Source organism: Tachypleus tridentatus, chromosome 7 (genome assembly GCF_004210375.1).
Source record: "Tachypleus tridentatus isolate NWPU-2018 chromosome 7, ASM421037v1, whole genome shotgun sequence".
NCBI classification, from domain to species: domain Eukaryota; kingdom Metazoa; phylum Arthropoda; class Merostomata; order Xiphosura; family Limulidae; genus Tachypleus; species Tachypleus tridentatus.
In genome coordinates this window covers 83,945,553-84,017,641 of record NC_134831.1, presented here as the reverse complement: position 1 = coordinate 84,017,641, position 72,089 = coordinate 83,945,553, and the positions used below count along the sequence as shown (strand labels likewise).

The 72,089-nt window shown below is 35.0% G+C and overlaps 1 protein-coding gene across 1 annotated transcript; it reads right to left on the bottom strand.

The window, feature by feature from the left end:
- Positions 1 to 32,988: 32,988 nt before the first annotated feature.
- Positions 32,989 to 68,254, bottom strand: LOC143257710 (protein Skeletor, isoforms B/C-like). Its single transcript, XM_076516746.1, has 22 exons — positions 68,108 to 68,254; positions 56,400 to 56,534; positions 54,316 to 54,388; positions 50,632 to 50,740; positions 49,976 to 50,141; positions 49,553 to 49,628; positions 48,803 to 48,945; positions 48,441 to 48,596; positions 48,102 to 48,174; positions 47,624 to 47,732; positions 46,043 to 46,208; positions 45,676 to 45,745; positions 44,681 to 44,867; positions 44,356 to 44,458; positions 43,171 to 43,313; positions 40,920 to 41,043; positions 40,261 to 40,374; positions 39,805 to 39,984; positions 39,492 to 39,688; positions 39,066 to 39,126; positions 36,734 to 36,897; positions 32,989 to 34,033 (listed from the first exon to the last, which is right to left on the bottom strand). Exons 1-22 carry the CDS (start codon positions 68,160 to 68,162, stop codon positions 33,875 to 33,877), a joined length of 2,763 nt encoding a protein of 920 aa, XP_076372861.1. The 5' UTR covers positions 68,163 to 68,254; the 3' UTR covers positions 32,989 to 33,874.
- Between the last annotated feature and the right edge of the window lie 3,835 nt (positions 68,255 to 72,089).

Below are 72,089 nucleotides of genomic sequence, written 5' to 3'. Positions count from 1 at the left end.
AATACATCATCTGTCTGGGTGAACGCAGAACGAACCACTACCACATCCCTCAACACGTCATTACAAAAAATGAAATACATCATCTGTCTGGGTGAACGCAAAACGAACCACTACCACATCCCTCAACACGTCATTACAAAAAATCAAATACATCATCTGTCTGGGTGAACGCAGAACGAACCACTACCACATCCCTCAACACGTCATCACAAAATGAAATACATCATCTGTCTGGGTGAACGCAAAACGAACCACTACCACATCCCTCAACACGTCATTACAAAATCAAATACATCATCTGTCTGGGTGAACGCAGAACGAACCACTACCACATCCCTCAACACGTCATTACAAAATGAAATACATCATCTGTCTGGGTGAACGCAAAACGAACCACTACCACATCCCTCAACACGTCATTACAAAAAATCAAATACATCATCTGTCTGGGTGAACGCAAAACGAACCACTACCACATCCCTCAACACGTCATTACAAAAAACAAATACATCATCTGTCTGGGTGAACGCAGAACGAACCACTACCACATCCCTCAACACGTCATTACAAAAAATCAAATACATCATCTGTCTGGGTGAACGCAGAACGAACCACTACCACATCCCTCAACACGTCATTACAAAAAATCAAATACATCATCTGTCTGGGTGAACGCAAAACGAACCACTACCACATCCCTCAACACGTCATTACAAAAAATCAAATACATCATCTGTCTGGGTGAACGCAAAACGAACCACTACCACATCCCTCAACACGTCATTACAAAAATCAAATACATCATCTGTCTGGGTGAACGCAAAACGAACCACTACCACATCCCTCAACACGTCATTACAAAAATCATATACATCATCTGTCTGGGTGAACGCAAAACGAACCACTACCACATCCCTCAACACGTCATTACAAAAATCAAATACATCATCTGTCTGGGTGAACGCAAAACGAACCACTACCACATCCCTCAACACGTCATTACAAAATCAAATACATCATCTGTCTGGGTGAACGCAAAACGAACCACTACCACATCCCTCAACACGTCATTACAAAATCATATACATCATCTGTCTGGGTGAACGCAAAACGAACCACTACCACATCCCTCAACACGTCATTACAAAAATCAAATACATCATCTGTCTGGGTGAACGCAAAACGAACCACTGCACCTTCGTCGAGCTTCAGACACTTAATGTTATTTTTAAATTATTATCGTTAAGAGTTGCCAACAGACATCGAGAACAATTTACTCTTCCCAGACAAAGTTTGTAAAAAACGTTGTTTTTATAACAATTATTAGATTATAAAAGAAGGGTTCAGAGGCATGCGTAGAAATTCGTTTTTAGCCAGTTGAGAGAGAGTTGTGAACAGGACTGCGTAAACATTCAGCGCCGTCTGTTCATACTGTTCTTGAAAACTTTAAAAATATTTAAACATTTTTAGTGTTAATGACTATTGGATGAAGGGGATGGGGAGTGAAAAACTTAGTAACCTTTGGAGGCGGGGAAAATGATAGAATGTAATGCTTTTGAGGGTGGGGAAGTAACAGAGCTGAAACATTATGTGGACTCTGTCCTTAGTAGTCCAAACAAGAACACCAATGTTGTAATTACTGACAAACGAAATATATTGAAGAGACAGAGATCTATTGCAAGTCAGTTAAGCATAGGCTATTTGTATCCCGCGGGTATCGAAACTTGATGTTTAGTGTTATATGCCCTAACGTTTTATTTATAATATATTGCTGTTCACCGAAACCATGATACACAGGTATTATATCACAATTTGATCCATTTCTTTTTTGTTAGATTCTGAGCTTCACGAGAGCTACCTACATTAATGTTCCCTAATTTTAGTGTTAGTTTACAGATAAGGTAGCAAGTTAGTCAACACTATTCATTTTAACTTTTAGGTTACTCTTGTTAGACCGAATACTGGAAATTGACCATCGCTCTTTTAACGTACCTACAGCCTCAACATGATAAGCGGATTTTTTTTTGTAAGAATACTCTAGCTACGGAACCTCAACTGGACATTGAGCAGCACTTGGTCCATTTTAACAATCTATTTAAAACGCTGACATAAGGTATAAAATTTACAGCACCAGTTTTCTACTGAATAAGAAATGAACACGCAATAAGCATAATTCAGTTAATGTTTGATACTTTAGAATTTCATGGAGAAAAAACTCCATGATTTTAAGTGTTTAATGCTAACCGTATTTTTGATAAACATGTATACAGTTCCTAGGAAATAATACCACATATGGACTATATATTTGATGAACATGTATACAGTTCTTAGGAAATAATACCACATATGGACTATATCTTTGATGAACATGTATACAGTTCCTAGGAAATAATACCACATATGGACTATATCTTTGATGAGCATGCATACAGTTCTTAGGAAATAATACCACATATGGACTATATCTTTGATGAACATGTATACAGTTTCTGGGAAATAATACCACATACGGAATATATTTTTTGTAAACATGTGTATAGTTCCAAAGAAATAATAACAGATTTAGATTAGTTTGTGTTTATTTACGACAATAAACAAATTTAAACATTTTATTAAACAGTTTATCCACGAGTGAAATTCTTATGTAGTTTTAAGCTCTAGAATTTTTAAATACAAATAAATAATTAATTTCACCTGGGTTATTTAAGGTCCACCGCTAGGGGGATACATATTCACACTCCAGAACATTAAGATCTAAATACGTGTTATTCTGTATCAGTGTAGTAACACACTGCGTTAAACTAATATGAGTTAATTCCTATATTAAAATGCTTTAGGATAATCTTCAGGTAAAAATGAACCTTTCGATCGTCGAGATGTTTGTTGTAATAAACAGAAAGCAAAGTTACGCACTGGGCTGTGTTCTGCCCATCGCGGATACTGAAACATGAATTTTAGCGTTATAAGCCCTCAGACCTGCAGGTGGGCCACCAGACTGGCATGTTAAAGAACGATAATTGTATTCATTGACGTATGATGTTAGTTGGATGTCAAAAACACTTAAACAGAGGTCTTAGTAATATCTCTGCTGAAATTTGTTTACTCACGTGAACAGATATTTTCTACTTTTTCGAATAATTCACTTTGGAACAATAAGGTTTCACGTATCCGTATGGCTTCAGCCAATGTGTGGGGGATTAATACAAAATTAAATATAGTGCTGAAAAAAACCGTCGAACGTGGCGTCATGATTTTATATTCATAATCTATTTCATTTGCTTTTTTTTCCTTCTTAAATGCATCATAACCCTGGCTGCGGTTCGTGAGCTAAACTGCTACTGACTCATGGCTTACCTGGACCCACAAGTGCTATTGATTTCAGAAATGAAACAACCCCACCTACCCTTCCCATAAACAAATCTTACCGATGTCCATGATGCGTGTATGTGTGGACTATTTTTAAATGCATATCTTGCTAACAAAAAACAAAACAAAACCGAAAACCCAGCAAAACAATAAGATTGCGTTTAAATAATTTCAACTTAATTTCTATTTTACCTAGTACTAAATTTGATTAGTTTTGAATTTCACACAGAACTACCTGAGGGCTATCTGCACTTGTTATTCCTAACTTAGAAGTGATTGATTAGAGGCAAGTCAGCTCGTCAACACCATCCACCGAAATCTCTGGGGCTACTATTTTTACCAACGAATAGTGAGAGTAATCGTAACATTATGACACCACACACGGCTGAAAGTGCGGGCATATTCGATGAGGGAAATTCGACCCCGCGTCTTACAGATTGCGAATCGAGTGCCCTAATCACCAGTCCATGCCAGGGCCCACGTAGTAAAGAAGGATCATTTACAGAAGCATAGTTTTATATTTCAATACAATGGAAATTGCAAGACATTTTAACAGTTAAATCATATCCTCGCGATAACGGTATATAAAATTAATCTGGTAGTTCTCCAACACCAGAATAGATAATAATCGATGGCGTGCCACTGACTCGGAATTATTCCTTAATAACAACAAATAAACAAAAATAGAGCAGAAGTGCAAACTAACTACTGCACTCGCACAGTTCTCCACGTTAGGCATAATGAATTAGTTTGGAAGTTATCGATATTATCAGAGCCAGCACATATCTCAATCTCATATTACTAATACCTGCGAAAAGAAGTGGTGGCCGTTCCTTGCTGAAGTGTTGAACATCGATGAACCCACGTGGTAGACATTAACCAGCTTGAATCAAGGCCACGCCCATCGTTATTGTTATTACATCGTGAATTACGGTTTTTGCCATTTTCACTATCTCTTTCGGCACAGACACATAGATTACAAACAGAAATATGATACCACATGTATAAATATAAATATAACAATTTCCCTTTCAATATCTCCATTTCATACAATTATTATCAACGCCCTAGAGACAGAAAAAAAAAACATGTCGTGCAACAGTCGAGTGCTGGCGGTGTGTATCTTATAGGTGGCGCGCCTTACCTTGGGGAGCACTATTTGCGTGCTCGCGCGAATCAACAATTTATTTCACTATATTGAGTGGGTACGTGCATATAGAAAATTAATATAAGGGTCGAGGACTTTGCCATTTCCCAAATTCGCAGCTGTCTGTACAGATCTTTGCGAACACATCCATAAATACATACATTCATCTGAATAAATATTTACTTGTTGTTATATTCCTTAATAAACCCTCTTTCTGTTTGTTTTATTTTTATAAAGTGCTCATTTGTGATTCGACTATGAATATTTTACTTATCCTTTTAATTGTAATAACATCGACGAAATAACTTTTATCAAATGAATTTTTAATACTAGTGATATAAAAACGTATAGAACTATATTTGGGTGGGGCGTGCCCTATTGGCTTAGCTTGCCCAGACGATGAATCCGACGATTCATGTTTCGCCTACCATTGCCACAATAATGGAATTTGCGCTTTATGGACGTGGATACGTTTTAAGAGTTACAGTAAAATTCTACTGTTTAGAGAGACAAGAAAACCACCATAGCTGGATCAGGTGCTGTTGACTAGCTGCCTTCCCTCTAGTCTATAAGTTACAAATCAGAGACTACTTTACATAATTAGCCCCTGTACTTATAGCTTTGCGCAAACATTCTATAACAAACAAACAAGGTTGACGACGTCAGCGAAGATAGCCAACTGATTAATCTATTTATTTTAATCGTTAAAAAATTTGTTTTATAACAAAATATTAACTTAGTGAGACCAGCTGACTAAATTAGATTATTAATTACTGGGTTAATTTTTGTTTATCAGTTACTGAGGTAACTTGTTTTGATCAGAATGTAATGATATATGTTTATCTTCATTTTAACACATTTTTACAACATTATCAACTTCGTATTGTACCTAAACTTTTACCGACCTCATCTCACACACATAAATCACTAATTAATTCTTTTTCACTCTCATTGAATATTTCTTTATCACAATCCATATTTGTTCCGCATGTATTATCAGTTGTAAAGTTAAATATAGAAAATAATGTATGCTACACCACAGTTTCAACAACATGTCTCATTAACAGTGTTGTTAAATGGTTGATTACGTATAGGAAATAACGTACGTTACGTTACAACTTCAACATCACGTCTCATTAACAGTGTTGTTAGATGGTTGATTCGGTATTTAACACAACATATATCAGGTGGATCATTCAGACCCTCATTCAGTCTCCCCTACTTGATACACAAAAATCTTAAAACACAGGTAAAATAAAGAAGGCAATAATAAATGAAGCCTAATTCTAGAGGGTACATGATTGTGCAATTTGTCACAAACGTCATTTTATAAAGTTTGTTGAGACAAAATTTTTTAGAATGGTCACCTCGGCCACTCCTATCACTGCTTGATGGGCTATCTTCTTTTCAGCCATTCTGGGAAGTGCTCCTACAACCTGGAGTACGATTTGATCATGGTTTGATAATTTGATGTGCCTAGAGAGAGGAACTACAGGAGAAAATTGACACTGAAAAATGTTAATTGTAAATCAGTGTTTAGCTGCTAATAGTATAATGTGTATTCTAAGGAGATAAAAATATATATCATTTATATATCCCAGTGCATGATATTCATAGTATTTATACCGCGAATTATTTATTGTACGAATGTTATGTTTGTCTTTGATACTTTCAGATGTTTTACCCTGGTTTTTATATTTTTGTAGGGTACTGTCTAATGTTTCTCCATGATAGTTACATTTTGAATGGTATTGTTTAATGCTTTACCCTGGTTGTTATATTTCTGCAGATAATTGTCTAATGTTTCTCCATGGTTGTTACATTTTGTATGGTATTGTTTAATGCTTTACTCTGGTTTTTATATTTCTGTAGAGTATTGTCTAATGTTTCACTTTAGATGTTGCATCTTGAATGGTATTGTTTAATGCTTTACTCTGGTTTTTATATTTCTGTGGATTATTGTCTAATGTTTCTCCATGGTTGTTACATTTTGTATGGTATTGTTTAATGCTTTACCCTGGTTATATTTCTGTAGAGTATTGTCTAATGTTTCACTTTAGATGTTGCATCTTGAATGGTATTGTTGAATGCTTTACCCTGGTTATACTTCTGTGGAGTATTGTCTAATGTTTCACTTTAGATGTTGCATCTTGAATGGTATTGTTTAATGCTTTACCCTGGTTGTTAGATTTCTGTAGATTATTGTCTAATGTTTCACTCTAGTTGTTACATTTTGTATGGTATACTTTAATGCTTTACCCTGGTTGTTATGTTTCTGCAGGGCACTGTCTAATGTTTCTCCACCGTTGTAACATTTTGTATGGTATTGTTTAATGCTTTACTCTGATTTTTATATTTTTACAGGGTTCTGTCTAATGTTTCTCCGCGGTTGTTACATTTTGTATGGTATTATATAAAGCTTTACTCTAGTTGTTATATTTCTGTATGTTATTGTCCAGTATTTCTCTCTGGTTACTACATTCCTTGTCAGATATTTTCTGATGTTGTACGGTAGGTGTTATATTTCTTTTCAGATATCTTATGATGTTTTATCCTGAGTGTTATATCTTTAGTCATGTATTATCTAAAGCTTTACCCTGGTTGTTATATTTCCGTTAGATGTTATATAATGTTTTATTCTGGTTGCTACGTTTTTGTCATATATTTTCTGACGTGTCAAGGCAACAGGCAGTGTTTGCTTTCTGCCATCTATTATCGATAGCTGATTCAGAGGAAAAAATATAATATTTATGAAACGTTTGTTGTTTCCGAGCTGAACATTTTCGATACATTCTTTTTAGCTTTTCCATCTCTGACGTTCTCTACTAAGTCTCCTAGAACGTAAAATAAATCATTGAAATGCGCATTGTTAAATAAAATACAGGTTCGTGGCCAGGAGGAATTTATTAGTTATTGTTATCAGCTGAGAATCTATCGCTTCTAAAGCCACCAAGTTCAGTCACTTTCTTAAGTTAATATAGAGCCATAATAACTCTCATCGTTTAACTATAATTTCAAATATTAATAGTTTCTAATCGTAATATTACTTTCTTAACAGTAAAAATACTTTAAAGTTGAAAAGATTACTCAAGTGAAATAATCAAAAACGCTAAAAATTGCTGTTTTTACATTGTGGGTACTTAAAAATAGATAATCCAAAACAGATTCTTGTTTCGGATATGTTAACACGGATCACACAAATCAAACTTGACATTTTTCAAATAATGAAAACTATGCTGAAACTTAAAGTCAAAATTACTTCCCACGTTGGATATTAAACATTCTAAACGAAAAAAACATACAAAAACAGGAGCAAATCTTTCGTAAAACAATCTTAAAACAATTTTAAAACCTGGTATTTCGTGTATGAAATCCTTGTAATATTTACTAATACTGTGCAAAATGTTGTAAAGATACGCGCACATTATTAAAAATAATAATAGAAATACTCTCACGGATACTTTCGTGGTTACGAACTGGGTGGATTTCACTCAGCCCGTTTTCGTAGGATTAACACAGAAAAATATAACCTAAAGTTTTCTGTTATCAAAAGTTGGTGTCTCTCCGGCGCTGGCGCCTAGATTCTGCTATTTCATACATCCATAAAAAGTTTTGTACCACAACACAATTCGGTGATAGATATGCAACTGGACGTTTAAATATATACCTAATTAACTAAATCAGTAACTGTGTCTGATATTAATCTTTAATTTTTATGGTTGACCATATATTTAATTGTCTATCCGCTGTGAATCCAAGGGTCTGCTGTGGTTTGCGTCTTGTTTCTGCAAAATTGGGCTCTGCACTTTGGGAACATGGGGAGGTTGTGAGAGTGACTATCGAATCCCACAAATCGATTGTAGAAGCCTAAGAACTGGTCGTGAGTGCTGTATATTGATTCAACTCCGGAAAGTTTCAAGGAACCTAAAATAGTGGTGTAAAACGCATCACTTTTCGATACAGTATAACCTGCTGCTGTTCTAAGAAATTGTGAGTAAATAAAACAGTTTCAGGTTACTGCTAGACGGTGTGAGAAAACAGAACGATTTAAGGTTACTTAATTCCTATTGGATGGTGTGAGAAAACAGAACGATTTAAGGTTACTTAATTCCTATTGAATGGTGTGAGTAAACAAAACAGTTTCAGGTAACTTAATTCCCATTGGATGGTGTGAGAAAACAAAACAGTTTCAGGCTACTTAATTCCTTTTGGATGGTGTGAGTAAACAAAACAGTTTCAGGCTACTTAATTCCAATTGGATGGTGTGAGAAAACAAAACAGTTTCAGGCTACTTAATTCCTATTGGATGGTGTGAGTAAACAAAGCAGTTTCAGGCTCCTTAATTCCTATTGGATGGTGTGAGAAAACAAAGCAGTTTCAGGCTACTTAATTCCTATTGGATGGTGTGGGAAAACAAAACAGTTTCAGGCTACTTAATTCTTATTGGATGGTGTGGGAAAACAAAACAGTTTCAGGCTACTTAATTCCTATTGGATGGTGTGAGAAAAAAAAACAGTTTCAGGCTACTTAATTTCTACTGAATGGTGTGGGAAAACAAAACAGTTTCAGGCTACTTAATTCCTATTGGATGGTGTGAGAAAAAAAACAGTTTCAGGCTACTTAATTTCTACTGAATGGTGTGGGAAAACAAAACAGTTTCAGGCTACTTAATTCCTATTGGATGGTGTGAGAAAACAAAACAGTTTCAGGCTACTTAATTTCCACTGGATGGTGTGAGTAAACAAAACAGTTTCAGGCTCCTTAATTCCTATTGGATGGTGTGAGAAAACAAAGCAGTTTCAGGCTACTTAATTCCTATTGGATGGTGTGGGAAAACAAAACAGTTTCAGGCTACTTAATTTCTATTGGATGGTGTGAGAAAACAAAACAGTTTCAGGCTACTTAATTCCTATTGGATGGTGTGAGAAAACAAAACAGTTTCAGGCTACTTAATTCCTTCTGAATGGTGTGAGCAAAAAATCAGTTTCAGGCTACTTAATTCCAATTGGATGGTGTGAGAAAACAAAACAGTTTCAGGCTACTTAATTCCTATTGGATGGTGTGAGGGATCAGAACAGTTTCAGGTTACTTAATTCCCACTAGACGGTGTAAGAACATGATACGGTGTGTGTTTAATTAGTTCCTATTTAACGGCGTGAGGACACAGAATAGTTTCAGATTACTTAGGTCCAACTTGATGGTGTGAGGACACAGAACAGTTTCAGATTACTTAGGTCCAACTTGATGGTGTGAGAATACAGAACAGTTTCAGGGTACTTTAGATTCTATTTAATGGTGTGAGTATATAGAACGGTTTCAGGTTACTTAATATTACTGGATGGTGTGAGGACAAGTTATGATGTCCGATTTTTTAGTTCCTATTTAAGGGAGTGAAGATATAGAATAATTTCTGGTTACTTAGTTCCTATTAAGTGGTCTGCGGAAACAGAACGGTTTCAGGTTACTTAGATTCTGCCTTTCTGTGGCCCAGCGGTATGTCTGTGGACTGACACCGCTATAAACCGGGATTCGATAGTGGTGGTGGGCAGAGCACAGTTAGTCCATTGCGTAAGTCTGTGCTTTATTCCAAACAAACCAAAACAAAATACTTAGATCCTACTAGATAGTGAGAAAACAAAACGCTTTGAAGTTACTTGGGTTCTACTAGATGGTGTGAGGAAACAGAACGGTTTCGAGTTACTTAATTCCTATTAGACTGTGTGAGGACATGATATGATGTCCGGTTACTTAGTTCCTATTTAACAGCGTGAGGACACAGGACGGTTTCAGATTACTTAGATGCTATTTAATGGTGTGAGGATGCAAAACGGTTTCAAGTTATTTAACTCTTGCTGGATGGTGTCAGGAAACAGAACGGTTTCAGATTACGTAATTCTTACTAGATGGTGTGAGGACATGGTATAGTACCTGGTTATTTAGTTCCTATGTAAGCGCATGAATACACAGAACGTATTCTGGCTGCTTATCGTTTCTACTAAACTATGAAGACAGAATGATTCCAATTATTTAACTGTTACAAAACTGCGTCAGATTATCAGCCAATCTTTTGTTACGTGTATAAATTAGCTGCTACTAGATGCCAGAATTAAAATAAGTTTCTGTTTAGTGTAATGTAGATTATGAAATAAAACCTACTTTTAATTATGTGTATGAAGTAGCTGCCACTAAAAAGTAAAATCATCATCATCTGCCACTCGATTCCTTCAAGGAACATAGGGCCGCAATCACTTGCGGATTCTTCAACAGGTTTTTAAGTGAGTAGTTTGTTAGCCTACTGCACCTAGCCGTCCCTAATTTAGTAGTGTAAGACTATAGGGAAGGCAGCTAGTCATCACCACCCACCGCCAACTCTTGGGCTACTCTTTTACCAAAAAATAGTGGGATTGACCGTTACATTATAACGCGCACACGGCTGGGAGGGCGAGTATGTTTGGCGCGACGCGGGCGCAAACCCGCGACCCTCGGATTACGAGTCGCACGCCTTAACGCGCTTGGCCATGCCGGGCCTTAACCTATAACTATCATAAATCGTCTTGTATTTACATAGTATCTGATTTACACGGCATTAAAAATAATTTAAATATGCTACATAATAGCTACAAGTAAATGGTATTATTTTAAAAGTCACCCGCTAGTACAGCGGTAAGTCTACGGATTTACAACCCTAAAATCAGGAGTTCGATTTCTCTTGGTGGGCTCAGCAGATAGCCCGATGTGGCTTTGCTAAAAAAAAAACACACACACACATTATAATAAACGGCGTTAGAATACGATTTAAATATGCCCCACAAAGCTGGTAAATATCAGGATGATAGAGTACGTTATAATTTTATTTAAATATCACACACAATAGCTGGTAAGTATTGGGACACTTACAAGATGACGTTAGAATACTATTTAAATCATAAATGGTGTCAGATATTTGATACACTTAGAATACGAATTAAAATCAAAGAATCGCTGGGAAGTGTCAACATATTAGACAGTGTTAAAATACGGTTTAAATCATAGAATAACTGATAAATTTCAGGTTATAAAATGCTAGAGTACGATTTAGATCACAGAATACCTGGTATATTTCAGGGTTTTGTTGAACACAATTAAAATCATGTTTATAAGGAGGACAACTGCCTTCGTGAACTTGGACTGGAAGCTATTTACAAGCGAAAGGTAAAATAACTTTGGTTGGCCAAATTGGCTTTTTCTTTGTGTATAAAACCAAATCGAAACATCACGTGTAGACTAGAGACAAATAAATAAAATGTACTTTTGATAGCTGTGGAATACTCAGTAAAGTCTAGCTGAATAGATAACACGTAAAAAATACAAAAAACTGTAGAACTCAAGCAGGAAACTTTTTTCAGTGTAGGGTTGAACGGAGGAACAATGCAGTTTTAATCTATGTGTAAACATCCTTCAGCAAGTTCCAGTGGCACGTCGGTATGTCTATGGATTTACAACCCTAGAAACTGAGTTTCAATACCCGTGGTGAGTAAAGTACAGATAGCCTGTTATGAAGCTTCAAACAAATATCCAACAGAGGAATTTAAGCGAGATTTGTATTGTTATGGTATTTAACCCTATAATGTTTTACAAAGATCCCCAGTGTCACAAAGGTATATCTGAGGACTCACACTTCTAGAAATCCGGTTTCGATACCCGTTGCGGACAGAGCACCGATATCTCATTGTGTAGCTTTGTGCTTAATTCTAAACAAACAAACCAGAAAAAGGACACCAAAACCTTTACTTCATGTGTGTGCAGAAATACAGGGATATATAACTGTGCATAATTTTGTACTGACAGACTAGAGAGAAAGAAATTTCCACAGCACCCACCGCCAACTTTTGTCTGACTGAAATACTGGATTCGACTGCTTTTCTTGTAATGTACCCATGTCCCCAAAATACGAAGCACGTTTGTCTGCAATGAGCTACGTGGGGGACACCTGCAAATTTTATCCATTACTTTTAAATTATTAGTTTATACCATTTATTAAAGAAACATTCAAAGGAACAAACGTTGACACTGTGAGCAGATTTAATTGTATTTACTGTTTAAAATAAGCACATTTTAATGCTAGAAATAAACGACCTTATAACACCAAAATCTTGTTTTCATTTAATTAGACACTCAACATTATAAGGTCGTTTATTTCTGGTATTAAAATGTCTCCTATAGATCAATATCCACCACAGAAAATAAAATAAGTATCTTAGTACCAAAGTAACATTCTCTGGATTTATTTGTTAATTAGGGTTATAAAATATAACATTATAGAATGTTGAAAAAAAAAATTATGATTGAAGTGTAATGTTCCTTGTTCTCAAAGTGCTTTACTTACACTCGCATTCCGCAAACAGAAAACAATCTTGTAATCTGAGTAACAAGCTCAACAGATGTGTTATTTTTCTAACAATGTAACAAGCACACTGCAGAAGAATGGAACAGGTTGTACACAACGAATAATCCGAGCAGGTCGGCAGCAAATGGCACGCTAATTTCAGACACCACCAAAAAGTACATATATTACTCTGGTGTAGTCCTGCCTGAAAATGACGCACTCTGATCGCTTTGCGTGCGTCGGGAGTGTAGAGGCCGCTAACACAACAATAACCTGTAATGTGGGGGTTGGGTCCGAGCTTCACGGTCTAACGGCTAACTTCTATAGCTTCCGTAATGAATACAGAATATTCGTTTATTCAGTGGCCGAACACATACGGGCCACATGTGACCCTCGAGTGGGGCTCGAATCGTTCAACACTTTGATAGACTTTCATGGGGTGGTACACTTCATCTCGTTAGATAAGCCGCCGGAGCCTCAACAGTCTACTGTCTGCTTTGTTGAGTAACGTGAACAAAGCTTTCTTATTGTAGGACTTTGTTAATATATTATTCGAGATGTATGCTGCTGAACAGAGAAATATCATATAAATACTGTTCAGTACCAAAACACTTCGGAAATATTTGTGGACTTATAAAGAAACCAGCATCGATGAACGTAAGTTTTGTAAACAATCTCTAAACTGAGTTCTATGATTTTCTTGCAAGCGCTACTGTTTATTATACAGAAAAAGTAATGCGTTATTCTTACCATTACTAACAACATTCTGAAACTTTAGCGTTGTAACAACAACGCACAAACCTAGAGACTGAATTTTAACACTAAACGTACGTTGGTACACCAACACATACATATATACTGAAATGGAAAGTTTCATCACAGCAACGTTTGAAGTTTAACATTTTTATTTATGTTTCCAATAGCGTAAAGAAAACGTTGTCATATTACGTATTTGTTTATTGCTAAGTGGAAAAAGAGCTATCTGTGCTGCGTCTATCACGGGTGTCGAAACTTAATTTCTAGCGTTATAAATTTGCAGTCTTATCGCTGAGTACTGAAGACAAAGATTACGAAACGAAGCTTCTAAAGCCGTCGATAAAACACAACTTGTGATTTCTTATTAAACAAAATGTATGACATTGTGAGATAGTGTTCTGTATATGTAAGGTAGAAATGTATTGAATATTTAATACTTTAAAACATGTCCTTGAATGATTGCAGCATCTCTGTAGAATCAATAAAATTCCAGTAAGTACATAATAGAATAGAACCAGCTATATACATGAATAATATAGAACCAAACATCAGTATAATTGTTGCCATAAAATAGAACCAGGTCTGTATATTAATATCATAGATCTAGGTGTCTGTTTAATAAAACGGAGCTAGGCTTTTGTAGAATCTAACGGAATTCTGTTTCCATACAAAGAAATAAAACAATATTTCCAGATGATTTAATAGAATCAGACATAGAAAATCAGACAGAACATGGTTTTAGTGTAACCAAATAAAACCGGTCTCTAAAAGACAGTCTTTATATGATACAATAGAAATAGGTTGATGTATAATAAAGTAGAAAAATTGTTTTTTGAAAATATAATAGAATAAGGTCTCTGTGCAATAAAATAGAACCAAGCCTCTGTAACCGAACAAGATTCCAACAGGATCTCTGAAAAGTCTGAAACCATAGGCGCTTCTACGAATTCTACAGAATGTATTCCACGCGCTACTCTTGCAATTCGAAACAAGTCTGGATTAACAGTAGGGTGGCCCGGCATGGCCAAGCGTGTTAAGACGTGCGACTCGTAATCTGAGGGTCGCGGGTTCGCATCCCCGTCGCGCCAAACATGCTTGCCCTTTCAGCCGTGGGGGCGTTATAACGTTACGGTCAATCCCACTATTCGTTGGTAAAAGAGTAGCCCAAGAGTTGGCGGTGGGTGGTGATGACTAGTTGCCTTCCCTCTAGTCTTACACTGCTAAATTAGGGACGGCTAGCACAGATAGCCCTCGGGTAGCTTTGTGCGAAATTCCAAACAAACAAACAAACAAACAAACAAACAAAACAAGCCCTAGAGTAGCTTTGTGCGAAATTCAAAAAACAAACAAACAAAAATTAACAGTAGGATTATCTCCTACGTTTCGTGCTTTGACAACACCATAATCAGTCACGTCCTGAAATTAAGAAAAGCTGCAAACCACCTATGGTTCCAAACTTTTTCAACACTTTACGTAAAATGCAGTAGAACCGAAGATTTTATAACACTTGGCAAAAATAAAAACAATGGCAGTAAAGAAGTTTAGCCTTCAGTAATAATCAGTCCATGATAATACAGTATTAATCCTTTCCCGAGATATATGAAACGGTTCGTATTTAACGTATGCTGGATTCATTTTAATATTTTATCAGAGTAAAAAGAAAACAAAGAATGTATGCTTAGTCTATCAACCATTGTTCAAACCCCACAACTTGTTCTAAGTACAAACGATAATACAACCCCCTAAAAGTCACACTGAGTGATATATTCTGTAACCAGTCCAAGTAAAAATGATTAAAAAATTCTAAAAGGCACATTTAATTATGTATTTCGTGACTCCTTCCATGTACAAACAAACTCCTAAGGATCATATTTAGTAGCATATTCCGTGAAGTAGTCCAAGTACAAACGATAACGCGCTGCACTTGACGATGCAGCTCAAAATGTATTATTATTATTAGCTACAGAACTTTTATCGTCGCGCAATCATAAACTATAGTCTGAGAGTACCTTTCAGAGGTAGGTCTTCCTTACGGACTTACGATCTGAAGAAGAAAATAATTAATAACCATTTCTTGGTTATATGTTCCTCTCAGTTCATTGTTGCTCTAGTTAAAGGTCACTTATTTCAACCAATGTGTCTGTTGCTCATGGTCAAGGTCACATATTTCAACCAAGGTGTCTGTTTCTCTAGGTAAAGTTCACTTATTTCAGTCTAGATTACTATTGCTCTAGGTAAAGGTCATTCTGAAGTTCACAACACCGAGACCACAGTTCTTCAAGACCATATTGTTCACATCGTTCTCCCATGTGGTCATCATTATGGAAGTCAACGTTTTTAACCAACTAGTTCTCAATTATTTTCACACTCACACACACGCATATATAAACAACAAATTAGGCTACACGACACACCCTTCCCCCAACCCCAGTGGACATCGGTATATTTGCGAACTTACAACGATAGAAACTGGGTTTCGATTCTCTTGGTGGGCAAAGCACAAATAGCCTCAAGTGCAGCTTTGTGCTTAAGTACAAAAAAAAATTGTAAAAAAATGGGCTTTGTTGTAATTAGAATAAAAATGAAATAAAATATTTATTCGCATCTAAAAAAAAAATTCCCATATGACATATGCCACCATTATAGAACATGAAAAATAAAGGTATAAGTTTTTAGCCCTGAAAGCTTTGATGTTTGTTATGCTCAAAATATTTTAACATTTTTTACTGTAAATATTAGTTATTAGTTTGAAGGTTTTCTTCTGCTCTTCTCATTTGAAATTATAAAAATATTAAAGAATTGAGCAGTTAACACATAGGTTTTGATAGTCTGCATCAAGTGTTAGCTGCACTTAATATTCAATAGGGGAATAACACTGTACGCCAACAGATGGCCAATAACAATAACAATTAATTTCTGTCTATCCTGAAATACACCCTAAAACACATATGTCTGCGGACTTATACTGCTAAAAACCGGGCTTTGATACTCGTGGTGGGCAGAGCAAAGATAGCTCTTTGTGTAGCTATGTGCTTAATAACAAACAACAATAGCTACTTTGAAATATGCGCATACGCATGCAATTTATTTCAACGGATATAGTAACTAGAAACCCTGCATTTAATGAAACACCGCGGCAATAAAAATCCCAACTTGACGGCGAATATTTTGTTGGTTTCTGTAAGTTTTGTAATAATTCACAGAATCCGTTTATGTAGTTGTGTTCCTCTAAATGTCTAGAAGATTTAGGTTCCAATATTTTTCTGAAAACAACAATAACAAATAAAAAAGGCTTGCTTCAAAAATATTTTCAATCATATTAAATATACTGAATAAAAAAAAGCTGGAGTGTCGTTGATTATGGCAACTTAGATTGGCAGATGGTCAAGACAGACACTGGCCTCGCATATCATCCAATAAAGCGTACAGACTGATTAAGGCGTCATCTTTGGCTTATTTTGTATGTAAATTTATTTGCTTATTTTGAATTTCGCGCAAAGCTACACGAGGGCTGTTTGTGTTACGTAATTTTGAGTTTCTCTCGTTAACGTTGGGGTTGCCTGATACAGGAGCACGATGAGTAGCTTGCTGCCTCGTTTAATTTAAAAAGTGAATAATCAGTGTTTAAAATTGAAATAAACAAATAATGTTGTATTATTGTTTGTTATGAATTTCGTGCAAAGCTACTCGAGGGCTATCTGCGCTAGCCGTCCCTAATTAGCAGTGTAAGACTAGAGGGAAGGCGTGCATAGTCATGCAACCACACACCGCCAACTCTTGGGCTACTCTTTTACCAACGAATAGTGGGATTGATCATCACATTATAACGCCCCATGGCTAAAAGGGCGTGCATGTTTGATGCAACCGGGATTCGAACCCCGACCCTCAAATTACGAGTCGAACGCCTTAATCCACCTGGCCATGCCGGGCCTATGGTATTATTAATTCTTGTCCTAAAATCTGATTTATAAATGAATTTGGCCCGGCATGGCCAAGCGTGTTAAGGCGTGCGACTCGTAATCTGAGGGTCGCGGGTTCGCACCCCGTCGCGCCAAACATGCTCGCCCTTTCAGCCGTGGAGGCGTTAGAACGTGACGGTCAATCCCACTATTCGTTGGTAAAAGAGTAGCCCAAGAGTTGGCGGTGGGTGGTGATGACTAGCTGCCTTCCCTCTAGTCTTACACTGCTAAATTAGGGACGGCTAGCACAGATAGCCCTCGAGTAGCTTTGCGTGAAATTCAGAAACAAACAAACAAAACAAATAAATGAATTAAAAAATGATTATAGTTAGAATTCAGTTACTTATTTTCTTTCTTGCAATGACTCTTAACGCTAATGGTGTAACTATTACCCACACCATTACTATTTATACTTTATCCCAGCTGGCCTGATAAGCCCTTGGAATTAGGCGAAAGGCCTCGTCGGCAGTGGATATTCAGATGTAGTGTGGTTGAAGTATTAAAATATGTTCTTCCTTGCTTTAATCGAAGGATTCTTTTGGGTTGACATGGCCAGGTGGTTAAGGCACTCGATGTGTAATACGAGAGTCGTGGGTTAGAGTCCCCGTCACATCAAACATATTCGCCCTTTCAGCAGTGGGGACGTTGTAATGGTACGGTAAATCCCACTATTTGTTAGTAAAAGAGTAGCCAAAGAGTTGGCGGTGGGTGATGATGACTAGCTGCCTTCCCTCTAGTCTTACACTGCTAAATTAGGGACGACTAGCGCAGATAGCCCTCGTGTAGCTTTGCGTGAAATTCAGAAACAAACAAGCCAAGGATTCTTGGAATTTGTCTTTGTAGCTTGTGCATTTTTATCAATTTATTATTGAAATGTCCCTTGGATTCCTGATATATGATTGATGTATAGGTTATCAAGAAAACGTTTTCTAGGTGTTCAAATAACCAGAAAGTGTGTTGCTAAAGCAAACTATCCACTAATTTATATATAGGGCCGAGTGTTCGGCTAACGGGTTCGCGTGACGATGATCTGATGTCGTATAAATGCATTCTGCACTTTAGGGGCTGTGGCTGTGTTATAAGAGTGACAGCCAAGTCTTGTTATTCGATTAGAGTAGCTCAAGAACTGTCAGTAAGTGGCAAGTTTGAAGGCTTATAACGGTAAAAACCGTGTTTCAATATCCTTGGCGGGTTCAGCTGATTGCGTTATTTTTCACTTAACAAACAAAACTAGAGGCCTTCTCTCTTTAGACTGTTCAAATTAGAGGAAGCTAACATAGATAAAGCCTTTAGTAGTTTTGCACGAATATCTGAAACAATCCTTACTACCTATTTATATATACATACGTTATCAATAGCCAGTAAAACTTTGTTATGTAAACTATGTATAACAACAATTTACATGATGATTAATCTATTCTTATACATTTATCTACCTCCCCTCAAAATACAGAGCCTCAATTTACCGGCTACAGGGGGTCTCACATCTCGCATGTTCAGCCCTAAACGTAGAACATAAAGAGACCTCGAATATTTGATGTACTAGAAACTGACGAAGTTTCAGAAGAACTGGTACCTGTCACACAAAACACCATTCAATATAAGTACGTGGTTTTGCGCTAGTGGTAATAAATATAACACAGTTAGGGCGGAGTCTGTCTGATTTTCCGTGCCGCTTTTACAGGTTACAACAGGTAGATTTAATATGTTAAATTTGGTATGTTTCATAGCCCGGGAAAACGACAGAAAAAGCAAAACAAAACACATTTCCACACGTACATTCCGCAGCATGTATAACTTCGACCATAAATTGTATTCAATTTAACCTTGTTTATTTTATTAAAACTTGTAAACTTATACTAACAAAAGAAATAAGGCAAAAAAGAATGTATTGGACAACATGGGTTTGTGAATAGAAGCCTTTTATAAACTATCTGCTCGAACTTGTATTTACGTTGCTGTGTGCATGGAGGTAATATAAATATATATATACTCTTCAAAGAAAGAAACGCAAAAGGGATATTTTGGTTATTTTAAAGAGAAATATATGTAATAACGTTACAAGCTCAGAGTATGTGATGTTACACGTGTTAAGGCACTGATTGTCAGACCAAAATGACAATAAGAGTTGTGCACTTTGAAAACGGAGGAAAACATCGGATTTTTCGCCAAAACGCATTCGTGTCCAATAAATTTGTTTGAGAGATCTGTATGTTCTGCAAGTGCAACATGTACAAAATCCCTATAAAAGTGACGGGTTCTCGGTTTCCATAGCTCAGTGTTAAGCCACCGACACGCAATACAGTTACGCCAAGACTGACTGAAGCACAACGCAACAACGCCATTGGTCGTTGGAAGCAGGCGAATCTCGATCAGATGTTGCCAGAGCTGTGAATGTCCGTCCAAGCACCATCACAAGGCTATGGAATCGTCACCAACAACATGGATCAATTTGTGACCGTCCACGATCTGGCAGATCTCGTGTGACCATGCCCGCACAAGATCGCTACATCCGGTTACGTCACCTTCGGGATAGGACCACCACTGCGACGTCTACTCTCTCAACAATACCAGGGCTGCGTAGGATTTCCGATCAGACCGTACGCAACCGTCGACGAGATTCTTAGGTCCCATGTGAACGTCAACGACGTTTTTCAACATGACAACGCCCGTCCTCACACAGCCCGACTCACCACTGTCTTCTTGAAACACCACAACATCAACGTTCTTCCCTGGCCCTCCAGATCACCAGATTTAAACCCCATCGAACATCTTTGGGACGAGTTGGACCGACGTCTGCGACGGCGACAACCTCAACCGCAGACTCTACCTCAGCTTGCAGCAGCTTTACAGGCTGAGTGGACAGCCATTCCATAGGATGTGATTCGTCATCTCATCGCTTCCACGGGCAGGAGATGCCAAGCAGTTATTGATGCTCACGGAGGGCATACTCGTTATTGACGTTGAGTGGCGTTAAACTTCAACTAGTGAGCGTGGACTTTGTCTTTGCAGACTTTGGATGTACAGCAGTGAATGTGCAAAGTTTCACACATGTCATACAGAACTACCCGGAATAAACTTGTTAACAATATGTCTCAAATTTTGCCTTTTGCATTTCTTTTTTTGAAAAGTATATATATATATATATATATATATACCAGTATTAACTAGCATTACGAACGCTATTTATATTTTTAACAATTTAACAATTATAATTGCTCATGAAATAGACACCAAAACATTCTTTCAAATTACCAGATTCTGTTCTGTTTTAACAGTTTATATGGTTCCGATAATCTATCTATCTCGACAAATACTACGACCAATCACCTGTTACTAACGGAACCTATGAATCACCATTTACGCCTTCTCAGTGAGTTTGATTTTTTATTGAAATTACAGCTTGTATTTGTTCAGTTATAATTTTCTCTCGGAATAGAGTTAAGTTTTATTTTTCATTATACACCAATGGCATAAACATATGCGTTTATAGCTACAATAATGTACATTAATTCATTTTCTAGCTTGCAGGATGATAAAACCCAGCCGTTATATTTATCAAATTACATTACGCTGTTCTCACTGTTTAAATTATCCCCCACTCTCTGATCTACTATCTCTAGAAGCTGAAAAAATATTGTTTTATCATACTAGGGCTATCCTCCCCAATGAATTATAAGGTAACAGATTTTAAAGAAAATATATTTACTGGTTCAATATCAACTAAGAGCTACTTGAATCGTGTAATATATTTGAATTAAACTTTCCGTGCACGTGACGAAGTAATCTTTACGCGCCAGCTGGTCAATGCGTTGATAAATATGTATATACCTGCTGGTTATTTTGTGGGGTACGTTTAGTTGCAAAACGAGTGTAAGCCAAAAAATAAAATCTTTCGTTCTAGCGGGTAACTGCACGCGGTCACCTCGTGAATATGTAATCTGTCATGCCTTGTGGAAAAGGACAGATGGATTTTGGCCTATGACTGTTCTCGTGTGTATAAGAGATTATAAGCACAAGCCAGACTGGCTAAAGAAAGGGGAGGGAAGCATAACAAACTTCGGTGACGGCAAATGTTGGGTATAACTCACCCCTCTGGCACAAAAGATTAAAGGCGTGTAGCCAACAGGCCTACACTTGAGTTATGGGATAAGGAAGCAGTCCCGGACATTCTCGGCTAATCAGAGACCTCCGTGAGCCAAAGCTTGTGCTTAATAAAGACTGTAGGCGATCAAAGTCTTCTTTCTCTCTATCATATAGCAGTACATCAAACAATTTGTGTCATAATTCGTCACTGCCATCTATCGGCGACGGAAGTCTGTGTCCTCTCAGTTCTATCCGTGTCACAGGACCTCACACGAAAAGTCGTACCTCTTCTCTGACACGTAACGGTTCTAATCCTAATGGTGTCATCTTGGTGTAAGAAATAAGGAGATAGATAGAAAAAAAAAAGGTTTAAAAATGGAGGCGGAAAGTGGGGTGGAGTATAGATGGCTTAGCTATACTAAGTTCTGCTTTTAAATTAAAATTGCAACGATATAGTCAAAGCGGTTCAGGGGATATAATATATCATTTTTTCTCGCTGATATCAGCATACCCCGTTGACGTGGGAAACACGAGCACACTACCCCGAAAAACAAAATACGCTCTCTAAATCAAAGCATAAGATGACCGACGTGTTTGACTGAAATTCCAAGTGAATGTTAAGCAAGTGCGTGTTTTGATGTAGCTTCGAAATGGTCATCAAACAGCAAAACTGTTGTTATACATCACACAGATATCAGAAGACAGTTCAGAAAGCTTGTGATGTCAGCGTCTCCGAGCTCTTGTTAACTCCGTGCCTCAGTTCAACTGTTTATTTTAATGATTCGTTATTGTTATTTTTAACCATCTGGAGATACCTTTTGTATATAAATACTAAGTGCGTGTACTACCATTATTAGAGATTGTACAGATTGTTAATATGAGATAGTCCCTCACAAAATTGTTACGATATTTTGATACCTCCAATGGTTTTTTTTTCTGTTTTTTTAACCTTCGCGCAATGTGTTTGTGTGTGTTTTTCTTATAGCAAAGCCACATCGGGCTATCTGCTCAGTCCACCGAGGGGAATCGAACCCCTGATTTTAGCGTTGTAAATCCGGAGACATACCGCTGTACTAGCGGGGGGCCTTCGCGCAAAACTATTCTAGATGTCTCCGTGCTAAGAGTCTCTATTTTTGATCTGACAGACCAAGCGGAAGGCAGCTGGTCAACAACTCACGAACAATTCTTGGAATATTATTCTCTGACAGAATAGTGGAATCTTACTCTCGTTTTTATAACGCATCGATAGCGTCAAAAGCGGAGCACGATTTATTCTCTGCGCAATGTGGACCTGCAGGTCCGTAGTCATGCATACTAAATGCTGAGCCACGCTTTTTAAGTCTTCAAAATCTTTTAGTTTGTATTAATATGGAAAACAAAATCTTATGTTCCGGCATTCTTCCCATTTCTCCATCTTGTGTATATTACAACACTCTCGCCATCCATTCATCCTGTGTATGGTTTTGCAAAACTTACCTATATTTCTGATTGCAAAACGTAAACGTTTAGTGTATTTCATACAAATGAAATGAGTAAATATGTTTTGTAGTTTGTAATATATTCTATTTAAACGGTAACAACTCATGGAAAAAGAAACAATAAAGAACTCGCTTCGAGATGGTAAAAATTCGTTAATCTGTGTAATCACACAAAAACAAATTACAAATACAAAATGGACAATCAACTCGCGTTCGCAAATGGACAACAAAAAAGCTTGTTTGTATTGACTTTTCGCGCAAAGCTACACGAGGGCTATCTGCGCTAATCGTCACTAATTTAGCAGTGTAAGGCTAGAGGGAAGGCAACTAGTCCTCACCACCCACTGCCAACTCTTGGGCTACTCTTTCACCAACGAATAGTGAGATTGACCGTCACATTATAACGCCTCCACGACTAAAATGGCGAGCATGTTTGGTGTGACGGGGATTTATTACCATGCCGGGCCTGGTAATGAAAAAGTTCGTGCCTTAATCTAAGCTGTAGTAACTTATCAAATAATAATCCGGTTTATAAATGGATGAAAGAAATTTGACAAGAATTATAGTTCACTTCATGAAAACTGATGAGATATGTAGTGAAATTAAATAATTTATATCTATATGAAGTTAAACGAATAAACAAAATCATGAGGAAGGATTGCGTTATAAACGGCAAATCCCAACCTCCGATTAATTATATTATAACTATAAAATATTCAAGCCATAAACTAAAACACATCAACATGATTTTTTATTAAAATACGCTGCACATTTAAGAAAACAAAAGACATTCTCTGGTACAAGCCACAACGTAGGATTGTAAAATGCATCCTAGGATTTGAAGATGACTGCAGAAGTGGGACCCATATTGGGGTGTGGATATATTATAGTTATGATATATATATATCACTTACCACTAATATCAGTTGAATTCCAACCAGTTAAGTGAGCTTTGGTACTAACTAGCCCAAAAGGTATTATTAGTGTTGGATATGTTAGATGTAACGTTGTTGATGTATTTAGTTTTGCTTCTATTCACAGGTTCTTAGAATATTTATGTACCTTATGTACTACTATCCTGTAAGGTTGTTCTCTTATCACTTTCTCAAAATTAGGTCGTATGTTAAAGGGGAAAATATATCAAAATGTACATATATGTGCACATTAAAAAGAGGTTGGTGAAAACTGGACATTTCAGTTTGGTTATAACCAATGGCTGAACATATGTGCCATTCTTATAAAGCCGTTGCTCTTCGTGATGGTGAACCTGTCATGATCTGGTGATTAAAGCTTACGCCTCGCAATCTGATGGTGACAAGTTCGAATCCCCCTCCTACCCAAACATGCTTGCCTTTTCATCCATGGGGGTATTATAGTGTGACGGTCAATTCCACTGTTCGTCGGTAAAAAAGTAGCCCAAGAGTTTGCGGTGGGTGTTGTTAACTAGTTTCCTTCTCTTCTAGTCTATTACTGCTAAATTGGGGATGGCTAGGGCAGATAGTCATCGTTTACCCGTTAAGAAAAACTTTACAAGAAACGTCTTATCATTTCTTATATTTTCTATAATGTTAAATTTTATAGTTTGGATAGGGGCCGTCTTCTCGCAATCGTTAGGTCAGCCAGCGTCAGAGAGTGAGCTCAAACTTGGTGTCTCCCGTTTCAAGAGAGAGGGAATCCGTGGTAATGTGTAACAGAAACAGACACTTCTTGTGTTTTGTAAGTAAGGTTAAGGATTGTGTTGAATTTCGCGCAAAGCTACACGAGGGCCATATGCGCTAGCCATCCCTAGTTTAGCAGTGAAAGACTATAGGAAAAACACCTAATCATCACCACCAACTACCAACATTTGAGGGGCTACTCCTTTACCAACGAAAGTGGAATGACCCGGAATTATAACGCCCCTGGGGCTGAAAGGATGAGCATGTTTGTTGAGACGGGGATTCGGATCCGTGGGTCTCAGACTGTGAATCAAGCTCCCTAATCACCTGTAAGTAACGGATATCCTGTTCTTTCATTAATGCTAGCTTTATGATATCATTGGTTGAGATCCGTAGTCTCTCCCGCTGGTCAGCAGCAAGTTCACGGACTAGTAAGCTTACAGGGGGACAATACTTAAATTTGGGGTTCAGTTTCTACGATGGACAGAATGCTAAAAGCTCACTTGTAGATGTGTTAAACTAATTAACTAAAATGTGTGATATATGTATCGATATCACATTTATTTATTTAATTTTAGTATATATTCTTCATTATAAAGATTATTTTCCATTGTTAGCTCAGTACAGAGATTAAGGACTGATGTGAATACTTTAAGCTGAAGGAACTTTGTCCAATATCATTGGAATTGTGACCGAAAACATCGCCAACAGTGATGGTACTTAACTAGTGAAATAATACACTCTAATAATTTTTTTGGGAGGGGGAGCTTTATAACACTGTATACTCATGTTAAACCGACATATTCAGTTAGCCATATCAGTCGCTGGGTTAACTTTTATTGTAGGGGGTTTGCTTTCACGAGAAGTTGGTTATATGTAGATTCTTTACCCACAATTTCCTTTGATTCATCAATTTCACTAAAAACATTGTTCTAAAACTAACTCGTAAATGAAATACTCGTTGCCAATGTAACATTTAGAACTGAGCTGCTAAAAAAATAAACACTCCTGACAAATGCGCAACTCAGCAAATCCAGGACTTTATCTTTAACACTTATATGTCGTTGTAATTCTTTTCTTGGCAAGAACAAAAGTAAAGAGGTTGAAGATTAGGGTTACCGATACTTTACTAAACGTAATTAAACGTTAAAGATCCCAAAATAATAATGTAACAACAAAACTTATAATAACTAATATAATATAAACACAAACTTGGTTGCCTCTCATTTTAATGTTACGTAAATGCTGTGTTAGACAAATAATAATAATAAAAGATTTATACTGGAAAGTTATGTGTCTTCTTTAATTAATAATTTAATCTCTGAAAGCTATTGAGAAACTTCTAAAGTCACTGAAGCTATATCTCTTTGCTTGAACTAAACAGTTCAAGCTTAGTTGGTGCTTATGTCGTTTTCACAATTAATATATATATACATATATATCGGTAAGTATATTAGAACAATAATGAAAACAAGACAACGGAACGAGTTCAGACGATGGTGACTTTAGTGCAGGTGAACCAATTTAGACTCCGGATATATATACTATAGATAGCGTGTTTCAACGTTGATGCCTAATTAACGAAGTGTCACGTTGGATGGCTGGGGTGAGTTATCACAGTCTAATGAGTCTCTTTGGTCCTGGTCCCTTGTGTCCTGGTGTGAGAAAGACCGTTCTTGTTTAGAAGAAATACAACACAGAGAGAGAATTACTTGTCAGGAGGTTAAAAATATCAAATCAGTCGACTTTGATAATGTTCGGACTAATTCAACAGTTCATTTCAGGATACATTCATATATATAATAGATGATTGAAATATATACAACGAGAAAATAAAGAAACGTTATGTTCATGAACTTAAACTTTTTATTCCTTTTTCAATTTCTTTCGAAGCTGTTCGTTTGTTTTTATTAAGCACAAAGCTACACAAAGGGTTAACCTTTGTTCTACCTACCACAGATATCGAAACCCGGTTTCTAGTGGTATAAATCTGCAGACATACTACTCTGCTCCTGAGGGCTCTTTCGAAGCAATTTTGAGTTTTGAAGTAAGATTGCTAAATTAGGGACGGCTAGTGCAGATAGCTCTCGTGTAGCTTTGCGCGAAATTCAAAACAAACCAAACAAACTGTAAGACGAGAGGGAAGGCAGCTAGTCATTACCACTCACCGCCAACTCTTGGGCTACTCTTTTACCAACGAATTGTGGGATTTATCGTCACATTATGACGTTAAAATTGGGATTTGAGATCGTATTTGAACAGATTTCGTCGAGCGCGTTTTAGAAACATATAGGTTTAAATGTTTTCTAATAAAAGATATAACCACTTAACATCTTCGACCCGGCACGGCCAGGTGGTTAAGGCACTCAACTCGTAATCCGAGGATCGCTAGTTTGAATCCCCATTGCACCAAACATACACGCTCTTTCAGCCGTGGGGGAGTTATAATGTGACGGTCACTCCCCCTATTCGTTAGTAGAAGAGTAGCCCCATCGTTGGCGGTGATGATTAGCTGCCTTCCCTCTAGTCTTACACTGCTAAATTAGGGACAGCTAGCCCTGATAGCCCTCGTGAAGCTTTGCGCGAAATTTAAAAACAAACCAAACCTAATTCTAACAGTGACTTTCGGAAACACCTGAACTTTATGATTTTATTTACACGGTCTAGTAAAAAGTATTGTGCACTTGTTGTAGTATTAAAAATAAGATTTCTGATCATATTTGAACAGATCTCGTAGAGCGAGTTCTAGAAAACATAGCTTTACATGTTTTTCAGTTATCTAATAAAAGATAACAAATTAACATTTTCTTGGGGGACTTTTTTCTCTACTCCTTGTATATGATTAGTAGTAGTTAAACATTTTATTACACTTAACAAAACTCAACATGAAATCTGTGTTAGTTTCCTATATCTAAACAGTTTTAAATGAATAACTTACATCTTTCAGTGATAGGTAGATTCTAGGCCTTTTCTGTGCGGATAATAATATTTATTTCTTGAACATTTCTACTGGATAGATCGGCTTTTTTTCGCCCTGAAAAAAAATTGTGAGGCCTGCATTTATATGGTTTATTTAACGTGTTAAAGTATTTTAGTGATGTTGCATTCCGTATTAGTTTACATGTGTTCCATGACTTAGAGGTAACACTGAAAGCTAAATTTTTAAGAAACCGGCGATAGGCATAACGCGTATAACCTATTCCATAGGTTTGCACCTGAAGGTCCCCCGCTGGAACAGCGGTAAGTCTATGGATTTACAACGCTAGAATCAAAGGGTTCGATTCCCCTCAGTGGACTCAGCAGATAGTCCGACGTGGCTTTGCTATAAGAACACACACCTAAATAGAAAGTATTCCATGTATTTTTAAGTTCTATTTCAAAGAATAGTGACTTTTTATACTAAAATTACTTTGGTATTTTTTGACCAATAGCTTAATTTTCGAGATTCTACAAGTATTCAGCAGTGTAGTCTGAGAATTTATAACGCTAGAAACCGGGTTTCGATACTCGTGGTGGTCACAGCATAGATACCCAGTTGGATAGCTTTGTGCTTAACTACAAACAAGCGACAGCATGGTCAGGTGGTTAGAGCGCTCAACTCCTAATCTGAAAATCGTGGGTTTAAATCCCCGTTGCACTAAACATGCTCGCCCTTTCAGCCGTGGGGATATTATAATGTGACAGTCATTCCCACTATTCATTGGTAAAAGAGTAGCTCAAGAGTTGGCGGTAGGTGGTGATGACTAGCTATTTTCCCTCAAGCCTTAAATTGCTAAATTAAGAATGGCTAGCCCAGATAGCCCTCGTGTAGCTTTGCGAGAAACTCAAACAAAAACTACAAGCAAACAGTGTAATCTTTTATCAATAGTTCAATTTCGAAAATAACTACACATGTAAGGCATTTGATAAACTAACGATTAATCCAATGCATAAACAATTGAAACTACTTATATTTTAGACAACAATAATCCCTGTATTCCGATTTATTAACTTTAGTCGAGTACAAAATTAGACGAATACTTTTGAAATGAATAATTGCATCTATTATATACGTAAAAACGGCTCGTTTGGGTTGAGAAAATTTTTTACGTGGAGTAGTAAACAACGTTTCGACCTTCTGACGATGACCCAAGAAGGTCGAAACGTTGTTCACTCCTCCACGTAAAAAATTTCTCAATCCAAACGAGCCACTTTTACATATATATTTCTCTACAAGTGGGTTTTCTCGACATCACTAATTAGTTATTCAGGGGTGAATGTGGTCGAAAGGTCTGAGGTTCGAGACGTGATGCTTTTGAACACAATCTGTATTTTCAGCTGTCGGCAGTTTATAATAGTTATGTTTTGGGGTTCAGAAAGCTAAACAAAGTTCTTATGGCGACACTTGCCACCGTTTGGCTGCAGTCCTTTTGGCAAACACTTTAACACTAGGATTAACTATACCTTAAACTAGGAATACAGACCTGACTTAGTCCACGTTTGCATAAGGTGTTGTTCGGATTTCAAAGTTAACTTCAAGTTCTTCGAGATTCAATTGGCCAATATTGACTCTGGTTAGTATGACAGACACAGAATCCAAAATTTTGTAGTTCACTCTTCGTCGCCCCCTTCCCCCCCAAAAAAGGAGACAAAAACTACACTTTGGGGCTATGGGTAAGTTAAAGGGTAACTGCCCAATCCCACTATTCGATCAGATCAGCAATCTACAGTATATTACTTTAAAATTAGGGAGGCCTAGCGCAGATAACTTAAGTAATTTGCGCGAATATCAACATGTAATTTTTAAAGTTATATTGAATAGAAAATGATATTTATCTCTTGCCACCATAATGAGTGTGTATTTTTCTTATAGCAAAGCAACACCGGGCTTTCTGCTGTATACACCGAGGGGAATCGCACCCCTGACTTTAGCGTTGTAAATCCGTAGAGAGATATTTCATCTTTTTTATTACTCGCCGATATTATGGTGAGGGAAATTTAAGTTTAAGATATGCAAAATATGCCGAAATTGAATATATTCCGTAGACACCCAGTAGAATAACTAAGTTACGTGAGCTTATATTTAATATAAGCTATTTGTTCTCAGAATCGCTAGACACAGTAATGTTTTGTTACAAAAACCGATACATAAAAAAATATTACCTAACGAAGGAAATCGCAGAGGTAAAAACAAAAAAATTATATTAGTTTCTCTCGAAGTTAATTTTATCCGACGGTACATATATTTACTTCCAAATACAATTTAACGGAAATTTTTTCAAATTTTGAGATACGGTATAGAATTACAGTAAATTATGTTAAATATTTTGTATGAAAATTCATTCGAATTTCACTTATCGCATAAGCCAGCTCATGTTATGAAGCCCTGTCCTCCGAAGTTTGTCAGTGGTGGGTTTGTTGTAAATGAAACCAAAATTTGCAGATTAATTACCTTGCAAAGTGACGAAATAAGGACTGACCTTGTGTTTCCTACAGTTAAACTTGCATATATTTACATCCATTTATCTAACTACGTGAAAATGAAATAATTCAACTTGAATTTTTTTTAGTTTACTTTATATGCAAAACAACTATTTTTGAATGGGCGTGTATAAAAATATTTGCATTATGACGTCACTTCTCCCATGAAAATTACCTCTTTGTCAACCATTAGTGATCAGATATGCAATATTCACACGTATGTGTTACTAAAGTTCATAACCCTCTCTTTGAGTTAGAAAGTGATGTGTATAACTTTGCATTTCCCTTCCCGGGGGAAGAGGATTGCGATGAGTGGAAGCTAATAATTATTTATGAGCCCGAGATTAAAACACCGAGCAAATTACTCCAGCAACTTGGAATCGAAAAGTAGTTCAAGAATTGCTTGTTAGCTCGAACTGTGCTTGCCAAATGTTTCTCACCGAATCCCTTAGAGGCACTGACTCCTGATTAAACCTTACGTTAGACACTACGTATAAGACTACGAAGAGACTAAAAATCATAGAAATTGAACAAGACTGCAAATATGTTGATAAAGTTCAGGAGAAATTAAAGGAAAAATAGAAAATATTCTTTGAAACAAAAAAAAAAAAAAAGGGCCACTCTTAACGAAAAACAACTTGAAGATGACGTAGGAAGGTCGATACTTTGTTACTTTATTAGCAAGTGTTTAATATCCAAATCGGCCGTTTTAAGATACAAAAGTTGCAAATACTTTTTCACGTTTCGACTATTATCGGGTGTTAAACATTTTTGCATGCGATGGACTGGACAAAGTATTCACTGGCCGAAACGTTGTAATAATGATGAAGACGAATTAATTATATGAAACGTTAGTACTTGTAGTTAAATCTAATGTGCATAGATATCCGTTACGTTTAACTGCGGCAGTTCCAAAACAGCTTTAAACCAGCTGGAGCAGGCTGTCAAAATTTATGGGACCGATATTTCCCATGGTTATAATGAAAAAAGTGACAACTGAAGATACAAGGTTTAGTCATTATACATATTACGTCATTGTGACATTTAATAGCAGCGACACCTCAGTGTATTTAGTCTTCATGTTGTCGAACGTTGTTTTTTAGAAATGTTTAAATTGTTGAGACCAAATTTCCATTTCTCACCTAAAGGTTTGGTTTACAACCATAACATTCGTAAAATGGTACACAAATACGAAAATTAGTTCGTTATCCTGAGATTAAAAATACCTACATATAAACAACAGCATAATTTTAAATATTAGGCTGATGGAAAAAAAAACAAAACTTTTTTAAAAAGTACTATTAAATTAACAATATTTGCGCAGAAACTGGCATTGTAAATAAGTTAAGGGTATTCATTAGTAAACGTTAAGTGAAGTAATTTAATCAACGGTTGCGTCATTGTTAGTTTTAAAAATAGGAAGCGAGTATGGTTTGTCACTGTAGTAAAAATGGGAAGTTAACAGTAGGGGAAGACAGACGCTGATGAGAAGTTTGCCATTTCTTTCCATTTCCAGTTAATGCAACATGTATGTACGTTTAAGCAAAATCAATACATTATGATTTATGTTGTGTTCGATTAAAACCTGTGAACCGCTATACATACTGTCATTAAACAAGAGGAAGTCCGGAATGGGCATCCTTCCGTTAATCGATTACAGCCAGCATCTAATTTGGCAGAATATCCAATAATAAAAAAAGTAGACGTTATTCTCATGATCACAAACAAGTTCCGCTAATTTATAAATTAACAAATTAAAATAAAGTTAATAGGAAAAATTATGGAATGATTTTAGTATTCACAATTCATTGTCATCCAAGCAGTGTTGTTTCTAGTGGCAAAACAGGATTTTTAGGGTTATGCAAAAAAATGTTGAACTAAAGTCTATAGTCATAGTTGGAGTACTCTTTTCAGTCTGACTCCTTGATCCACTAAAAAACATGGAATTGTTCAAGAGGGGTTCAAAAGAAATATTTTTAGAATGACAAGTTATATAACAGTGCACAACAAAGTTTTTGCTTCTTGAACATTGTTGGGTGTTCTTTATAGATTTTTGGCTGCTGATCACAAAAATCACATCCAAATTTGCCCATCACGTACCGTTTCATCGAAATCTTCAGTTTTGCTACAATGCAAAAACGATATCAGGGCAACTGGAATCCGTCAATGCTTGCTGACTACTGTTGGACACTGCAACGTGATGCACCTGACATTAAATACAAACGAAAATCAGGAGCAAAACACTTTTAATTATGTTGAACTTAATAGCGTATCGGAAACACAATCGCAATTAGATACGTTATTACCGGTAAAGAGTTAACTGTCTATTTCTCAGAGTTCCTACGTGATAAAGCAAAACCAAAACTGTATTTGTGCATACCCACGAGGTACCTGTCACAATCAGCAAAAACTTTTGAGGAAGCAAAACTTAAAATAAAATTGTTAGCAAACCAATATCTAAATAATTCTCTGCAATAAACGTTAAAGGAATTTAAGAGGTGTTTAGGAAATTGAGTGCAATGTATCTTTTGTTTTAATGGTGAGAAGAGGATGGACAAGGAACAACAAAAACATTGGTAGTGCAGGAGTCATCTTGAAGCTAAGACAGCTTTATTTCCAACAGCACAACTGGCTTTTGGGATAGGGCTGATTGCAGACAAAATGGATGCAGTTAATTTAATAGTAACTTAAGTTACTCAATGACAAAAGCTGGTTGACTTATTTTAAAATTTAGCCTTTATTTTCGTTTTTACATTGTTTGAAGTGTTGAAAAAAGTTAAAAGAAAAAATATATAAAATGCGTTTGGACCCGACAGAATCTATTCTACAAAAAAACATCTATTCAAATAGAATACACATTCTTAAAACTGTTTGGTCTCAAGATGCAAGTATAGCTTCGTACAAGGTAATAAACATTCAAAATATTCTAGAATAATTACAGGACATTTGTCCTCCTACTTTGCATATTCTGTCAAACAACCTTGCACTACAACTAAATGCTATCAAAAATACTAGTTGTCAGCTTTTAATAAAAGCTTTACACTATCAAGATTTGTTCTTTTCCTGGACTTTGTATTGTTTAAAGTCCAAATTATTTCCCTAAATTTTCCAGTGAAATTTATTCCAATTAATGTCCTTTCCATTTTATTTTTGATTACTTATATACTGGTTGTTAATTATAAAGTACATGAATTGGTTTAGAAATCTTCAGTTCATAATAAAAGTACAACCATAAACAACTTGGATAAGATTACATACAGTATATAATTTAAGAAATATATAAACACTTCATAAATGGTTCTTCTAAAAACACTTAAATACCTCACTTCAAATAGAGTATCTACCACGTAGAATCTAATGCCTCTTCCTTCTTTCAATATATTTTTTCTATTGCAAACAAGTTTCAGAGTGATAATTTTTCAGGTGTTCATAACCTGATCCAAAGTTTGGAGCTCTTTCAAGATAGTTCTTCACTACAAATCATTAAAATATACTGTCGTCAAATTATTACCAATTCAAGTTGTTTGGAGGTGCTTGTATAAATCAAGTTTCTGAGCCTAGCTACCAATATATTTATATAATGGATTTTTCTTCACACCCTAATATTTTACAACGGTTAGCAGAGTAGCAACAGATATCAATAGCCACCGATGAACCAGAGAAGATGTAGCTCCATTGTCATTGCCAATCTGTCTTCCAGCATGGTTCTTGCCCCCAGTTACATGGATCTTCCAGCCCAAGTTTCTATGTGTGAAGCACTAGAAATCAGAAATCCAATATATTTAATATTAATCATACATATAGAAAATGAAGTGAAAACAAATTACAACTGGTACAAGAGGGTCTTAATTACTTCAAGATTGAACCTGGAATTCAGTATTGTCAGTATGGGTAGAAAATTACAGGAAAACTTAATACAAAATGTGGTGTTTAAGAACCTTCCTCCCCTGTAGCAGTTAGTGGGATTAGTTGTGGTACTGACAGATCTCCGTTACAGATCAGTGATGTTGAAAAAAGGTTTTACACGTATATTTCTGTTACAGATCCTACAAGCCAAGCCAAACCCACAAGTAGGTGTATAAACTTGTATACAAGTCTAAGAATGAGGTATAAGTATTTTGAAATAAAGCAAAAATTTAAAAATCTAAATTAATATTACTTCTCAGAAATGTTAATAGGAAATTAAAAGATAAGTTTCACAACTGTAAAGAAATTTAAAATTGATCAGTATTATGGGACATTGAGAAGACTATAGAAGAAAGTTGATCAAATAGGAAATTAGGACATCTCAAACCATGCATATAAAAGTAAATTTGGCTGAAAACAAAAGTTAAATGAAAGGATTTTAAACTGTCAGGGAGTACACCACTTAGGATCAGGATAAGATCCTTGATGATTATGATCAGGGAGTAAACCACTTAGGATCAGGATAAGATCCTTGATGATTATGAAATGGTTATTAAATTCTACTGTTTAAGTTTTTACTAATGAAGCCAAGGATTTGATGTGCAAGCCATTTGCCATGATTTTTGTACAAGTCCTTAAATAATGGAGAAACACCAACAGACTAAAAAATTAGTTAAATGTCACCCTTATTTTCAGGGGGAGGGGCAACAGATATTACCAGAAATTAGAGGCCAACAAGTCTTATCCAAGGTTTTGGCAAGTCTGATAAAAGATACTTTGCAAAGTCATTTAAACAGGTCAGTTGTAGTGGATAGTCAATGTGGTTTCATTAAGGAAAAAATTTTGCCTTACACACCTTGTGACATTTTGAAAAATGTAGATAAGGGTAGAAGGTGAGGATTTGGTGTATCTGTATTTCAAAAAAAAAAAAAAAAAATTAATTGTGCCACACAAAAGGCTTGAAAAACAAATTCTTTATAGGTCTAGGGATAAGTTAATTTAATAGAAGAGTGTTTTCTTACATCAAGCCAGTGGGTTATTATAAAACGGAGATAAGTCAAGCTGGATTAATGTAGCAAGTGGTATACATTAGGGCTCAGTTTTAAAACTACCATTTTTGATGTGTTAATGACAAAGGAAGGAATGATCATTAAATTAAATTTGCTAATGATAAAAATCTTGGGTGTTAGCTGTAAAGAGGATGCTGCTGATTCACACAAGGATTTAGATGCAAGTTGGACAGATGTCAGATGGAGTTTAAGTATGATAAATACAAGATACTGCATGTAGGTTATTATTTGAATTAAAAGTATAATTTAGAGAGAAATAACCTTAAGTGTCATGAAAATAAAAGGAACATGGTGTAGTGGTTGACCACTACAGCCATCCAAGCAGTGTGCTGTTGTTTGTGATAGGAGAGGTGGGGTTTTAGGCTGTGTCTACAGAAATACTAAAATCAAGTCTAATAACTGCATTGTACAGGTCACTAGTTAGACCACATTTGGAATATTGTGTTTAGTTGTGAGCTCCTTACCTTAGGAAAGGCATTGAATCGTTGTAAAGGGTTCATTGAATTTTAATTCTACCTAGGATGCAGATGTCATCATATGAGGAGAACTTAAGATCCTTAAAATTGTTTTCTTTTGAATAAAGAGTTAAGAGAATGCAACTAAAGTGCTCAGGATTGTAAGAGGAATTGATAATGTTTAAGTATGAAAAAATGTTGATGCATAACAGCAAGAACTATAAAATTAGGGGATAATTGAGCAGGTAGAAGTGTTCAGCAAAGAATTATTTTTCAAATACGGTGATTGGCCTATAGAATAGGTTGCCTTCAGATGTTGTGAAGGCAGTAAATTTGAACAAGTTTAAAAGAAAGCTTAACAGATGAATGATAATGGTTGGCTGTAGTTTTTATTTTAAACACATTCAGTTTGTACTAAGTATGGGACAGCAGAGGTGGATCAATATGTCCCTTCTATCCTTAAACATGTGACATACAAACTATTCCTTTCTCATTTCAAATGAACTGTACATTTTAAAAAGTAAATTCAAATCCTACACCATTTCTTCCATGACTTACTCCAAAGTTAGCTTTGGAGTATTTCACTCCTCACTGTAACCCTTGATAAGAACAAGGTTAAGTTTCACAATTCTTTTGCATGTCCAACATAGTAGCACTAGTGCTATAGATTTTCTATATCCTACAAGTATTGCTTTACTGCAGTGAGCAAGACAAGACACCATTTCTTCAGATTAAGAATTTTTATAAAATAAGATTTCTGTTAGAATTACCATTTCCTAAACAATACCACAAAAAACTGGCAGCAAACATTTTGAGTAAATCTTTAAAACTAAGGACAGAAACTGGCTTTTAAAATACAAAACCCAAAACCTCAATAATACAACTTAATGGAATTGTGTTGGATCAGTTATATGAAAAAGGGAGGTTTATTCTAATATGGGGCACCCAACTTGCAAGTGTGGAAGACAGGTAATATAAAAGTTCATTACTAAATTACAAAAAGGAAACAAAACAAGTAGAGACATACTTGATAATAAACCAAGTCGGGAGTATCATCATCAGGTAACCAAACAAACTTTCCAGGCTTCCCATCTTTACATTGTAGTTCTAGAGTTTTTTTATAGTCTAGAAATGTTTCTGATGTGGCTGACATATCAATAGTCTTATGTTTCCACTCACATAATCTTCCAACTGTAAAACAATGGAAAAAGAAAATAGTTTAATGTAATGTACAAGTAAATTTATTAATATGCTAATTTTAGACAAAATATTGTTTTTAAAGGTTAATGTACGAGTATTTGAGAGTACTAGTTAGCCTATAAGGGAGGGGTATTTAATATTTTTCAGGTATCCCAAGCTTAAAATTGTCACTGTATTAAAAATAAAATTTCAATTTGTATTTAACCCAGATCAGTCAAATGCTGAAAAGTAGTTGGAAGAAATTCTTTAAAAATTTTTTAAAATCCTTCATGGCTCAAAAATCACTTCATGTTAAATAAAAAATCAAAACCATTGTTTTAAAAATAAGAGCATAGAAAGTTATTCGTACTTTATTGTAATCAACACTGGAACCTCATTTACATTTGTATTTAAAATAATCATTGTTTAAAAAATGAGTTTAAACACAACTTTATGCAAGTGCCAAGGAATTTTTCAATGAATCTAGCAATGGGATATAAAACATTTTGTGAGACAAGAAACAAAGTTAAGAAAAATGTCTAAGAAAATTTCTGTAAATGAGGTTTAAAACAAATTCATAAAACTGGATTTCTATACCAAAAACAAGAAAGTCAGGTAAAATTGAAGACTTAAAAAGATTTAATATTGCAATACAGAAAGTTACATAACTAAAAAAAATAAAAATAAAACTCATTGCATTTAGTTCCATCTAAAGAAATGAAAGCTGGATGGAGTTAGAAAGAAAATATTGCCACATCTAAAAGTTATACTGGACAAAAATTAAACAGCTTTAGTAGCTCAAAAAAAATTGAATGAAGAACTACATTCATTGGTAGCAAAATACAAATAATCCTGAAAGTACAAGTTTTACATAAATTGCGAATGATAGATAGTTTTAAACAGGTTAAAAATTGTCCAAATGAAAAGGTTTAGTATTAACAAAACTGAAACTTGAAAAATTAAATGAAAAAGCAGTTAACAAATGTACTTTAATTAAAAAAAATAACTAAAGTATTTTGGAATTTGAGTAAAGAAATTAGATTTTACTTTGTAAGGCCAGAAAGGAGACAAATTACAACTTCCAATAAAAACAGTTACAATTTTAAAGTTCAAAATCTCAAAATGTTCATATGAGAACACTTAAGTCAATTCTGTCAGTTTAAGATTTATTTATTAAAAAGTTCAGTTTGTAATTTATGATGTATTGATGTTCGGAGCACCTGTGAAAAGCTTCCAATTTTAGAAATAATGGATATGATTAAGCTGGCAGAAATAAGTATTGAAAACGTTTCCAAATTATTAAACAGTTGATAAACAGAATGAAGGTTTACCCATGAGTTTTCCCTTCATCTCCAGTATGAGATTTGTGGACGATTTTGAAAGGAAGGTAGAAAACAAGTAAACAAACAACTGAAGTTTGTAGTTAAGGTACATTGAAATGTTGGATTTCACAGCATGGTGAAAAATGAACTAGTTATTTATCTTATAAACTTATCAATACTGTTATCTGCTAAGTTGAAACAAGTTGTTTACTTTTATTCAATATTTTAAGCAAGTAAAAATAAGGTTTAATTGGAAGTTACCATTTATAAAATTCTAATCATTTCACCATAAAAAGTGACTAAATCTCAAACAGTTAGTGCCTTTATTCTTATGTGGCTAGTATACTAAAATTATGTTGAAAATAGAATGATTAAGTACACAGTAGAAATATTTATCTATGTTGACAGCTGTCGAAAATCAAGTTCAGGAAAAATATTAAAACTATTTGCTGTAAAAAGTAAAAATATTTGGTACTAGGATTTACAGATTTAGTTAGTCATATAATGGGGTAAAAATTAAAATTTAAAAATCTGATATACCAGCTGATTAACAAAGTTAACCAAATTGATAATACAGTTGTTAAAAAGTTGGTATATAAAACAGGTGAATGAAAAATTGTATAGGACAAACTGAAAGTTTAAAATTGAGAAAAAACAAAATGCAGAGTTTATGAAACGGTTTTCCAGTCTCATTAGGTTTGTTTTTGTTCTCCTAACTAATTATTCTGTATGGTAAGCTATTTGTATTCTATAATACTGTGACTGGAAACTAAGTTTTACGAGTTGTGTATAAAAACAAAACAAAAAAACTTTTATTAACAAAAGGAAAGTGTTAAAAACAGGGTTTATTATTCTTACCTCCTATAGGTTTTAAATTTCCCTGCCCATCAGTTTCCACTCCTGCATAGATTTTATGTTCCTGCATGATAAAGAAATATGTAAACATAAGGGAGCAAAAAAGAAAGCTTTTTAAAATTGTTATCTTCAGCAGAGTAAAATGTAGGCTGGTATAAAAGTGAACTTCATATCATATGATGAAAAACATTTAGGTTTAACTTAAAGTAAACTGTTTACAGAAAATCCAAGCCTGAACATAAGCAATTAAGTTATTGGCATTTGAGAGAAGAGTGCACACCTGGAGTGGAAGTCAAAGTTTCTCTAGTAAAAAAAAACTATACATTTATGAACTACATGTCTTTAGTTTAAGTTTCCATTTCCACAAATACGTTTGCTAAACAAAACCAAAAGATACATTTACAAAAGAATATATAGTTGAAGACATACAGGTGAACCAACTTTGTCCAAAAACTGGCCTCCACCACCTTCATCACTGTTGGTAATGTACAATGGATGGTATTCTGCAGTGTTGGTGGGATCTGAGCCACCTTCCACAATAAATGTGTACGTCTTGCCACGCTCAACAGTAATTTCTGGTATCAGAAGGTCATTAATCCACCAGGCAATACCCCATGATTGATGACCTGAGAGAGAAAATTTCACATGGAATAAAACATGGGATGGAGTGCATTTCCTATAAGAACAACATTTGGTCAGTGTTAAGTTTTCTTTATTCATAAATTTAAGTAATTATACAGACCTGTAATTGGTGTGTAGCCTTTGTCTCCTCCTGTTGGTCCAATACGAGCTTCAAACGTGGTAACACCAGAAATAGTTTGGGGAGGCCAGACTTTCACGTTATCAAAGTTATCACTTCCTCCTCCTGATAGCAAACTACATTTAGAAGCAGGTTTACGTCCAAAGTCAATACGAATGGTATCTGTAATTAACATCATATGGACTATTATCACAAATTTACACAAGAAACTTTTGTCACATCTTTAATGTCCTGCATAATGATGGGCAAGTGCATCTTAATTTGGAGATATTTCATATTCCTTACATAAGGTTAAATGTTAATGAAATATCCAGTAGTTATGTTTATGGAATAAAACACACAAAGGCAAATAGCAAGTGGAAAAAAAAATAAGATTATCAGTGGAATGTTCTTTCTTGCATTTTCTGATAAACAGGTTGTTAAGAAATATGAACCAACCTTTTGAGTAAAAGTGAGTGTGGAAAGCTGCTTCCTTTTGGCTATTTAGTGGACCAATGGCAGCCACAACAGTAGTTTCTCCTGCCTCTGGAATTGATTGATCTTGAGTGTCACCTGATGAGGTTTGTGAAGATTAAACCAATCAGAAAAGTCAGTGCTTTAACCATTGAGAACTTGTAAAATGAGTGAAATATATATAGTAGTAAGATAATTAAATAAAGTTAAAAATTAATGACTAGCAATAGTAGGCTTTTAATGAGGTTGATAAGCATTTAGTTATCTTTAAATATTTAACTATCACATTATGAGTTATGTTGTTAAAAACAAGCAGAAGAAAATAGTAGAAACTGCCAAGAAAGGACAGGTACTTTATGTAATAATAAAATGAACTGAAAGTAACTTATTCAGTTAATTGCTATATCTAGAATAAAGATAGCAAAATAGATTTAAAAAGTTACCTCCTATACTTCTAGGTTGGATTTATGTTAGAGGAGACTAGATAGTTTTACAAGATGGTGAAAATATGAAAGCATTTTAACCAAGAAATATTACAATTTGTCTTTGCAAAATAAGAATTAGGGAAAAATAAGTATTATTATTATTATTATTATAAAAAAGCTATGTAATTTTTTTTACTTTCTTTTATAAAAAAAGCTTACCAGTATAGAGTGGTCTTTTATAGGTCACTTTCAAGATTCCATTCACTTTTTCCCAGGAAACAAGTTCAGAGTTATCATTTCCCCCAAGTTTCACATCAGGACAGACACCATTTCCCTTAGAACACTGTTGTAAATAAAAATTAAATACACTCACAATATGGTACCTGGGCTCATGATAAAGATTGTAACAACTTTAACAGACTACAAAACATTAAAGAATTATTCCTCTAATACCAATTATCTTTAGGATAAGTTACTAATTTTAGTTGAACTTCATTGGTCAGTCTAACCTGTATCACTACCCAGTAATCACAGTCCTATGAATTTAGTTAGAATTTATGTAAAGAGACGTGAAGTTAGTTTTACAAACTTTTCTTCAGACAAAAACTGCATTATTCAATGTATGACAAATAACAAGTCAGTTTTGCTGTGCTATACCAGCTTGTATAACAAACCACAGATGATTCATAAACTAATCTTTAAGAAAATATTTTTTAAAAAAGGTTAAAAATATGTTCAACCACTTGAATATTTTTGCAATAATTTTCATACTTGGACATTTAATGCAACTGACAATAGTTTTCAGAATTAGAAAGTTTCTCAAACGACTAAAGAAAATTTAATCCAGTTCTGAAAATACAATTAAATATGGAAATTTAAAAAAATATTTCTAAACTATCAGTGGTAATATATAAAGTAACCCAAATTTACAAGTTTTAAATAAGAAAAAATCTAAAATGCTTGTTTTATATTATCTATCTAAATGTAAGGATTTTACAGTTTGAAATACAAACTTTTTGAGCAGGTAAAAATTTTGAAACTAAATCACAAAATAAACAAAGTCGGGAAGAAATATTTAAAACTATTTAAATAAAAGTGACCAACATGTGAAGTCAATAGACAGGATGAGCAAGATATCCAAACAGGATTATATAATCTTAGAAGCAAACATTGCTCATATAAAATCAAACTAAGCATGTAAAAAGCTCAATAATTGACGTAATACATTGTACATGAAAGGAAACTCAATATCATATATTCATTTAAAAACTACCTTTATAATTTTTATAAATAGGAAGATTTTTTTAAATAGAAAGTAGAGATTAATGGTTAATCTTGTATAACTGATACAAGAAGTATCTAAAACAGTAGATACTGTAGTATGTATACAAGTGATAAGTTGAATGGACATCCAAACTTCAGTATAGCTGTAGCTCTGATAAATATAGCTTTCAAAAGAATTATTAAAATCAAATTTGTAAAATCTGTAGACCAAAATGACAAATTGTGTTTAAAACTGGAATTTTACTTTGAAATATATAAATCAATATCAAAAGCAGGTACTTGCAAATTAGCTGAGTAAGCTGGAGATTTGATAGTCTGAGCCTTTCAGGAACCAGCATCACTAGTGTGATCAGGTGAGTAAACAAAGTTACCATTTTAAAAGTTAGAATTGTTTACTGGAAAATGTTATGTATCTTTACTATACAAAATGGATAATACTTTGAATGGGCAGTTTCACTAGAAATTTAATAGGATGGTTTTAGGCATTTCAGATAGCTGGAATCCTTGTCAATTCCTACTGTTAAAGTAGTACAGTATTTAAAGTACATAAACCAGATTTTTTAAATTTCCTTACAATGAAAGTTTATGAATTTAATGTATTATAGATAAAGACTTGACAAGTAAGCAAGTTTGCATAAAATTGAGTTTATTTTTATGGCAGTTGAACAACATGAATGACATTACAACACTTACCTAAGATAAACTTAACAGTGGAAGAGCCATTTTGTTTTTAATTTTGTGCAAAGCTATGAGGGTTATCTGCACTAGCCATCCCTAATTTAGCAGGGTAAGACTAGATGCAGGGCAGCTAGTCATCACCACTCATCACCAACTCTTAGGTTACTCTGTTATCAATGAATAAGGGATTGACCATCACAATGCTCCCATAGCTGAAAGGGTGAGCATGTTTGGTGTGATGGGGATTCAAACCCACAATCCTCAGATTATGAGTCAAGTGCCTTAACCACCTGGCCATGCTGGGTCTGGAAGAGCTGTTTATATGTTAAACAAGAGTCATGTTCAATTATACATTACATACCCTAAACCATGCAATATTCATTTAGGCTGTTGTGGGACAAAAAGTTCTCAAACTAATGCAATGGTAAATAAACTAGAATGATTACCATTTTAAGCTAATATCATTGTCAAATGTACTGCAATCTTTACAATCTAACTAGTTCCCCACCTGAGCCTTACTGGTAAGTAAGTAGTCTACTGCTCTGGCCATAGATTTTTCTCCATCATAGAAAACTAATGTAACATCAGCCCCAATCATTTTTGCTTTATTGTCATCTCCACTTCTTCCAAAGCCCATGTATTCATTTTCCTCTGTTTATGAAAATAATTCATACTAATGATGGGTCACCAAACGAAAACAAGATCAGTTTTAACTGCATTCATACTAAAATAAACTAGCAATAACAGTGGGTATACTTGTGTATTAGAAGAAAAGAATTACAAAACTAACTCTCGTTTCACATCTTGGACAAGTAAGAAGATTAAGTCTCAATACATCATCCATTCATAACTTGTGTAAAGTTCCAACTAACCTGATCTTCACTGTTCTTAAAGTTTTCATGAATATGAAATATATCAGCACTAAGAACAAAAACTTTTGTAGTGAAGATTTAAGAGGAAAAACAAAAGAATTTAAAATAAATAAAGCAAGATTAGTTTCTGCTGAGCTTTCATAAACATTACAGATTCAAGAACCACTGAATAATACATAAGGTTAGTGAAGGACACATGCTAATCAAAACTATTTCCCTTAAAGAATAAAACAAGTAAAAAATTAAATTTGGCTATGGGTAAAAGACAATTCGAGTTACTCAGATAGGAAATTACTAAAGGGAAATGTTTTGAAACATTAGTGATAATTACAAAACATTTTGTATGTAACAGTTTAAACAAAACAAAACAACATGTTTCAATCAAGAACTATTAAGGCTAGACCATTACATTCGTGGATAAAAGTCATAATACAGTTATCAACAATAAGTTTATCCTACCGTTTAAAAAACAAGAACAAATTTTAAAATGGTATAGAATAGTACCATTTTATTCTATAATTTGTGTTTTTAATTTATGTGTACTCTAGTTCTCTCTCCTTACTTAGGTTTTGGTTTCCTTAGTGATTTGGATCAACATTTTTAGTTACACCCTTTTGTTTACTTCCATAATTTCTGAGAATGATTTTCAGATACTCTAACACTTGGTGTAGTATTACTCAGTTATAATGTTGTGCTAGCTGTTCGTAACCAATATTTTTTTATTGGCAGTATTAGGAACTAGCCTTCGTAAAGTTCTTACTAAGTTAACCAACATTTGTAGCACTTGTTCTTTTGAAATCAAACATCTAACTTTGACTTACCAATTTTTCCTTCAAGTTGTATGTAAATATCTTCCCCCTCTATTTTCCACTTAACTTGCATTTTTCCAGGAAAAATTTCCTCACAGTTATGAAACTGAAAGTTCTGAAACATAGCAAGAGGAAAGACTGAGAAAGATATATAGAATCACAAATAGAGCCTGGAAGAGATGCAAACATGGTAATTCTAACAGATTGTGACAGAAGAGTACAAGTAGCAAGTATTCACAGAATGAATATAAATGTTAAAGATTTAAAAGAATCTTCATAGGCTAATACAACTTATCCCAGTAATAAAATTAAAAAAATATGAATAGCCTTTACTTACCAAGTTTTTAAGAGTTTGCAAGTCAGCAGGTATATTGAGTTGCTCACGACCTGGTATATTCACATGCCCAAAGTTCTCTTCAAATGAAATACAATACAATCCAAACCAGTCAATATCAAACACAGTTATATCACCAGGCAAGCGCAAGGTAACATTTTTACCCTGGTACCCATGGAGTTTTTCCAAACTGGATGTAAAGAAAAACAATATTGTTACCTTAATAAGTGAAGCAATATTTCTTAAAAGCATTGTTTTAATTCTGATTAACCCTTTCATGATAGGTCAAGGGTCAATCATGATAGGTCAAGGGTCAAAGGCCATATCATTGCAATTAAGTAATTCAAAATTTGATTGCAACAATTTTAGGAATAAGTTAGGTTATAATTAAAAACATTCATTACAAGTTAGTCTTAAGAGAAAATATTAAGAAAAGGCACTTAAATAGACTAGTCACATGGTACGTTTAATGCAGCCCTGTTTAAAATTTAAAGTTTGCAATATCAAGTGTTTAGGTCTATAGTTTTGTAGAAATTAGGTACTCAAATTACCAATATTAACAAGCTAAAATATAAAATAACCACCTCACACCTTTTCATTTTGTTGAGACATGGGCCATAGACTCAAACAATGACCTTGTTAACCTTTCCATTTTTGGAAAGTTCTTTACATACATTTCAATACATGACGTGCGAGTAACCACTTGTGTAAGTTGTTACACAAGAGATTTCAGATATTTATTAAGTGCATTTTATAGCTTATCAAATTTCTTTATAAATACAAAGTTTTAGTTACAAAAACTGATATTCCAGATGTTTAAGTAATTTAAGTCATGTGACCAAGTTATATATACAAATTGTTTTAAAATACTCCCAGTACTGAAGCCTAGACCCCTCAGCATCATATTTTACTTGCCAAATTTAAGAGAAGGAACAAGATACCTCGAGCATAAAGATTTTAAAACAAGCAGACAAAGAAAGAAATTAGTGCTGAATTACCTTCCATTTTCATCTGGTACTTTCATTCCCTTCGGGTTAGGCTGACCTTTTCCCACCAAAAAGAAGGCATCTAATACAACATAGATCAATAAAAACTTTAGTTGAAAAGGCCTTAAACAAAAACACTATCATACTTAATACAAAAATGCAACAACTAAACTTGATCCCTTGAACTTAAATCCCTGGATGATAAAAGCTGCAAGACAATAAATATCCTATCCTTAAGAAGGAAAAGAAACCACAACTAATTTATATTTACCCAAAATTAACAAATATTAATCTGTTGTGAGGTTTACTGGTTAATGTATAATTATTTAAAATGTTACTATAATACATTTAAAGTTGTAAACTATAGAACTAGGTGTACCTGGAGCAGCTCCATCATAATATAGATTAGGGACAAACAGTGTCTTTATATCCTTGATTACAACAGTGCCAGAGCGAGTTCCATGACCAAGCTGGGAAACAGCTCCAACAGGATGTTCTTTAGGAGGTTGAAATCCATTTGGAATCATTACATGCCCAAAGTTAACCTGAAATTACAATTTCTTCCACAATGAGACATTAAATAAATTTTCTAAAGAAAATAAAAATAATTTGAAGTGCATCTTGAAATAAAAGAAATTGTAGAAATAAACGTCTTATTTTTTACCCAAATAGAATTAACTATTTTAAGGAAGCTGAAGTGAAAGAATTGTAGTAGTACAAATATATTATAATCACAAAATTTGCAGTATTAAACAGAGAAAACAGTTAAGGATGTAATTACCAGTATAAAAAAAGTCCCCTACAATAACAATACTTGAGTGCAGTCTTACAGAGTGTACAATTATTGAAAAAATAAATTAGGGCTAAGGATTTTAATGTGCTTTTAATAGATCTTATCAAGCCCTTCATGGATACCTTTTAGGTAAAGAATTCTATAAAGGAAGGTGCTCAAAATAATAGTTCAGCCAATCATGAGTTACCTCCTAGTTACTGAGGAATATTGAATCTACAAAAGGAATGTTGAAAAATAAAAAAATGTAAACGTGAACTAATTTACAGTTTGAACAGAAACAAACATTCTAAACCTGCCAAAATGTTAAATCAGAAATAAGAACTAGAAATAAGTTAAGATTACCGGAAAGTATGGACTTCAAGTGGAAGTTATAAAAGGGTTTGAAAATTGTTTTAAAAAAGGATCTCAAATATATCTTTTGTATAACAGATCTTAATGTGATTAAAAGGGGTGGAACCTATTGTAAAATCATGCATAAATTTGTACGACCCACAATGTATAGTTTTACCTTTTGTAACCTTTAGTAATTTAACATCAGAAGCATATTTCAAGTTAGATTACACACTTGAAAAGTGTTTCATTGCTTATAAGATGCAAATGATTTTGCATGCAGTAGTTATAAGAGGTAACATTTCCATTTAACCTTATAATAAAATTATAAAATTCAGAAAATTATGATAAGACTGAACACACCAACCACATGTTCTTAATCTGGAGTTTTGATTTTAAGCTTACATTCATCACTGATCTAGTTTACTAGAACAAAGAAATTTCAGATAATTTAAAAAAAAATTAGTACAAGAGATTAACTCATATCAATTAGTAATAACAAAAGTTACCATGATCATTCATGATTAAATACAGTGGAAGTGACCAATTATTTGGATTACATTTTGAAAATAAAATATGTACAGATATTCCCAGATTTTCTTTGTACGAGAACATGGTTGTGAAACATTCTAACATGTTTGGATCACTTTGCAGCAAAGGATAGAGCTCTCTACAGAACTATCAGTTGCAAGATTAGCCTTAATAAATATGTCAATTTTCTTTAAAAACTTAATACAAGTGATTGTTTACTTACTCCCTCCCCCCAAAAAGCTACAATATAAAAATTAAGATGTGTTTCAGTAAAATTCACTTTACAAAGAATAAACTAATACTCACAGTAAACTTTCTACACCACACACTTAACCAGTTGACTTGGTTAATGGTTTTCCCTTCAGGTAGTGTAATTGCAATGCCCTTGTTGTCATAGGATCCCAACACATTTGTCCTGTCAGTAAACAATTAAAAACATTTCTTGGTCAGAATACTACATTCAATTACAAGACAAACAAGTGATATCAAATTTCAGTTTATATTAATAAAAATAAACTGATTATAACACAACATTTGACCCCAGCAGAAGGTTTGACATTTTACAATTACATTTTCTATTGTAGTAGAACAGATATTACTAATGTTTAAAAACACCTGTAGAAAGAACCATAGAAACATATCCAAGTTAAATCTAAAAATCATTAAGTTTAAATTCAAAGCTAAAATAGGTTAGCTTTCCATTATTCCACATTATTTAGAAAGTAAAGAACAATACAAAGTAAAGAAGTCAACTCAATTTAAAAAAAAAAAATTCAGTACATACGTGCCAAGTTCATCAGGAACAATAGTCCCATCAGGAGAAGGATCTGATGATGTGCCCACCCAAAAGAAAGCATCTGTATTGTGAAATAGTTATTTTGAGAAAGGTAGCATACGACATCAATACATAGGGAAAAGTTATAAAGAACAATTTATGTTATGGTTTTTTTGTGGTTACACTTAAGGCTGTGTGAACTTTAATAAGATTGTAATGTGCAACCTTACTTTTTCAACAGTTGACTTGAGTTGTAATTATAGTCTGTTTAAGTTACTTGTCTATTGCAAACCTTTCCATTTCTTAATAATGGATACTTTTAATGCTGGTACAAAACAGAAAAATTACCTGGACCTTGTCCATCATAGCTAAAATTCTCTATATAAAAGGTGTTTGGGCTAGCAGCATAGACTTTTCCCATCACTCCATGTGCATTATTCTTGAAGTCTCCAATGTACTTTCCATAGTATTTTCCTTTCAGATCATTCATTTTAAAATCAATACCTATACATAAATTTTACAACAGCAGAATTAGATGTCAAATTAGAAAAACAGATTATTAACCCACACTGTTATCCTACAGAAATATTACTTATCTTTTATAAAATTTAAGCATTCTCACACAGAAAAGAGAATCGTATAAATACACCTCAATCACATATTTACCTGCTGTAACAGGAGCTGCCCTCTTCACTTTAGCAGGCACATTCAAGTTTTTGGGAAAACAACATGACCAAAGTTCTCTTGAAACTCAATACAGTAAAGAGCAAACCAATCAATATCATAAAAGGTTAGGTCACCAGGAAGTGTTAGAGTAATATCTTCTCCTTTGTAGCCATGCAAAACACCAGTGCTGTAGAGAAGTTAAAATTTAATATTTAATTAAAAGTATCTCCAGTTATTTACCAATTCTATTGTTAATGCAATTTGTATTTGATGTTGTGCATTACTTACACATTTAAGCAGTTTCCAAGACAATATAAATTATATTAGTTCATACTAATGAATCTTTCATTTTTACAATTAAAAACATTTTGGGATAACATTAGACTTGGATGTTACTTCCTCCAAACCAAGTAAAAACAAACCAACAATTATCTTTCATATACATAGTTATTTCTTAAGTTCACTTAAATTTACTGTCTCTACAGTACCTGAAAGCCAACTATGCTGATAGAAAAATGAAGCCATCTTAAAGATAACTTACCATGCTAAAATTCATCTGCCCCCTAATTACAGTATTATCACACATGTGAAAAAAAGCTTTCCAACAACTCAATATCTTTCCTAAGACAAGGAGTCCAAGACCAGACACCATTTCAACTGTAATCAAAATTTATCAAATCATTATTTAAAGTTAAAAATCAAGTGAATTAAAGTTAATTTTGTGCTTACCCCTTTCCATCTTTTAAAACTAGTTTAATATATTAGAAGACTTTTTTACTACATGAAAAACATACCTTCCTTTTTCATCAGGAACTTTAGTGGCACCATCACTGTGAGGTTTATCTCCTTTTCCCACAAGGAAAAAAGCATCTAAAATTTAAAAATTAATTAATAACTAAAAAATGTTGAAGGAAAGATAATGCAATGTTCTAGAAGTTCAAGAATGATAGTTATTTTCCAATGATAGGTATCAATTTTTGCCTGTGGCAACCTCTGTACTCTTGAATCAAATCCAACACCTTGATCAGACCAGGATGGCACTACATATAATTATTCATCCATTAGCTATATAGCAATGGAGTTTAACTTAAACTACCACATTTTAAGAGAAAATCGAAATAAATTTAGTCATACATATTTTTGCACTCCCTGTAAAACAAACAGTTCTACAAAATTAAAACAAAACCACTATGTAATAACAATAAATTTGAATATACCTGGACCAGCCCCATCATACATGAGATTAGGTATGTAAATTGTTTTAGCATCTTTAATGACAACGGGATCCGATTTCACTCCATGAGCAAAGTTTGGGATTCCTTCAAGGACCAGAGATTCTGGAAGTTCCAAATCACTTGGTATTTGGAGCGAGCCAAAGTTTACCTAACGATTAAAAAAAAAAATGAAGCTATAAAAACAAAAAACTTAAGTTTCATTAGGTTTGACAGAGTAATTAGCAAATATTCTTTAAAAATTGTAATAATTATATCTAGAAGTTGTAAATCATTAAGCAGACACTGAATTATGTATTATCCCTCAACCTTTAAATGGCAGCCATTAACAATTAACGCTGCTACTTACAACATACCCCACGATTAAAGGTTTAACAATAAAAAGAGACTTAAGCCTAACAATTTACTCAAACATTTCTTCGCTATAAAGGAGTAAATTAACACCACCAAATTTAGAATAACTGGGTGAAAAGGTCTCAGATGCCAAGATTCAGATGTTAATACGTAAACAACCAAGTTCAGTATTAAAGGTTCTCTGCATACCTAAATACCAGTTTAGATAAACTGTTCATAATGAATTGCATCGGATTGATTTAACTATTGTCTATGTCTATTAAATGCAACCAAAAAAACAAACTTACTGCAAACTGCCTGCACCACACACTGAGCCATTTAATGTCTTTAATGTTTTTTCCATCCGGCAACTTAACTGAAATGTCTTTGTTATTATATCTTCCCAGAATATTTTTCCTATTGAAAGAAACAAACAAAATGAGAGTAATGTATTTGTAAACACGTGTCATGTTCATAATTACATAACTAAAATATTCAAAGGATCAACATTGTATAATACACTTTCATTAAAAATAACCAATCGACCTGTCGTAAAAAGATCCCTTTCGGCATAATTTACGTTATCATGTTATTCTTTTCCGACCGTTAATCGGTTTAATAAAATTTTAATTGTTTATTATAAAAAATGTATCATTTGAATATTTTAAAAATGTATATGATGTCTTCAGGAATTGTTTACAAAACTTATGTTTGTACATTTTGTATGTTATGGTGCAAATTACGTAATTAACTCGCTGGCCAAATTTTACAGCATGTTGCGTTATATCAATGAAATGACTTGAGCGCACTTCATCTCAATTTAAACTTTTCAATAATTCAAACATTTGGAGTTCTAAAGAGTAATAAGCTTTCGTCCCATCGCACTTTTGTTTGCAATATTTTTTCTCCTGTTATGTTCCTATGATGCGTTTTAAGTTGCTTGTAGTCCAATCAATAAAACATTCCACTACATTCACATTATGTTCTAGGATGCTCAGTTTTAACCATTGTATATTTAATTTGCAACATTCCTTCAAGTTCACTATTCAAAAATATTCCAGCTTTAAGCTTATGAAAAAAGATTAAGGGTTGGCTGGTTGGCGTTTTATGGCGCAATGCCATTACGTTATCTGTGCCAACCAACCGATAAAAAATTAAAACTAAAATTAACATTCGTAAAAATGAGTCATGTTAAGATAAAATAATATATTTCTAAATTAAACTTAAATAGCGTTAAAAAGACCTATGGTCCTTAATAAACAAAACATTTGTAAGATGGACAGCGTCGAAGGTAAACCTTGGAACAAAACATGCTTAAAATGGTGCCGTCGTCGAGACGTAACGACGGCATAGGTGAAAAATGTGGACTATTGCGACCTGAATGACAGTGCAGTCACAGATAAAAGAAAACGAGTTAAAAAAATTTACCAATGCGTAGTCCAGCTAGGTTGGTTGGGGGTTCTGTGGCGCAAGGTAACAATGCTATCTAGGCCAAAGAAAATTACTTTTTACGAATTTTAAAGATAAAACAAGATTTACTTTTTAAATTAAAAACAAAGCGTTAAATCCAATGTTATACTTAGTTTACAGCAATAGAGAAACTACAGTAATACAAGTTAATTTAATTCTTAAAAATGAATCACAGTGAAAAGGCATAATTTATAAATTAAAAAAAATTAGATAGCACTAAAGATTAATGGCCTTTAAGAATAGAAAACATTTGGGAGGCGGCCCGGCATGGCCAAGCGTGTTAAGGCGTGCGACTCGTAATCTGAGGGTTGCGGGTTCGCATCCCCGTCGCGCCAAACATGCTCGCCCTTTCAGCCGTGTGGGCGTTATAATGTGACGGTCATTCTCACTATTCGTTGGTAAAAGAGTAACCCAAGAGTTGACGCTGGGTGGTGATGACTGGCTGCCTTCCCTCTAGTCTTACACTACTAAATTAGGGACGGCTAGCACAGATAGCCCTCTAGTAGCTTTGCGTGAAATTCAGAAACAAACAAACATTTGGGAGGTGAACTGTCTAACGTTATGGGTAAACCTTGAGAAAAAAACATGTTTAAAATGATGCCGTCGTTGAGTCGTAACGATAGCAAGACAGTAAAATGTGGCTTATTGTTACCCGAGCGTCACACACATTGGTGCATCAGTCCCAGATAAAATTATATTTAAAAACGGCTGCTTTGGATAAGAAACTTAATAAATGTCAGTGACCATTTTTACTTGTGTATAGGCAAACTGGATGAAGAGCCCTTCTGTTTTCGACCACGCCGTTAGAGAAAGGTTTTCTTCAGCTTTTTCTTTATTTGAAGATGAAACCTATTGTCACTGCTGCCACCACCTCCATAGTATCAACTATGGCCAGGATCCTGTGCTGGGTCGATTGGGCAGATCTCGGTTGTTGGAAAACTTAACTGAAGGAGTGAATGAATAATTATTCTGAATTTTGGGGCCAAAGAAGATGGATCTGAGAAAACATCTAAATCAAGAATCAAAGGAAGTCGATTCAGGGAGTTGTTGGAAGAAATGGTAGGGACAGAGATGAGTGTTGATGCAAATTTAGCTTTCTTAACCATGGAGGGCAAAAAACTTAACATGGTTTAAGAAACACTTTCAGGAGGTATGAAGAGAGCCATCTGCAGTGCCACTGTAGACGTAAAATAAAATGCAACAGCATACATCCGAGATAGAGTAGTGGACAGCAAGTTTTGAGCCTTGGGGTAAGAAATGCTGGACTATTTTCTAACACTGTACCTCTTCTTCCACCCTCCTAGGGCGTGAACCAAAGTAAGATTCGCTAGAGCCACTACAGTTAACCCAGTAAGGGTCTATTTCACTCTCATAGGCATCGTGGTCCTTGCCACTGCAAGGAGCACACGTCAGGGAACCATGGCATGATGTCTGAGTGACCAAGTCGCTGACATTAGAAACATCCTAGAAGGTTTGGAATATATATATATATGGCTATACGTTGCAATTTAGATAATGTGCCTTGATAGTGGCAGGTGGCTGTGATGTAAACGTCAAAATTAGGGCAGTGATCGGCATCATAATCCCTTTTACGAGAAGATGCCCTTCACTGCAGAAGCCCCTTGGGTGGAGAAATCAGCGAAGTGAGGATCAGACTCTGGGAAGTCTCTGATCAATAACTCCTCGTGACGAATTCAAAGTAGCATGGGGAGTAACTTATCGAGGTTACTCCCTAATGGTTTCCAAATGCAAGATTTCGCTGTTTAGGAGTGGATGTTTTCACCAATGTCACCAGGACAAAAGTTTTTGACTGACTTAAGAGAGCTAGCAAGTCCCTTCTAAATAAAAAAAATTACCCTAAAGATTTGTTTGATAAATGTGATATCAGAAAAAGGTGCAGGTGTTGAAGTTGAAAACTGCTGTTCAGAATCAAGAGATGGCTGCTTACCAGTGGTCTGTTTAACTTTTGATTAGGTGGATTCATAAATGAAAATGTTTTGGTGCCCATTGACTTCACTTACCATGAAGTCCTATGAGGGGACAATACAATGCTAGACAAAGACATTGCAGAAATTCGAGTTTTGCGAGTATCAGCATCTGTTACAATGTCCACAACACCCGTTAAGGAAATATAACATTGGTACTTAATTGACTTTAGCCGAAGTGGACCAGCTGTTTGACCCTAGGGAGTCAAAGGTCAGCCACATACAGGAATTAAAGGCCAAAGTGATGCGTTACAGTTGGATCCTTCAACCACGAGGATCCTCTCCTCCCTTTCACGAGTCGCCACGCACGGCAAACACGTGGATGGGCGTTTAGATCCACGAGGTAAACTGAAAGAACAGGACCTTCTCTGGGAGTTCCCCTCACCACATACAGGAATCTACACCGAGGGGAAGATTAATGGAAACAAAAAAAAAAAAAAACTTCCTTAAACAAATATCGCCTGAATTGTTAAAGAAAACAGCAAAAACACATTACACTCAAATAAAATCAAGTCAAGTTTGAAATCATTAACTCACGTTTCATTCTCATCTGGGACAATGAAACCTTCGGGGGAAGGCTCAGTCGTAGTTCCAGCCCAGAAAAATGCATCTAAGAAAAGAAAAATGTATCAAACATAACTTAAAAGTAAAGATAAAAAAAACACTAATGGTTATTAAAAACTGGAAGATGGGAGGCTGAATAAAAACTTGTAAACGAAAATTATACACAAAAAGCAAATGTTTTAAGTATTTAGCAATGCCAGTTGAATCTAGAAATAATTACGAATGAGTTTTCCAGTAAACAATATTTTTAAGTAAAGAAACGTGTCGGATTTTCAGTTTGCTTGAAATTAAACACATTCTTATGAGAAACCCGAAAATTAGATACTTCTGTGTAATGCTATAAACTAAAGATTAAAATAGTTAATACTGTAAGTTTAAAATCAACATAAAGCAATGAAAGCTTTAGAAACAGTTGACTAAAAGTTTCATACTGTGTGGCAAGATAATAAGATATCTTAACCGAACTCATAGAAGACTTGGATTATTTTACCTGGACGCTGTGCGCGAGTTGCATTAGTTGGCACTTGACTAATTTTAGATGCACTGAGAATTAAGTTGAAGCAAAACAGATGTACACTAAATAAAGTGCAACATTGAAATTGGAACCCATTAAAATTACAGATCTAATTGAAACATTAACTTACCTAACAAGTCAAGAGAACTGAAACAATTTCAGACAGTTAAAAAGAATAAAGGAAATTAACCACAATAAGATTTATTGGATAACTTCAAAAGGTCATTAGATTTAATAGCAAATGCTTAAAGTAGAAAAGTCCATTTGGGGAAGATCTTCCAGGAGTTTATTGATGAGTAAACTAGCATGCTGACATAGTTACAATTATAATTGATTTGTTAATGAAAGGTGGAAACTATCCAGAAATGAAGGAAATAATTAGAACTATGGTCAAACTTTCAGGAAAAATGAAAAGTTATTCTCACTGTAGGAAGGATCTCGTGATGTGCATATCTTAACCTCGCATTCAGGGTCTGGAATGGCCAGGTTAATGCGTTCGTCTCGTAATAGCGGGTTTGAATCCCCGTCCCAAACATGTTCGCCATTTCAGGGGTGGGGGCGTTGTAAAGTGACGGTCAGTCCCACTATTCGTTGGTAAGAGTAACCCGAGAGTTGGCGGTGGGTGGTGATGACTAGCTGCCTTCCCTCTAGTCTTACACTTCTAAATTAGGAAGGGCTGACGTTGATAACCCTTGAGCTAGCCCTCGTGTAGCTTTGCGCGAAATTCAAACGAAACCAATCTTCCTTTCACTGTATCACATTAATCATTTTTTTTTATTTCATGGGGGGGTCTTTTCATATCACATTCGTTTTGTCTTAAATGAAGGTTGAAGTTAAGGTCTTAAGTTTCCCCAAAATAATCCTACTTCTGACACCAGCGCTGCAATTTTCGTTTGTCAGCGTTTTTTTCTTTAATTATTTGATGAAGTTAATTCAAAGTCCAGCCAACGTATATAGTTCTTCCCTCTCTCCACTAACGTTTTGGGAAGCGCGTCTTCATTTGTACACTTTTATAACCTGTTTTAAGTCTAAATTTACAAACTAGGCTAGCTGAATTACAGCAACATGGAAATAAAATTGTACTCCATAAATAAAACAAACACATTCACTATTATTTCTTAAAAACACCTCTTCAATTAATCTCGATGCTTCGCTAATCCCATGTGTACAGGTAGACTAAGGTATTGGAAAAACCTGACATTGAAATATGTAAAAAATATTGCAGGTTTAACTTAGTCATCATTACGACCTTCAATTCCTAGATAACATTAAATCATCGTAATAAAATATATAACATACATAAAATTAACATTCCTTGAACGTCACATCCTGTTATCGCCTAGAGCATAACGCTTGTATATGCCAGGAAAGGCAAGATTCCACCTTGAATCAATACCGGTTTTAAAATTTTTTTTCTACATAAAAAGTCCAAAACAAGAAAACAGTCTTTGTTTCGGGAAAAGTTAAAACGATAACACAGAACATTAAACATTGTTCAGTAATCCACAAAGTGTATCAGAGAGAAAAAAAAATCAACACTCACCTGGTCCTTGTCCGTCGTAACTGAATCCTTTGATGAAAAAGGTATCTTTACTTGCTGCGTATACAGTTCCCTTCACACCATGAGCTTGGGTGCGAAAATCACCGATTAATTTTCCGTAATACTGTTTACACCATACTGAAAAAACAGACAAACGTTATGTATTAATTAACATTAGCTGTTTTGAGCCCAGCCTACAAAAGTTAGTGTAAGATAGAAATTAAATCAACTTGAAAAAGTTCTCTCCCATGTGAAGTCTTTACTATTGCAGTTTAAATTTTATTTTTCACTACTTTAACATTTTCAGGGTACAGTGTCTTGAAGTCTTCATTCCTCCTGTCCCTGTGCTGTTAATTTAGTTATGTTATAATGAAAGAACAACTCCAATGGCCAAGAACATTTACTATATTAATGTCAGACTAGTTTCTAATGATCAAGTAGAAGATACATTGTTACTTTAGTGATATAACAGTCTTGAAAACGCACCTTGGAAGTCTTCACCTAACATAATTATGCAGTCAATATTTTGTCGAAGGTCAACGACAGCTGAAAGTCGATTTGGATAACTCGAAAAGTATTAAACACAGTATGATGGAGATATTTTTACCAGCACTTGCTTACAGATATCTTGTAGTTCTTACAAGTTTGTAGGATATCTTCGATGCACAGTAATTCGAGTCTCCACAGGTTTAAGTTCTGGGCTTTGGCTTTGCGTGTTTAGGACTAACAATTCTTATATTGCCTTTGATCTGTGTGTGGGATCTTTGTCCATTTGAAGTGTAAACCTTCGATCGAAATTTTTAGCTGACTTGCTCGGGATGGTTGGTTTGGAGTTTTATGGCGCAAAGCAACTAGGCTATCTGCGCCAAACATTCGATAAGAAGATAAAATTATAGTAATATTACAATTCATAACAGGAATCAAGGTAAACAGAATAGTTTAATATTTGAATTACAAACAAATAGTGTAAAATCAAAATTTTATAACTAGTTTACAGCAGTAAGAGAAACTACAGTAATACAAGTTGTAAAGTACTTTCTGTAACAAAATTTTAATTATCATAACTCATCAGCGTGACTAACGGGTAAATTCAAACGTCACCGGTAAAAAGGTTAATTTATGAAGTAAAAACTTGTTAAAAAACTAAAATCATTTGTCAGGTGGACAGAGTCACCATCGCTAACGACACTGTTCAACGTTAAGGATAAGCCTTGGGACTCTCAACGATGGCAAGACAGTAGAATGTGACTTATTGGAACAAATATCACACAGAAAACACATTGGTGCAGTCTCAGATAAAACAAAATGATTAGTTAAACTGACTAATGCGTAGTCTAGTTAAGACAACTTCCTCTTTCGATCCTTACAGAGACAAAACAGCTAAAGTTCAATAGAGTTTTATTTGGAAAAGCTTGTTTTCACGTTGCTCACTCCAAGTTGACAGCCGAATTGTACGCCTTTTCTCTTGCCATGGATCACATGGAAGCTAAGCAGTACTCAAATTGTACTATTTATACCGACTCGCTTTGTTCTCCACTAGCACCGAGATCGCTTTACGTTAGGTCTCACCCTGTTCTCGCAGATATTCAAAACTAACTTGCCCTTTTCTCTTTAACCTTTACTTCTGTCCAGTTCTTCTGGATACTAAGCCACGTTGCTATTCATGGGAACGATCTCGTCGGCACCGCATCTAAGTCTGTCTGCTCTGGCGCTATCACTTATGCCTGTTCCATACATGAAACATGATCCTGTATTCATGTATAAATGGGAATGCAAGGATGGTTCGAAAAATGTTCAACAAATAAAACACGGCATTTCCAATCAGGGGTATCTGCTTTTTTTCAGAAAACTCAAAGCAAGGTTACACTTTGGGATGGTAAAGAACCATGGTGGGATTGGTTGACCAGTGGATACAGCAATGCCATTCAAGGACAAACCCAATTCATTCAACTGCACCTAGATAGAAAAGCCAGAAGAAACAATGGGACATCATATGTTATGAAAAAGCATGGCCCACTGAGGAAGGAAAACAATATCAGCTGGGATGCTATAGTAAGGACTGAAGGTTTGAAGCATATAGTAAAAACATTTGCAGGCAGGTGTAGAGGTGGTTCATGAGACTGTGTACAAACTCTGGACTGGGGAAGTGTGGAAAGCCTCCATACAGAGCTGAAGACTCTGATGATAAAGGGGGGTTCACAATCTTTAAGGCCAAGGTCCTGGCAGAGTCATAAACCAGTGACCTATAGTCTAGTGCTCAAATAAGAGCATGATATCTTTAGCATAGAATATAGATCCACTCCCAAAGTGGTGGAAGAGAGGACATGGAGGATTTTCAGTGCTCTTGTAAATTTGACTCGTAGCTACTTAATGTGTGGTATATAGGTCAAAGATAAGCCCCAGGAACGTTGTCTTAGGGACCACAAGTAGCAAAGCTAAGCTTTATTGACACGGAGCTTAGGAACAGGGTGAGTAGTCTGTTGACACCAAAAGTGCATGCAAACGATTTTAGAGAGAAGTAAAATCATTTACTGTGATCCACTCCAGTAAACAATGGAGGGTAATCTGTAGTTGCTGCTCAATATACCTCATGTTTGACGACTGACATGTGAAAGTCGTCGACAGAGCCCATTTGCAACAGTAAGAGGGAGTTGTTCAGTGATGGCATTAATCTTTATAATGAAGTGTGACACTCAAGACAGCCCTGAGGGACTCCAAGTTCCTGTAGAAGAGAACAGGAAAGGGTCGAACCTACAAAAGCTTAGAATTGCTTGTCCATTAAAAAAATTGATGAAGATGGACAAATGATCACATAACCCATATAAGTGGAGGTCTTGCAAAATGCCACACCTCTATGTTGTATCACAAGCCTTCTCAACGTCAAAGAATATTGATAGAAGATATAGTTTGAGAAAAGCTTCTTTGATGTTAAGCTGAATCAGGTGATCTATGGTGGAACACTTTTGTCAGAACCCCCCACTGGGTTGGCAAGAACAGGTTGTTTGATTCGAGGAACCAAACAAGACGGGAATTAATCATTCTCTCTTAGGTCTTACAGAGACAGCTCAAAGCAATTGGACAGTAGTTTGAAGGAATCTTGATCCTTCCAAGGTGTAGAGAAAGGTAAAACAATAACCTGGCATCAGGAAAAACATTCTCCTGCCAGATCTGGTTAAAAACAATCAGAAAAATAGCAAGAGAAACATGAGATAGATAGCGCAGCATTTCATAGCGTACATTAGGTCCAAGCACGGCAGACATATAAGTGGATGTTTAGATATCAGTAGAGGTAAACTGAAAGAACAGAACCTTCTCTGGGAGGTTCCCTCACCATGTACAGAAATCCACACCAAGTGGACTTCAGGATTACTTCTAACATTGTGTATATTTTTCACTGTCTACGATGCCTTGTATACGTAGAAGTTCTCCATTGCCAGCTATAGAAAAATATCCCCAAATAATTATGAATCCACCTCCATTCTTTATTGTTTGTACTGTATTTGCCAAGTCATGAGCATTGTTAGGTTTTCTCTGTATCTACCATTTGTCACTTAACTCCAAAAGTTCTACTTTAGTTTCATCTGACTATAGGACTGTCACATTGTTGTAGGGGTATTGAAATGTTTATAGGTAGGGGCCATGTTTCATTACATGGGATACAGGGCCCATACAACCTTAAATGCGTCACTGGTCAGAGACCATTCGCGATCCGAGATGCACCTTCATCAGTAACGATTTGTTTCTTATTACCAAACTATACAAACCTTTGTGTAAAGCATGCGATATTGTCGAGGTGTATCCAGTTATTCCAGTTTCAACTACTAGTGTAACTGCTACCTTGACCAACGCTTCTATAACGATTTTTCTGCTTGTTAAAGCACAGACTTAAGTTGACTTGATCTTGGCAAGGATGAGGTACGGTGAACATATTTTACCATTCTTAAATGGTAAATTTGAACTTTATTAACTGATCTATAATATCCTCCGAAATTGTGCATCTGAACAGTCTTTTCCGTAAGGTTCTTCCCTTCATTTTCGATGCTCAACAGTAGAATATTTTAACTTTTAGAATATTCTGTTTAAATCATTAGCTATATAACCTAGTCATTTTCCATGTGGCTCTGTATTTACTTGTATCCACTTGTATTTACTTTAGCAGGGTAGTGGATGATAAAAACTAATGGAGGGGGGGGTAAGACTTGCAATACGTGTTTAAGATGCGTGTCCAATCACTAAGTTGGATAAGAATGTACATTTTGTTCTTCGCAATCTTTGGAAACTGGTCCGAGATTAATAAATATATTTTGGCTATTCGTAATAAAATACCCAAGATTAATTACCAACACAGGGAAGTGGGGTTGGGTGCAAACTTGTGTAAGGAACTTGGTATGTGGAGTAAAATATAGTTTGGTATTTTTCTGGAATTGCATTTTAATGTTCTACACGTATGTTGACATTCATGTTAACCAAATGTCAGAAAATGGTTATAAAAGGCAAGTTAAATCTTTTATATTTGGGGCAATATCAAATACGTCACACATGTTTATATTAGTTTGGCCTCCTTGTTTATACAATTCCTTTGGCGGGGAAAGTAAATTTTAAAAGGGTACACGTTTGGGAGTGAATATTTTATTTACAATTGTGTCACAGGTGGACTATAGGGCACCGCACTTAAAGCCCCCTACATTTATGGCAAAGATTAAAATTCTTTGTCGCAGTTCCTATATTTTAAGAGGGAAGGCTACTATTGAAACAAGGGCGGTGCGCAAAAGAAGCTAAGCTTTCCCGTAGCTATCACTGACGAGGGAGTGATTTTTCAACTCAAATATTATTACTCAGTATTAATTACTTCAAAGAGTAAATAGTACAATAGAACTATTACAGTAGTAAAAGAAAACATTCACAAAGCGGTAGTTTATGAATAAAAATCATTATCCTCACTTCGTTAAGTTAACAACACCATCGTTAAGGTAGAATAGAAGCACTCGCGTCCTAATCCAAAGACATCTCCACTTTTAGAATGGAGAAACACAATATAAAAGTATCAAAACGTGCGAGAATTGAAACTTCTGGTTTCTTAGGTACTGTTTGTAACTACTGGATTGGTAGGACAGTTGACATCAACCGACTTTAGCATGTTGTACGCTGTTTTGTAACATGTGTGCAACAATAGCTTTTAAACTATCCTTGGAACCACAGGACTGAACATAACTAAGCAACTAAGAAAGGAAACTTTTCAAAGCCTTTCAGAATTGTTCTGTCTTCTTACAGTTCTGTAGTTCAGTCTTAGATTACCCACTGCTAACACGTGCTAGCTCAGCATAGGGGTTCAAATGCAGGTAGTTTCATAGTAAGAAAAATATTTTGTTGTTCTGAAGAAATTCCAAGAATGGTAAAACAGCTGTAAATCACAATATACATTGTGATAACTTGGTTTGATTTGTCATACCAATTAAGTTAACCTTCGAAAACTTCTAAGAATTTTAGCCATTTCTATAGGAAACTATTTTGAAAGTAAATACCAGTTATTTTAATAGCAAATACAACCCACAAGCAACTTTATTTTAATAAAATTGAGGTAACTAGGTCAAGTAGAACATGCACGTGCTCCACGCACTGTCACCCAAGGGGATTGAAGCAGCAAGTACAAAGTAAGCACTAAAATACTTAGAAAGTATGGACTGGGTGTGCAGTAAGAAACCTACTTTCACTTATAAAACTTCTCTAAAGAATTCAACTGAATCATTGTTAAATAAAGTTCTTTTTAGTTTCCAATTTTAACCTTAATACAAACTAGAAATTTTATGAGATTAACAACTATAAATCCTATAATTTTGGGGCAAACCTAAACGCTAAATTTATAAGAGTAAAGATAGAAAGAATTATTGATGAAGAGAAACCCACTTAAAGTAAAAATGTATCTCAGAACGGCTGATATGGGTATTAACACTTCCTAAAAGCAGTTCTCTGCCATATTAGTAAGTGTTAATACCCCAATCAACTGTTTTGAGATAAAGGTTGAAATACCTTAACATTATATTTAAAATAAATTAGCTCTCAACATAATTCAGGTTATTAAAGCTAGTTTAGTTTCGAATGATTGTAGAAAACAATGTATAGCGTACATTTACAGCGACGTTTCGTGTTTGTGACCTAAAAGCATGAACAAATTGAGAATACAAGTTCTTGCATAGTTAAGTTCAAGTTTCGCGATAACGAGAAACCCAGTTGAAGTTCAAGTTTCAATTCCCAGCTACCTTTTAAACGAAAGTTGATTCGTCTTAAAAGCTTGTTTGTTGAAGATTAATGCTGTAGCTTGAATCTTTAAATATGGAAATATAATAACGCATATCGATAAATTAAACGATACTTAATTGTGGTTTAAACCAATTAGTATTAAACATGTAAGAAAAGAAAATTTGCAAGACATTTTTTTTTAATATACATCATTATACAAGTTATCTGTCAGCCTTATTCTTTACTTTTTTCAAACAGTGTCTAACAAGAAATTCAATTAGTAAGAATCATATTACATGGTCGCCATTTTGTCTTGAAATATTCAACTACTTTGCAAAGTGTAACGTTTCAATATTGTTTATCCTACAAATAAGCCTTTTAGTTAACAACATCCATGTCCTTAGTGGACAACACGCAGGCTTAAACTCAAAAAATCTAGTTTCGATACTTACGATGCGTAAAACACTGTTTATCAATGACAAACTACGAAACTAGCTAAGTATGTCATTAGGCTAAAATAGCACATTTCGCTTGTTTTAAACAAGTTTTCAGTTCTTTGTGAACATTTTTAACCGCCATCATAATATTAACATTCGAGGAAGGAATATCACAATATTGTCCTATTTTAACTTTGTTTGTTTTGAATTTCACGCAAAGCTACACGAGGGCCATGTACGCTCCTATTTTGGAAACATTTACTTTAGTTATAAAACTTTAGGATTATCCGATAACATCTATGAATGGAAATAAACCAGTTATTAAAATTTAGTTATTTAATGTTTCTTATGATAATGCAAGTAGAATACCACCGTTTGAAACCGTAACAACTTTCATAGCAAATGTTTTTTAAATACACATCTAACCTTCCCCCCCATCCCCTTCCTTCACAGTAGGACAACATCGAGGGAAGAATTGTTAATCACAAGTAAAACAAGTTATTGTTGACTGGACTGTAAGGATTATAAGGCTAGGAGTAAACTCGTTTCTTTACCCGACCTAAAAACACATTAATAATTGAAGTCCCACTTAAGAAATTAAGTTTAAAAAATGAAATAATAGCCGCTCTACAACAAAACCGTGCCATTCTCGACTTCAGTCCTACGACGCCTCCGAATGTCGTTAACACATTGTTGGAATCCGCTACACATTAATTTTAACTGCTTGAAAAATCTCCCCATCCCTCCATGTAAGGTTAAATTCCTCGAGTTTTTTTGAATCGTTTCACAAATGTTTGTAGATACACATCGTACACAACCAACGGACTTTCGTAACTGGCTTCAAGTCTAATTGTTTTGAACTTTATTACTAATGCAACACTGTTGTAACCAGCCGCTGCGCTTTATTTTTTTTACCCCTTTTCAGTTCATTGAACCTTGAACAAATGTCAAAGCAAGAATTCGCGCATGAGCTGTAACTGCAAAGATCTGCAGCATCGATTCACGTATGATAAACTCGACACGGTTAAGTTTCGCGATATAGGCAAATAACGTACAAACTATTTTCGGGTATCGTTTTAGTGACATTCTAATGTTGATATTTTAACAGTTTATAGTTTTGATGCTGTGCTGTTTTGTCCCAAGCCCCAACCTGTTCGTCCAAGTGATTCAAGCAAATTCTTCAAGTTAAGACAAAGTTATGAAATATACACTATTACTAACAATTTTTAAAGGCCTGAATATTTATCGTGAAACAGCCAAATGATGATTTTCATATAATTATTACAAATCGCTGGTTCATTAATAACGATAATAGAGTTAATGTACAGAAGTTACCTCGCATTTCAATTTTTGCGTAAAGGAACATTTAGTTTGGTGCATAAAACCATAATAATAAAAAAATTCAAGTAAAATAAATTGTTCTTGGGTAAATTACGTTGTGGTTTAGTTTAAGTTCAGAAGAGTTAGCGTTTAGAAACGAACTTACTGGTTTTGTTTGTTTTTGAATTTCGCGCAAAGCTACTCGAGGGCTATTTGCGCTATTGGTTCGTCCATATAGTGTCCACTAGTTTTGAGAACCACAAACTTTGTGATCAAAGGAATTGATTGAGGGCGAGGAAACTCACTTCATGGCAGCTCATTAGGGAACTTCAGGATTAATTTTGAGAATAATGTGAAGCTTACGTTATTTATATTCTTTGAGTGACTTGTACTCTATACCAAGAAACAAAACAAATTGTGGCAGGTATTCAGTTTTTCAAGGAGAGATTTCACACTTTCCCAAACTGGAGTGCTCAGGGATAATGTTACCCCCTTTCGTCCCGCTGGCGTAGGAGAGTTTCTGAAAAAATCAGAGGATTAATAATAATTTATAGGAATTATTGGTATTTGTTAACGAGGGACTTGGGGAATGTCTGATGTGACGTTGAAGAGAAGTCGATAATGTTTAAACAAAGTATGTTACATCGGATGTCCTTTTAGAAGAGTCACCTGGTGGCTGGGATCTATAAACTCACTTTCACAGGACAGACTATTTGGCGCCTGTCCTGTGCCCAGAGCTGAAAAAGAGGCACCATAAATGGATTAGCAAGACCTTAAGTCTGTTAGTAAACAAACTCATAGAACCATAAACAGTTAAGTAAAGAAATATTCAAGTTCACACACACCCAAGTCCTAAAACAGCAACCACTTTTAACATCAATTCTTGAAATTGTTTTGGTAACTTCCTTGTCCAATCCTGTTCACACAACAGTAGAGTGGAAACAAAGATTATATCCCGTAGACATTCCCTGGTTTACTTTTAAATTTGAGTAGGGAAGATGTGGGTCTGCTGATAAGGCATATACTGTTATTCTATATTAAGTTTGAATGTAAGATAGTTATTTGCAAAAGACAAAAAGAAAGTTGCTCTCGCATATAAAATCACACATTTCTGCTAAAGAACTAGAAATTTCAACTGCATTTCATGGTAGTCTAATCAATAGAGAACGTCAAAGGTAAACGGGTCATCATTTATCAAACGTGTTTCCATCAAGTCCGACAGCCATTGAAAGATACAATACCAATATTACGTTTCTTGTGCCAAGTGCGTTTTTATATGCTGATCAGGTTGGTAATATTTCATTGCACGACTTTTCTTTCCACTCGCATTTAAATTAGATGTGAAAACCAGTCCAGTCTCATAATTCACTTCAAAAACTTAAGAAAAACAAAATATTGTTCGTCCAATTAACGAGAGCCTTCATGCGTAACGCTTTTGGATCTGAAGAGAATTGTATCCTTTTTATATTCCCAATACAACTACGTAACAATAGTTTCAGTATCCTGTTCCTCTGTTAACTCGTACAACTTCCACATGAATAGTGGAAACTGTTTAATTAAAGGCCTACATAGTTAATATTTCAAGGATTTTAATTATTCTGGTTAGACAGTTACCACAGTCTGAGCACGCTAACCACTGGGACATCCTTTTACCCTTCAATACAACCGAGGAAGAAATCCGTTTCCTAAACTCTTATTACCCACGTATCCATTTAATAAACATGGTTTATCGCACGCACTTACACAATCCGTTTTTATAAGAATGAAAGAGCGAATTATGTGATACTTGAACGTGTATTATATTACAAGTTAGAAAGATACTAGGTTGCTAGAAAGTTTTTAAAAACCTAGAGAAAAAAATCAATAAGGATTCATTTAAGGGAAACTAATTTACTCTTGGATATTTCGTACAATAAATATGGTTACTTATATATTAAAAGATCGAGTTAGGCGACGAGATATAACACATTAAAAACTGCTGCATGTGTTGTTCCAGTTACTTATTCTCATTGACAAAAATATTAAAACTTATTTTACAACACTGTACCAGTGACTGAATCGATCGCGTATTCTCGCAAAGAGATCATTTGTGCACTCCAACTTGGAAGGACACGCTCGACACTTTATGTTATGTTTGTTTGTTTGTTTTTTTTAATTTCGCACAAAGCTGCTCGAGCTGCTAGCCGTCCCTAATTTAGCAGTGTAAGACTAGAGGGAAGGCAGCTAGTCATCACCACCCACCGCCAACTCTTGGGCTACTCTTTTACCAACGAATAGTGGGATTGACTGTCATATTATAACGCCCCCACAGCTGAAAGGACGAGCATGTTTGGCGCGACGGGGATGCGAACCCGCGACCCTCGGATTACGAGTCGCACGCCTTAACACGCTTGGTCATGCCGGGCCCCCGACACTTTAAGGAAAGGGTAAACCTATATGAAATGGTAATGAGTCAAGAAGTTGTTGTTTTGAAGTAAGCACAAAGCTGCACAATGGGCTATATGTGCTCTGCCCACCACGGGTATCGAAACCCGGTTTTTAGCGTTGCAAGTCCGCAGACATACCGCTGAGCCACTGGGGGGCGGATAGTTAAGTGTAACAAGAAATTAATATGGATAAAACCGTTACAAAATCACCTTTCTAATAAAAGACTGTGCTTGAAATTTTACAAACGAGGCACGCGACACGATTCAACCAATATCATCGCAATAATTATGCATATTAATTAACCGAGAACTACAAAAAAAAAAAAAAAATTAAATGCAGAAGTTACCCAACACCTTCCTGGGATCAGTTACTGTATCCAGATCATGTTAAACTCCATCCAACTGGCAACCGGGTTAGCCATCTTATTTAAGTGTACGAGTTATATTTTAACGAAGTTTGGTCGCTTCGAAACACTAAATTCCGGGTGATGACACATTCTTGTTCACCAGTTAGAAAAAGAATATTTAGGATAGAAATACAGGTTATCCTTGACCACTTAAAAAGATAAAAATTCATATTGATTAGAAAGTGTTCAATTTGTTTCAGAAAGCGGGCATATACAGCCGCCCAACACACCGTCACGTTTTTAGGACCTTCACCTACTAACCTGGTTCACCTATATTAAAAGTATAAAATAATCCTACTAAGTTTAAAATGAGTTCTATTGTTACTATGAGCTTTTGTTGCTAAGCGTTGGTTTTTCATTATTCTATAAAAACGTCACGAGTTCACTTCGTGGATAATTTTAATTGGCTCATAAAGGAAGTTACGAACGTTTCACTACCTCGATTATTTTTTACCTTTTCGTTGGTTGGAGTTTGTTTTGGAAAAGTTATTTTAGTTATGAAAATGAAATGCGATGGTGAGACACAATGGGGTGAGAGTAGTAGTGCTTGTTCAGTCAGTCATGTTTTAATGGATTTACTCTAGCTATTAATAATAGACTTTAACGTGACAAACAAAAAAACAACCTACTGACTACAGCTAACGATCCTATATCAGTAAAGGTAAGACGCAGAATGCACAATACCTCCTATCAGATGATATATAATACACCACACTTATCGTATTCGATCCTACACTCTTAAGCTTTACGTAAAACTATTCTAAACAGCATATCCAAACGAAATCTAATTACCTTGGTAACAGTTGATTAAAGGATAAACATTTCTATTAAATATATTTTCAACGATCACAGAAACGGTGATGGAACAGCGGTTTAATACTTACCTGGCAAAATACAGCACTGAAATAAACACACCAATATAATGTGTAACTGCTTCATTCTCGATCATTCCACAATCACTAAACAACTTAGTATAGCGGCAACTACCGGCGTACGCTTTATATATGTAGAAATGCAGCGCCCTCATGCGAAGAAGTAATGCTATTCGTGTAGAGAAAGCGGACGTATTTTGGTTTGTAATGAAACACAATCACCGCAGGCATTATTACTCCACATACAGTGTTTTTTTTCAAAGTTATTGCCAGTTGCGTAGTGCACGTTTACCAATCGTTTTTTTAACTCGTGTATAAAACACACTTTTGTTTCTAGTCGATCTTTATATAAGTTTTGTAGAAGGTGTCTGACATTACCTCAAAGGCTCGATAAAGTTTTCATTATACTTCTTCTGGGTGTTTGTAAAATTTTGGAACAGGTTTCGTAAGAACAAAAGCCTTGTTTTGTTATGGTTCGGCATGGTCAAGTGGTCAGAGCGCTCCACTCGCAATCTGAGGGTCGCGAATTCGAATCTCCATCATACCAACCATGCTCGCCCTTTCAGCCGTGGGGGTGTTATAATGTTACGAACAATTCCACTATTCGTTGGTAAAAGAGTAGTCCAAGAGTTGGCGGTGTGTGGTGACAACTAGCTGCCTTCCCCTTTAGTCTTTTACTATGAAATTATAGACGGCTATTTCAGATTACCCAAGTGTAGCTTTGTACGAAATTTAAAGCATAAGAGGTAACGAGTGCTGTGCTTCATGTAATGATGGCTCTAAATGCATTAAACTTGATGCTTAAAGGTATATTTCTAAGTTCGTGATAAGATATGTATGTTTTAATGCTAGGATGGTTATTTATGAAGTGGTCTGGATTACAATTGGTCTGTTGTTTGCTTGAAGCTAAATACAAAGCTGCACAATGGGCTATCTGTGTTCTGCCAAGCACAAGATACCTAAACCCGGTTTTTAGCATTGTAAGTCCGCAGATAAGCCGCTGTGCCACGGGAGAGGGAGGGAGTGATCTGTTGCGAATATTTAATTTGAAAGAGGTTGAAATTATATACAAACGATATCTTTCTCTCTCTTACGAAGTAAGTGTTAAAGTGCCCGTTTTATTTCTTTCTTTTCCTGCGCACAAACTATTACAAGGTACAGATAACAGAACAAAGATATTTAATAACGTACGGTCAGCCAGTCGTGTCCACAGACCTAGGACAATGGACCACGCACAGACAAGAACGATTTCGTAATTCGGTACCGGTGCTAACCGGTTTGTAGCGCATGCACACCTGCCACTGTCAGAACAAGTTTTGTTCGAAGATTGTAAAGTGTCATGCTAACCCTAGTAGCAAGATAATTGTGTTTCTTGTTGTTGTTACTTTTTTTTGGGGGCCGAAATATGAATAAAAAATAACATTTCAATGTTTTGTAAAGTACGTTCTAAAACAAGTGTTAAACGCATTCACAACAAGTGCTATGAAAGTGAAACAAAATAAAACAAATATTTATAAAACATGAAGAGCTATTTGTTTTGAGCATCGATTTGAAAGAAAACAGACAAAACTGTTCTTCAGAATATTTTATTATAACTTAATAAGTAAGAAAGGTTAGTTCTTCAAAGAGGTGCAACGTTTGGATCACTTCTACGGTCATTCTTAAGTAAATAAGTTTTCGCACTATAAACGTTTTATTATTAGAATCAATATTCTAAAACTAACAATGTTTTAAATTCTGGTATTAATTGTAGTTACTTATTCGTGTACACATCAATTTGTGGGAATAATTTAAAAACAAACAAACCTGATTCTATTTACTATACAAGCTGTAAGTTGTAATAAAATATATTTTATCGGTAAGTAAACTCAAAACAAAACTTCAGAAATGGTTCATGAACTTACTTACTGTTCACAACTAAAATATAATAACCAAAACAAAATTTCAGGAGTGGTTCATGAGCTTCCTTACTGTTCATAACTAAAGAAAACTTCAGGAATGGTTCATGAATTTACTTTCTGTTCACAACTAAAATATAATAACTGAAACTAAACTTCATTGTTTAGAGGCATAGGCAGAGACTGACATCAATACGTTACAAAAAAAGTGTGGTTAGTCTGCCCTGTGGGTTAGTGATACGTTTACAGACTTAGAACGCTAAAGTCCAAGTTCGATTAACCACATTGGACAGACAACCACAGTAGACAGACCAAAGACAGCCTACTGTACAATAAGTAGATAATTAAAAAAAAAATCAAAATGCTTAACATTCCCTTGTAAAAAAACACATAAGTGCATGTAAGGTAATAAAGCATAAATCATGACCCGTTAGGAAGTATAGTTTGATGAAATTTATCTTTCGCAGGTTCAGCTCGATTTATAAAAGCAGCTGTAACTTTATGACACATCTTACCGCCTATACGTATTTATATCTCAAAACCCCCAGGTGAGATATGAAAAGGGACATAGTTCGATATCAAGTTTAATGGCCATTAGCTCAAACTTTCAGCATGGAACATTTTTTAGCCGATGAGTATTTTATAGATATTTGAATCCAAGGGTATTTCAAGGGTTGCGGATTCGAATCCCCGTCACACCAAACATGCTCGCCCTTTCAGCCGTGGGGGTGTTATAATGTGACGATCAATCACACTATTCGTTGGTGAAAGAGTAGCTCAAGGTTGGCGGTGGGTGGTGATGACTAGCTTCCTTCCCTCTAGTCTTACACTGCTAAATTTGGGACGGCTAATGCAGATATCCCTCGAGTAGCTTTGCGTGAAATTAAAAAAAACAACATAAACAAACAATTCAAGTAGAAAATAAAACATTATCCAATACTTTTTGTTTATTTTCATCACAACGTTTCACCAGGTTTAACTGACATTATCGGATGAGATACAAAATTGAATATACAAAATACTAACGGAAACTGATTTATAAAAAGGAATCACTTGACAATCTATAAGAGTACTAAACTAAAAACATGCGAGTAAGCAATTGTAACAAGTTTATTAAAATGATTTATCGATGAATTATCAAATTTAGGAATATGTAAATAAAACTTTTAGTGTGAGCCTAAGTATTGAAATTCGTTCTATATACAAGAGAAAGGGGAATTAGAATAGAAACAAACGAACACCTTACTTTAGTATTTGTTAATAATTGAGTTACTTTCTTTTTCATAGGGATTCGTTTAATTTTTGGTCTGTTAATGTTGGCTTCTTTGCTGAGGACCTTTTTAGCTTAGAAAAATCCAAACAATGATTATTACCAGACATATTGCTACCTGGAGAGGAGAGAATCGATAACTTGTGCGAGTTAGAAAAAAAACAATATACTTCTCTCTAATCCGTGATGAATATATACGTAAAAATGGCTGGTATGGATAGAGAAAACTCTATGTAGGGGAGCGAACAATGTTTCGACCTTCTTCGATCATTGCCAGGCTCACAAAGGAAGAAAGAGGTTACTGACCGGTAGCTGACCACATGTTTGAAGGCGGTTCTTCTAATTGAATGTAGGAATGTAGAGGGTGTGCTTAGATATTTGATTATATTTATTAGTATAGGTATAAAGGTGTTTCTTTGTATTGGTTTATTTTGGGTTTAAGTTGTTGTATAAGTAAGGCTTCATTAATTTTGCGTTTGTTTATGTTTGTTTCTTTATTTAACATTTGAGTGTTTTCTATGGTTATGTTGCGTTTATTTGATTTGCAGTGTTCGAAAACGTTTGATAGTGACTTTTTATGTTCTTTGAATCTGGTTTCCATTTTTCTACTTGTTTCTTTAATATAGAAGTCGTGGCAGTTATCACATTGTATTTTATAAATAATGTTGGTGTGGTGTTTGTCAGTGTAGTTTTTACATAGTATAGACCTCAGTTTTGTGCCTAGTTTTTGAATAAATTTGGTATTAACTGGAATGTCATATTTTGTTACTAATTTTTGCTAAATGTTGGTTATTTGTTTGCTGATGTCAGGAATATATGGTATACA

Excerpts from the sequence above, each read along its gene's own strand:
- LOC143257710 (XM_076516746.1), bottom strand. The coding sequence starts at position 68,162 with ATGAAGCAGTTACACATTATATTGGTGTGTTTATTTCAGTGCTGTATT. Across the intron at positions 54,389-56,399 it reads TTACGACGGACAAGGACCAG|ATGCATTTTTCTGGGCTGGA; the intron begins GTGAGTGTTGAT and ends TTCTTTTCTTAG. Across the intron at positions 50,741-54,315 it reads GTCCCAGATGAGAATGAAAC|GAAAAATATTCTGGGAAGAT; the intron begins GTGAGTTAATGA and ends TTCTTTCAATAG.